Below are 72,089 nucleotides of genomic sequence, written 5' to 3'. Positions count from 1 at the left end.
AAAATAATGTAATTAAGATGAAAAATGATCATATGTGGTACCGCTGCATGCATAAATGTCCAAACTATTAAAATATTAGGTTAGCTAAACCACACGGTTGATGGTGTACACGTAAAAAAAATACCAAATTCCAAAATTGTGCACTTTTGGTCACTTCATATACCATAAAAATATTAATAAGTCCCATCAAAACAAAAATGGTACTGATAAAAACTACAGATGACGGCACAAAAAAGCCCTAATACCACCCCATACATGGAAAAATAAAAAAGTTATACTAATTTTGGTACATGATTTCTTTAAGTATTAAAGTAAAATAAAAACTATATAAATTGGGTATCCTTGTAACCGTAGGGACCTACAGAATAAAAATAAGGTGTAATTGTTACCAAATATTGCACTGCGTAGAAACGGGAGCCCCCAAAAGTTACAAAATAGCTTTTTTTTTTTATTTCATCCCACAAATAATTTTTTTTTGTTTCACTGCATGTTATATTATAAAATAAGTGATGTTATTGCAAAGTACAATTGGTGATGCAAAACACAAGCCCTTATATCGGTCTGTAGGTGCAAAATTGAAAGCGTTATGATTTTTAGAAGGGAAGGAGGAAAAAGCGAAAATGTAAAAATGAAAATTTGCTGAGTCCTAAAAGTGCAACTGTCACGATTTTGTACCCCCATAAACTAATTGCAGGGTAACAAAGTTCTTCAGAATTACTCTCCAGGTATACCTTTATCAGGCTAAAAAATGCTTTATAAGACAGCCAGCAACAGTCGGATAGGCGTGGCTATGGACCGCTGTGTGATTGGTCCGAGCACATAGGCCCAACTTGTAAAACAAGTGCCCGTTCTTCTATCAGTTTACAATGCCCGTTCTCCTATTAGGTTACAGTGCCGTCACAGCAGGTTAGTTTGCATAGCAAGCGGCAGAGCATTGCTGTGCACTGGGGCCGGAGGGAGCGCTTGTTATGAAAACTAGCCGACCGCAGTGCCATGATGTGAAGAAAACTGTCTCCTGGTGCTGCGGGCCACAAGCGCTCTCTCCTGATGTCCCCTGATGTCCCCAGTATGCGTAAAGCTTTGCTACGAACCCCCTGTGACAGCACTGTAACCTAATAGGAGAACGGGCACTGTAACATAATAGGAGAATAGGAGAACGGGCACCAGTGGCGTCGCTAGGGGGGGCCAGAGGGGGCCATGGCCCCCCCTAGATCAGGCCGTGCCCCCCTTGTTGGCGGGGAGGGGGAGTTCGGCTATGCTTCCTAATGTGGGGAAACTGCTACCTAATGTGGGGAATATGTGCTACCTAATGTGGAAAAACCATGCTAACTAAAGTGGGGAAACTGCTACCTAATGTGAGGAAACTTCTACCTAATATGGGGGAACTGCTCCCTACCTAATGCTCCCCCCTCCCCCCCCCCCGACACTAGCATCCTCATCATCCACCAACACTCCACCCCCCAGCCCAGCAGTAGAACCTCCATCAGCAGATCCTGCTGGTGGATGATGAGGGTGCCAGTGCTAGGAGGATGATCCTGCTGATGGATGATGGGGGTGCTACTGCCAGGGGGGGCAGTAGCACCCTCATCATCCACCAGCAACACCTCCGCCCAGCAGTAGCACCCCCATCATCCATCAGCAGTACCACAAATCCCCCCCCTCCCGTGGTAATAGCATCAGCTAACGGATGATAAGGGGTGCTACTGCTGTTGTGGTATTGTATTTAGAGGGTGCACTGTATGGCAAGGTTATATTCAGAGGGCACAGTGTGTGGTAGTATATTCAGAGGGTACAGTGTGGGGTAGTATTATATTCAGAGAGCGCAGTGTATAGTAGCTTTTAAGGGGGTGCAGGGTTTTATTTAATTAGGGGGGGTTAAGGAGTTTTATTAAGGGGTGTGCATGGGTTTTATTTATTTAAAAAAGTTTGTGCGTGTTTTCTTACTTTCTTGGGTTGGGGTGATGGGGGCAAACACAGGGTCCCCCCTGTGGGGGTACCAAGCAAAGGGTCCGCCCCAGGTGCTGAATGCTCTAGGTACGCCCCTGATTCTAATAACTCAGCCGGTGCCGCTCTGGCGGCATTTGCAGCCGTGCCGGCGCCGCATGGGAGCACTACTTCCTTTTCCCCTCCCTTTCTCCTCGCGGCTGATTATTTTGATGTGTCTGAGCGGCGCAAGGGTCACGTGGGCGCAACCCGTGCTTTCTGGCAGTCGGACTCGGCGGACAGAAAGAGAGGAAGAGGAGCGGTAGCGCACATTGCGGACGGCGAAGAGACAGAGTGTAAGCTGTGAGAAGAAGTTAGAACCTGAAGAGCAAGACACAGCAAGAGCAGTAAGTAAAGTAAGGAGAACTGAGCAAGGAAAGGGGAGGAGAGTGAGAAGAGCCAAGAGCAGTTAGGACAGTTAGGAAAAGCAAGTAAGGGGGTCGGGGGGGTCTGACTAAATAACTTAAGGGGGGGGGGGCTGAACAAATAAGGTGGGAGGTTGAGCAAATAAGGCGGGAAGAGTTAATAAAGGGGGACTAAGCAAATAACTTAAGGGGGGCTGAGCTAACAAGGGGGAATGAGCAAGTAAAGGGAGATGAACAAATAAGGGAGGGAGGCTGAGCAAGTAACCCCCTGAGCAAATTAGGGGGAAGCTGTAAAAGGGGGGATGAGCAAATAGGGGGGCTGAGCAAATAAGGGGGAAGTTGTAAGAGGGGGTGAGCAGATAGAGGGGCTGAGCTAATAAGAGGGGGCTGAGCAAGTAAGGTAAGGGGGAGCTGAACAAGTAAGGAGGGCTGAGCTAATAAGGGGGACTGAGCAAATAAGGGGGGCATAGCTGTAATAGGAGGCTTAGCTAATAGGGGTCTGGGCAAGTAGGGGAGCAGAGCAAGTAAGGGGAGGTTGAGCAAACAGGAGGCTGGGCAATTAAGGAGCAGCAGAGGGCTGAGCTAATAGGGGGATGATCAAATAAGGGGGTGCTTAGCAAGTAAGAGGGGGTTGAGCAAACAAGGGAGGCTGAGCAAGTAAGGAGCAGCAGGGGGCTGAGCAAGTAAGAGGGGGGCTGAGCAAGTAAGGAGGGTGCTGAGCAAGTAAGTAGGAGGCTGAGAAAGTAAGGGGGAGCAGAGCAAGTAGAGGGGAGCAGAGCAAGTAAGGGGGACATTTAGAGAAGAGAAGAGCAAGTAAGGGGGACCTGAGCAAGAAAGGGGGAGCAGAGCAAGCGGACAGTGCGGCTACACCTTACCTAACTGAGATTGCAGTTTGCAGAGGGAACCTGTGGAGCGGACAGTATGGCTACATATCATCTACCTGAGAAAGCAGTTTGCAGAGGGAAGGAGTGGAGCGAGCAGTGCGGCTACCTTTCCTACTTGAGAGTGCAGTTTGCAGAGGGAGTCTGCAAAAATATATTTTTTTCATTAAACATGTTCTGCACGGTGTGTGTGTGTGTATATATATATATATATATATATATTTATATATATTGTAAGGATTCCTCCTTGGGGATTAGCTCCGGGATCGTCCTGGACACTGCCACGGAACACGTTTCCACTCAATAAACCCGCAGACAGCGGTTATTCATGCAAGCCTGGCACCTTGCCAGCTTTATTTAGACAGGTTGCAGGTAAAACAAAACATAACTCAGGAACAAACCAAAGTCCTAGACCGTCTGGTCACTGACTACACATATCAGCATGCCCTGACTACTATCTGGTGAGCTACCCTCAGCCAGCATAAAACATGTGCCCCTGCAACCTGTTACTCACAGTTCACACCACTTCTTCACTTCTTGGACCGCTCACAGTTCGCTGTGTGTTTCCTCAACAGGGTCCGTGTGTCTCCCCCTACAGCGACATGCTGTTACCCAGGGAGAGCCCCAACTATTCTCTTTCTTTTCCTTTTAAACACACTTTCCCTTCCTGATACCTCATTAATCAGGCCACAGATGGAGCATTCAGCAGAGCTAGCAAGGGAAATACACCCTTTCCTTGCCACACTGCCACAATATTTATACACACACGTTTTAAAATTGCCCCCCCCCCCACACTTTTGTCACTGGCCCCCCATGTGCCCCCCCTAAATATGGAGACGCCACTGACGGGCACTTGTTTTACTTATACATTTGTATGTTCGCCACCACAGATAAGGATAATAAAGGTGCCTTTGTGCTGGGACCAATGACACAACGATCCTAGCGATGACATACAGGAGATAGGCTTGGCGGCCACGGGCCATAGCCACGCCTATCCGACTGTTGCTGGCTGTCTTATAAAGCATTTTTTTGTCTGATAAAAGCTGCTAGACCTTATCAGTTTTTTTTTCAGTTTTTTTTGGACAATGTAGTGGTTTATGGGGTTAAAGTTTGGAATGTGTTCTGGACTTGGTACATTAATTATGGAAAATTTGGACTTTGGTATATAAATTATGGAGAATTTTATTAAATAGGGAAAATGTTGTACTCCATGGAAGTGTGATACTCCCTGAAGCAGTTTTTAATGCAGAGGCCCAGATGATAGGGGGAAGTGTCACATTGAGTGGTGGTGTCCTTTGGAATGTGTTCTGGACTTGGTACATTAATTATGGAAAATTTGGACTTTGGTATATAAATTATGGAGAATTTTATTAAATAGGGAAAATGTTGTACTCCATGGAAGTGTGATACTCCCTGAAGCAGTTTTTAATGCAGAGGCCCAGATGATCGGGGGAAGTGTCACATTGAGTGGTGGTGTCCTTCCGTATCCCCATCTTGTGACACACTCTGCATTTTTTCTGGGATCGTCCCTTCTTTCCAGTGTGGGGGACCTCACCTGGAAAGTGTTGGCCGATCCTGGCACCTATAACTTCAGTTCCTTGGGAACTCCGGCCTGCTCTTTCTTGGTTGTCAAAGATCTGGACCTTTAGGACTTCTTCTTGGAGCTGGAGGAATGTCCCTGTGTTGCCAGCGTACTTGGACAGTACAAAAGAGTTGTACATGACAACCTGTACCAAGTAGACCGCAACTTTTTTGTACCATACCCATGTTTTCCGCATGGCGTTGTATGGCTTGAGGACTTGATCAGAGAGATCAACTCCCCCCATGTATCGATTGTAGTCCAGAATACAATCAGGCTTGAGGATCGTTGTTATGGTACCTCACACATTGACAGGTGAGCTGCCGTTAACATGAATTGTGGTCAGCATAAGGACATCCCTCATATCCTTATACCTGACCAGCAACATATTTTCATGGGTAAGGGCACAGGACTCACCCTTGGGCATAGGTGTCTGGATCAAATTTAGAGGGAGACCTCTCTGGTTCTTCCGCATGGTCCCACAAGAGGACGTGGATCTTGTTGATTAAATTTTTTTTCACTTTTCGTTAACTCTTTCACCTACCTTTCCCTTACTTTAGCTGTCCCTGCACTAAGGGTGGCAGGAGGCCACTTTCTCTGCTCTGAAGGGCACAGATCTTGGCAGAGGGGGGGGGGGGGGTCCCTGGCTTCTTCTCTCAGCTCTGTCCGCTGACTGAGATCAGTGGGCGAGCAGAGTTGAGAGAAGGGGACACTAACCCCTCCCCTGCCGGCTGCTATTGTTCGGAAGATCGTCAGACCAATAGCAGCACTCCTGGGGAGATGACGGGATCACCACCTCCCCATAGCTACAGGAAGTGATTGGCGGTGTATAGTACACCGCCGATCACCTTCAATTTCTGGGTTATTGCGTCACACATGACCCATATGACCGGAATCGCCGCAGATCACCAGTGTGAATTCAGTACCAGGGAGTCAGGGCGTACCTGTATGCCCTTAATCCCTAAGTGGTTGAGGTCAAAATGGGCTTGGTCCTTAAGGGGTTAAACACCTTTGGGATAAAAAGGAAAGATTATGATCCAGACCATGTTATAGAACATCTGTAGCTGACCTCACAAATGCTGTTTTGTCTGAATGTGTACAAATTCCCACAGCCAGTGGAGACTGTTTAAGCCCAAGGTGGCCAAACTTTGTGTTACTGACTAGGGTTTTGGAATGGGATGTCTAGCAAGCTCATATAGGTGAGATCAGGTGTCCACACACGGTTGGTGTTGTAGGGATCCAGACTTCCAAAATTCAGGCTTAGTGTGGTCTGCCAGGATAGCAAATTCGCCATAGTTGAATAAGCACAAACATATTGTGATCCAGCATTGCGGTTTCTCACACCAGCTTCAGGAAGAATCCCCTTGCTAGTGTGGGTTATGTTTATTTTATACCTAGCACAAAGGGAGGGTTTACAAAGCCACTCCCACATTTACCGTACAAAGCCATGCCCATACATACATCAAGCATTAGGTTACAAGGCTATTATTCAGCCTACAAAAGATATGACACACCTCCATGTGCCATCAATGGCCAAACACATCTGCAGCTATGGTGCCCAGTTGACAACACTTGAATTTACGCCATATCGCACAATATGAAGCCGCTATGAAGGCAATGTGACAACTTAATATTTCCACGACATTGGCCATATGGTGCATGAAGGTATGAAAAGATTTTGCGGTGGTACAGGGTGAAGCGAGAAATCACACTTACAGCGTATCAATAGACAATCCACTGTCCCTTGTTTTGTGGAGCTCTAAGTAACTTTATTTTGTATTTGTGAAAGTAGAAAATCCCTAAGCTAGGTTCACAGGTTGTATTTTGGTCATTATTTGGTTCTCATTTTGGTCAGTGTAGAACCAACACAGCAAAACACCATTATGGAAAGATTTGCATCCTTTTCTGTATTTTGGACCACTCCTAGCTATGGCTAAAACACTAAATAAAATAAAGACTAAATACTAACCAAAATGCTAAGTGTATGTGATGTAATCTGATCTGAGGGAAAGCAAAATATACATCTCCTCTTTTATTTTTCTGTTGTATTACCTTATCACTAGTAATGCCAGTCCTGGTACAGCCATGCTGCTTTAGAGAAGTGGTGTTTCATTAGGCAGAGAGATGAGCTTTTTTATTGGTGGCAGGGGGAGGGGGGCTTGTTACTTCTTTCAGCCTGTTTTGCAAGCACTTGCAGAACACAGTAGTAGCTGGAGGTAATGTATGGTCTTCTCTGCCATCAACTATTAAAGAGGTGGTAATGAGACAGAAAATCTAGCTCTTTTCACATGTCAGTAACTTGGAGGAGAGTAGCAATTTGAAAAAAGCTTATGAACATAAACTAACTGTTACTTACCTTACTTCACATTACTGGAAGAATATATTTTGCATTTTCCAGTCTTAAACAACAAAACTTGAAGTCTGTTAGCAAAGTCTGCTATGCTCCACTGTGGAGAGGAGCCATGCAGGGGACTAAGAATATGAAGGAAAACCATACTGTGACTAAGAATGAAAGTAAGAGCCAAGCTGGTGACCAAGAATGAGACAGTAAGTCATACTCGGGACATGAAATGTGATAGGGAGCCATGTTGGGGACAAATATGAGGGGGGGGGGGGTGCTATTCTGTGAACCAAAATGAGAAAAGAGTCATGAGGACTAGGAATGAGAGAAAACCATGCTAGAGACAATAAAAAAATAGTGGGGCCATAGTGGGGTCTAGAAGTGAGATGGGAACCTATGCTAGGTTAAAATAAATTTAGATTTAAATCTATAGCCTGTAAGGAGTGGATTCTGGATGAAGGGATTTTGGACCGTTCCTTCTCGTGGAACATCTCCAGGTCAGTTAGGTTTGATGGTTTCCGAGCATGGATAGCCCGCTTCAAATCATACAGATCTTCAATGATATTCAGGTCTAGGGACTGGTATGGCCATTCCAGAACATTGAAGATAAATAACAGAGTAGATTTCAAGAAGTGTTTTGGGTCACTGTCTTGTTGAAATATCCAGCCCTGGTGTAACTTAAATTTTGTGACTAATATCTCTACGTTACTCTCTAGTATCTGCTGATATTGAGGGGGAATCCGTGCGACCCTAAACTTTAACAAGACTCCCAGTACCGACACTGGCCACACAGCCCCACAGCATGATGGAACCTTCACCAAATTTTACTGTGGGTAGCAAGTGTTTGTCTTGGAACATTGTGTTCTTTTGATGCCATGCATAATTTCCCTTGTTATGGCCAAATAATTTCAAGTTTGTTTCATCAGTCTACAGCACCTTCAAAATAAAGCTGTCTTGTCCAAATGTGCATTTGCATCCCTCAAGCGACTCTGTGGCATGTGTACAGAAAAAGCCTCTCCCGCATCACTCTCCCATACAGTCTTTTCTTGTGCAAAGTGTGCTGAATTGTTAAACGATACAGAGTAAAATATTCTGCAGCAGGATGATGTTGTAGGTCATTGGAGGTGGTCTGTGGGCTGTTTTTGACCGTTCTTACCACCCTTTGCCTTTGCAATATTTTATTGTCAAAAGGAGTACGTTTATTAAAAACGTACAGGAAATATAAACACAGCATACATAGTAGGTAGTAAAACCATGGTGGCTCAAGGGCAGCAGCCCTAATCGGAACAAAAGGCATAGAAAACTGGGGAGGGAAGAGAAAAAAAGGGTCAAAGACAATGAGAATACAGCAATCAAATACAGCAAAATGACATGGTATGTCAGTCAACAGATATGATCAATAGAGGAAAAAGGTAATAACAGTAATATTAACCCCTTGAAGACCACGAGCTTATATTTACGCTCTTGGCCGGCTCCCGGTATGTGAAGCGCGCTCAGGAGCTGAACGCACTTCGTACCGGCGGTGTCCCGGTTGCTATCAGCAGCCAGGACCCCCGGCTAATACCGGACATTGCCGGGCTGATGTCCAGTATAAACCCTTTAGATGCAATCAAAGTTGATTGCAACATCTAAACCGGAAGAAAATACTGCCGGTTCGCTCAGCGGAGCTGTTTGGTACCGCCACGGTGAAATCGCTGTGTCCTGAACAGCTAAGAGGACAGTGGGAGGCACCTTAACTAGCTCCTCGCCATCCAATCGACATTTGAGTGCTCCAAGACTGAGATCCAGGCTGGAGCAGCAGAGCACCGATGACGCTGATCAATGCTATGCTACTGCATACTATTGTTCAGTGTATGCAATCAAAGGATTGCATGTAATAGTGTTAAGTGTTAAAAAAGTTTTTTTTAAGTGAATAAATGTGATTTAACCCCTTCCTGAATAAAAGTTTGAATCACCCCCCTTTTTCCATAAAAAAAGTGTCAATAAAAATAAACATATGTGGTATCGCTGCCACAAATTCCAAAGTCCAAAGTTGTGTATTTTTGGTAACTTTGTATACCCTAAAAAATTTTATTAAAAGTGATCAAAAAGTCCAATCAAAACAAAAATGGTACCGATAAAAACTTCACATCACGGCGCCAAAAATAAGCCCTCATACCACTCGTATACAGAAAAATTAAGTTATAGGGGTCAGAATATGACAATTGTAAACATACTCATTATGGTGCATCTAGTTATATATTTTTTTAAAGTTTTTATATATATATTTTTTACCGAAAAGTGCGCGTAGAATCGGAACCCCCAAAATAGCATTTTTTCCCAATTTTGCCCAACAAATAATTTTTTTTTTAGTTTCACCATAAACTTTTGGGTGAAATGATGGTTTCATTACAAAGTAAAATTGGTGGCGCAAAAAACAAGCCCCCATATGAGTCTGTAGGTGCAAAATTGAAAGCGTTCTAATTTTTAGAAGGTGATGTGGAAAATGGGAAAGTGCAAAAATGAAAAAACCTCTGGCCCTTAAGGGGTTAAACAGGATGTACCAAAGACAATCAGAGAGAAATGTAATATGACATATCCATTACATGAGAAAAGGTAATCCATGGATTCCATACTTTATCAAATTGAAAGACAGTATCTCCTCTAACAGCATTCAAACGTTCAGACAACATAATGTTATTGATCCTCGAAATTACCATATTAAGGGATAACACAGGGGTGCGCCATTTAGTGGCCACGTGAATTCGTGCAGCCAATAACATAAACTGGAGTAAACAAAATGTAACATATGGTAAACCCTAAGGTTTATGACCCAAAAAACATACAGTGGGGTCCAGAGGGCAATCAAAATCTAGTACAGAGGCAACCAGATCCATAATCTTACTCCAAAAAACAGACATAGGGGACATAGGGGGAGACTGAAGAAATAGACCACATGAGATATTGTAAAGTACAAGGAAACAGTAAGTGATTTTCTAAGGAGACCCAGTGTGGATATGAGGAGGGGGCATTACATAAAATGAGTTGAGCTAAGTGAGCAGAAGTATAATAATGGGCAAAATTAGGTACAAAGAGGCCCCCCACCCTTTTGCAATGAAACAATACTCCTAGGGATCCGAGGTCGAAAACCTCGCCAGATGAAGCAAAAAACATCACTCTGCAATTTCCTGAGAGCCGTCATTCGAATCGGAATGGGCAGAGTCCAGAATAAATAGAGGAGTTTGGAGAGAACCACCATCTTCACAGAGTGAATACGTTCTAACCACGAAATATGAGGGAGATTCCATCTGGTTAGGTCTTCTCTAATAGACTTACAAAGAGTTAGATAGTTAAGTTTATAGAATTCTGCTAGAGAAGAAGGAAGAGAGATACCTAAGTATGGGAGGAAAGAAAAGGAAGGACGAAGATGAAAGTTACCGGAAATAAGGTCACGTACATGAGGAGGGGTATTACAGAAAAGGATTTCTGATTTATTTATTTATTTATTTTTTTTAAATAATAATTTTATAAGGTTTTTCACATTTTACATAACATGAGTCAGAACCATCTCTGACATAGAATCACAAAAACTGAAACCAGAAAGACAGGCATAGTGTTACAAGTGGCTGCGCAGCCAGATATGCTGGCCACGGGCGCACTTCTATCCCGCCGCTCCGTGCTGTCTCCGGCACGGGCGGCACTGCTGTTTGAAAAGACAAGTCTTCCGTTACTGGGTTACATTGTCTCTAGCCAAGGCCTCCAGATGGATCCAGTCAAGTTGTCTTCGGTACTCAATTGGCCACAACCTTCTGACCTTCGGGCCATACAATGTTTTTTCGCCAATTATTATAGACAATTCATTCCACATTTCTTCTCCTTGATTGCTCTGATTGTGGCTCTCACCAAGAAAAACAGTAATTCCAAGTCTTGGTCCACAGAAGCAGAAGATTCTTTTACCCAATTGAAGTATGCCTTCGCTTCTGCACCTGTTCTGTCTAGACCCGACCCAGAAAAGCCGTTCTATCTAGAAGTAGATGCCTCATCAGTAGGAGCCTACGTCATCTTGACTCAAAAGACCTCTAGGGGTAAGATGGTGACTTGTGGTTTCTTTCCTAAGACGTTCTCATCTGCTGAGAGGAATTATTCTATTGGAGACCGGGAACTCTTGGCCATTAAGCTTGCCTTAGAAGCGTGGAATCACTTATTGGAAGGTTCTACTCATCCTGTAAGTATCTACAAGGAACATATCTTCAGTCTGCACAGCATCTCAACCCCCGGCAAGCCAGATGGTCTCTTTTCTTTTCCTGGTTTAACTTCTTTATTCATTTTCGACCTGCGGACAAGAATGTTAGAGCTGATGCTCTCTCTAGAGCTTCTGATGTAAAAGGTCTGGACTCTTCTCTCATATTGTTCCTCCTGAACGAATGATTACAGTGGCTCCTGTTGTTCTTCAGCAGGTTCCTCCTGGGAAGTCTTTTGTGCCTCCTCTTCTGAGACACAAAGGGCCTCATTTACTAAAACCGGAGAGTTTTTTTTTTTTTTTTTAGTGTTTTTGCTTTTCCTCCATTATTTTTAACACCTTATTTACTATTGTGTCGCAAGTGTCGGGTATTTTCTGTCCCGGGGTAAAAAATAAATAAAAATGCAGATTTGGAGACTCTATTGAGAAGAGACCCATCCGGGACTAAGACCCCCAACTAGGGTCACCCTTTTAAAACTTCACTTTTATTTATTATATTAAAATAAACCAATTTATAGTGCAAAAATAGTACAAGAAAGAAGTGTGTTTTAAAAGCACAATATATAGGAATTGGATTGGTCCAATAATGGTTCCACTAATTTAATTTTTACTCAGGCTTCTATGTTAGGGACTCTTTATTCCATTATTCTGGGTCCTAAGACTCCAATTTTAATGGTCCATATCACATATAACTTCCTCTATTTTATCTACCAATTCCTAATATTAACAAGCAATATTAGGAATTGGTAGATAAAATAAAGGAAGTTATATGTGATATGGACCGTTAAAATTGGAGTCTTAGGACCCAGAATAATGGAATAAAGAGTCCCTAACATAGAAGCCTGATTAAAAATTAAATTAGTGGAACCATTATTGGACCAATCCAATTCCTATATATTGTGCTTTTAAAACACACTTCTTTCTTGTATTATTTTTGCACTATAAATTGGTTTATTTTAATATAATAAATAAAAGTGAAGTTTTAAAAGGGTGACCCTAGTTGGGGGTCTTAGTCCCAGATGGGTCTCCGACCCTGAAGGGAATTGGAATTTGTGAATTAAATACCCTGGGTACCCTATGGGGGATTTTTGTGTATATGACCTATTGAGAAGAGAGGACATTTGTAGAAAATGACTATGTTCAAAGCAATAACAATCAAAATATCCATCACTTGTCAAAATTAATTTTAAAGTTTACAAAATAGTACATGTAAAGAAAGGCTGACTAAAGGGCACACAATCAACCACCAGGTTGTTTATCTAGCCTGAGAGATGCAAATAACATCTCTAATGGCTGTTGTTGTTAACATCATTAAAAACCCTCCGTTTTTCTGAACTTTCCGACTGCTGCTGGCAGTCGGATTTTCATTTTCACAATCTCACACTTTTTCCATGTGTTTCACATTATACTCCGAGAGTTTTTTCTAATTTACTCGGGAACATGCCCCATTTAATTGAAAACACACCCATCTGGTGTGTTTTACTAAACACTCAGAGTTTTCAAAAAAAAAAAGTATTTTTGAAAACTCTGAGTGTTTAGTAAAACACACCAGATGGGTGTGTTTTCAATTAAATGGGGCATGTTCCCGAGTAAAATTTTTTTGTCACAAACACTGTCGCATACATCGTGCGACAGAATATTAGTCGCTAAACCTGACAAAAACACTTGGGTTCACGTTAGTAAATCAGTGCCAAAGTGTTGTTTTGGGGCCATTTTCTTTACTAGCCGGTCATGCTGGAATATGGAAGTCCATTCAATTGATCTCCCAACATTACTAGTGGCCAAATCTGGAGAGTGATGTCACTGATTTTGTACGTTCCTGTACGACCTGTGCCCATGACAAGACTCCTCGGGACTTTTATTTCCTAAGCCAATTCTGGAGTGCCCTTGGTAACACATTGCTATGGACTTTGTTACAGATCTGCCTCCCTCCTGCAACGACACAGTCATTTGGGTGGTCGTTGATAATTTTTTTTTAAGATGGCTCATTTTGTGCCCCTACCTTCTGCTCCACAACTGGCTGATCAATTCCTTTGGCATATCTTTTGTTTGAATGACTTACCATCTCACATTGTCTCTGATAATGGAGTTCAGTTTGTTTCCAAATTCTTGCGGGCTCTCTGCTCTCGTCTCAAGATCAAGCTTGATTTCTCTTCCGCATACCACCCTCAGTCCATCGGACAGGTAGAGAGGGTGAATCAGATTCTCAGAGATTATCTTCGTCATTTTGTTTCTGCTCAGCAAGATGATTGGGTCAACCTGTTTCCTTGGGCTGAATTTTAGTATAACCACCAGGACTCTGAAGCCACTAAAACTTCCCTGTTCTTCATCGTCTACGGCCGTCACTCTCGTCCTCCTCTTCCTCTACCAGTTCCTTCTGAAGTACCTACGGTGGATATTATGTTACGGGACTTTTCTTCTATTTGTCAAGAAACTCGGCGCTCTTTAATTCTTGCATCCTCTCGCATGAAGTCGCAGGCTGATAAGAAGAGAAGACCTCCAATCTTTTCAGATGGAGACAAAGTCTGGTTGTCCGACAAGTATATTTGTTTTAAGATTCCCAGCTACAAATTGAGTCCCCGCTTTCTGGGCCCTTTCAAAGTCATGCAACGCATTAATCCTGTGTCTTACAAACTCCATCTGCCTCCTTCTCTATGCACTCAGAACTAATTTCACGTCTCTCTCCTCAAACCCGTTATTCTTAATAGTTTTTCTTATGAGGATGTCTCTCCTGTCTCTGGTTCCTCTGACATTTGTAGTTAAGGAGATCTTGTCCATCAAGATCGTCAGAGGAAAACGCTTCTTGTTGGTGGATTGGAAGGGTTTTGGGCCTGAAGAAAGATCTTGGGAACCTGAGGAGAACATACTGGACCAAGGTCTGATTCATCGGTTCCTGCGGCCCAAAAAGAGAGGGGAGACCTAAAGGGGGGTACTGTTACAAGTGGCTCTGTGGCCAGACATGCTGGCGACGGGGATGGATTTCTACTCCTCTGCCCCGTGCTGTCTCCGGCATGGGCAGCACTGCTGCCTCCTTACCTGTCCCTGTCTGCAGCCTCCCGGCCGGTGGACACGCTCCCTGCCGCTTCCCTGGCTCCACTGTGCTCTCTTACTGCTGGCACGAGTGTCCCCGCTTCCTAGGGCGCACGTGTGCCGGCTCTCTGAGATTTAAAGGGCCAGGGCACCAATAATTGGGCGCTGACCCTATAAGTAATTCTCTTTTCCCCTTGACCCCTGCCGGATCAGTTTTGCCTAGTTGCCTTAGAGAAAGCGTTTTCCTGTTTCTTGCCTCGCCATGTATCTGACCCTTGCTACGTATTCTGAGTTTACTCCAGTTCCACCTGCCTTCTGACCTTCTTGCTAAGTGACCAGACCTTGCTACATTGCCGCCTGCCCTTACCTCCTGCCAGTCCTGACTACATCTGTGCCTCTACCTTCCTGTGCCATGTTATTCCGTCGGCTGCCTGAGGGGATGAGTCGTACCAGGGGTATGGACCTGGGTGCTGCCGGCCATAGCAAGTCCATCCTCCTTTGTGGCGGGCTCTGGTGAAAACCAGCGGCACCTTAGACTCCGCTCCCTGGTACGGCCCACGCCATCAATAAACTTATCACTGAGAAAGTTGCAAGCGACCCAGAGTACCCCTTATAGCTCGGGTAAGATACCAGGTGGTGTCTTTGAACGAAAGGACTACATGGGCTATTTCTGCATCCGATAGGAAATTAATAATAAACGTCTTCCACTTATGGAAGAAGGCTTTAGTGAACTTTTCAGCCAGGTCTAAAAATAAATAGCTGGTCATTTTCAGAAGAACCTCACGAGTGGAAGGCATATCACGCACTAAACAGTGTGCTAACAGACAAAGTTTAGCCACTAATATAAAGGCATGCACCAACAGCGGGACAACAGTGTCGTCAGGAGCAACATGAAGCACTAATAGGGCAATGGGTATCCTCACTTGTAATTTGAGAAAAAGCAGGTTGAATAATGAGATCCAGAAATTATGCACTCTCGGGCAGGTGACCAGGCCATGTAGTAAATCTGTACCCCTCTCATCACAGTTTGGACAACACTCTATTCTATCAGGTCGTTCGGGGGTCCCAGGTAAAGTAAAGCCCTACAGAGCATGGTGCATAATCTTAAACTGAGTTTCCCACCATGTTTAATTTATAATGACCCTGCAAATGTTTGCCCAACCCTCCAACACTGGAACTGTCAGATCTGATGCATTGAGTTTGGTCTCCCAATAGGCAAAAAGTTTAGAGGAAAGGGTCACGCTATCTTTACGATGTAGGTGACGATAAAGAGAAGAAAGAGAGTAACATGGTAGGTCAGTGGAAACTAAATAATCAAAAGTCGTCTGACGGGATTCTACAGAGAGATCATTGAGTCATGGTCTGAGAAATGAAAGTACTTGTGGATATTGTAGAAACTGTCCCAGGCGAAATGACAGTACTTGTTGATATTGTAGAAACTGTCCCAGGCATATGGTATAATTGTCACAAAGTTCCAGGAAGGTAAAATACCTTGGTTCAGTCGGATGTAACATATGAGCTACCGTAAGTATACCCGCCTCCCTCCACTCCTCAAATAAACTATTAGTAAATCCCATTCTGGATGAGACCAAAGAGGCATATGTTTGCTGACGGAAAAGGATAAGTTCATTGCAATTCGGCATTCTCTCCACGCTGCTATCATGTCCCGCAAGAGTAAACTGCCACAAAACAGTTTCGGAAGAGCTCCGAACCTAGGGTGGAGGAGCGCAGAATGCGACCAGGAGTTAACCATAGCTGCCTCCAACACCCTATTTGAGAACTGACTAGATTCTCTTATACAATCAATACAGTGACGGTAGATGCAGGCCAAGTTGTAATGTCTGATATCCGGAAAGTTCAACCCACCTTTTCCCTCGGCAATATCAATTTTCTCAAAGCTACCCTTGGACATTTACCTGCCCAAATTAATTTAGTGAAGGCCAAAATCAGAGTGGAGACATCAGACATGAGTCAACAGAAGGGGCAGTGTCTGCATAGGATACAAAAGGCAGGAAAAACTTTGCATTTTTTACAGGTGACATTGAGCCAAAAAGGGAAAAGGTAAGGTAGTCCATTGATGTAAGTTGGCTAAGATTTTACTAATTAAAGGGGGATAATTTAGATAATATAAAGAGAGCGGGTATGGCCTACCCAGATACCTAGATATTTGATAGGGCTGCGAGTAATAGGCACGGATACTGGAAATGAGTCAGAAGTCGGTATCCGTCCAGATGAAGAAAGGTCCAACAAAGTACTCTTGGTCACGTTTACTTTAAAACCTGAAGCCCTCCCAAAATCAAGCCAACCATACCCAAGTCCCTAGCAGCATTAGCTAAGAAAATTAACAAATCATCCGCAAATAGTGCATGTTTAATTGAGGAGGCGCCCACCTGGATCCCCTCGATAGTTGGCTCAGCAGCTAAAAATCTGGACAGTGGTTCTATTGCTAAATTAAAAAGAAGAGGAGATGGGGAAGCCCTGTCTGGTCCCCATTTGGGATAGAAACGTGAGAGAGAGGAAACCAGGAGTATGTAATCTAGCTTGCAAAGTAGCTTAAAGAGCCTCCAAGTAACGAAGAAAAGGGCCCTGGAAACCCATACGGTGTAACACCTTCCACATCCATCCCCAGCAGCCTTTTCGGCATGAACGGAAAGAATAGCAGGGGATGGGTATGAAAGAGGGCGACGCTGGATATCATACAGAACCGCCAAGACCTTCCGAACATTGGCCACAGCAGAGCGGCCTTTTAGAAACCCTACTTGAGAAGAGGCAATTAATGTGGGTAAAAGGGAAGCCAAACGATTGGCCATAAGCCTGGATAGAATCTTCAGGTACAAGTTTATCAGCAAAATGGGGCGATAACCCTCTTATGCCGTGTTGGTGGAAGCTGGTATAGGGGAACCCGAAAGGTAGGAGTTGAACAATTCTAACAGGGTAGGTGCTACTTCAGGCAAGAGAATTTAAAAAAATTTCCCCTGTAAATCTGTCGGGGCCTGATGCCTTATGGGCCCCCAGATCTTTAATACCCCCAAACAGTTCTTCCATGGGGAGGGGTGCATTCAGTAGGTGTAAGAGAGGGTAAGGATATCCCAGCCAACCAGTCCCTAGAGGGGAGTGCAGTGGGTTTCCCTCTGAGTACAAAGACTTAAAATAATCGTGCAATATAGAGTTGATAGATTTGGGGTCTCTGTGAAGGATCCCTGATCGGTCTTTCAAAACATGGATATGACCAGGGGAAATTGCCCCTTAGCAAAGCGTGCTAATATCCTTCCCGGCTTATTGCCATAATGAAAAAGGAGAGCATCAAATCGCAAATGGTGTAAATTCTCTCTCTGGTCCATCCATGACTCATAGGCAGACTTAGCTGTCAACCAGGCGCTCTTTTTGGCTGCATTGAGGGAAGTGAGAAAGGCCATTTAAGCTTGTTGAAGAGAGGAGCCCAGACGAGCGATCTGAAAGGAGATCTTCTTTTTAAGGGAGGAATGGTAGGCCATAATTTGCACCCCGCAATACCGCCTTGGCCGTGTCCCAGAAGAGTTGGGGATAGGAACTATGTCTATAGCACTATTGTCTTAGGCAAATTCTAACCACCAACCTTTGAGAAGTTGATGAAAATGCTCATCTCTGGCTAATCCCTTCGGGAAGCGCCATAAAGTGTTACACCCCTTTGGTTGGTTCCTTGCAGGCATAGGAGAACTGGCGAGGGATCGGAGATCACCAGATCCTCCACGAAAATCTGTAGGACGAAAGAAGTGGAAATGAAGTATAAATCAATCCATGACCATGAGTCCTGGGCATGAAAAAAGTGGCTATATTCCCTAGCCTCGGGATGTAAAACCTGCTACCTGTCTTCCAGGGAAGAGTGAGCCGCCCAAGATTGTAGCGGGGTGTCACCCTGACTAAGTTCCCTATTTGGTCTCTCTCTCCTTCTTTGATCCTCCAGGGGGTGCATAACAGAATTAAAATCACCCTCTGATTTGGTTTTATTAACAACAAAGCCCGAGACAGCCGAGAAACAATCTATCAGCGAGAATAGATTTGAGAGGGACACCAGGGGATTGGTAAGGGTAAGTAGTAGGTCATCACCAAACAGATTAAACTTATACTGAGAGGATCCTATGGTAGCCCCCATAATATCAGGTTGAGCACAAATGAGACTCGCCAGGGGTTTCATAACCAAAGCAAAAAGGACTGGGGAAAGAGGGCACCCCTGGCGAGTGCCACGGGAAATTGGAGAAGGAGTAAGGAAAGGTAATTTGAAATAAGCTACAGGCTTTGAGTAGAGCATGTGTAGAGCCTCCACAAAAGGACCAGAAAATCCCATCGCAGACAGAACACCAAATAAGTAGGGCCATGACACAGTGTCAAAGGCCTTCTCAATGTCGAGTCCCAGTAGGGTAAGAGGAGTGTTGGTCGCAGAGGCCCATTGAATAATATTCAAAACCTTGCGGATATTATCTGGTGCCTGTCTGCCTGGTCGTTATGTATGAGGTAAGGCAGCAGACCATTAAGGCGACAAGGATGGATGTAAAGAGTTTGGCATCTAAATTAATGAGAGAGATGGGATGGTAATTGGAGGGGAGAAGGGAGTCCTTATTAGGTTTTGGTATTACAACGATAGAGGCTTGTAAAAACTCAGGGGGCATAGGGGAACCAGATAATAGCTTATTACAGTAAGAAACTATATTTGGCATCAGAAGAGGGCTACATTTTTTGTAGTAGAGTGCAGACAGGCCCTCCGGGCCAGGGGCCTTAGCCAACTTCAAATCAGAGACCTCCTCAGTAGCGACAGTAGAATTGATGGAATCTCTAGCGGAAGAAGAGAGAGAAGGAAGGGAGATAGATGACGAAATGGAGGAAGAGGTAGGTGGAGGAACATGGTCCCCATATAGGGAAGAGTAGAAAGAGTGAAAGACAGAGTAGATACGGAATGGGTCTGGAGTGGGCACTCCAGGCTTCAATTGTATCCTATGCACCTTGTTGATTCTCTGTTGATTTCTCAGCATAGAGGCAAGGAGACAATGAGGTTTATTGGCCCACTCATAATAGGTAGCCTGCGTCCAGCTGCAATCTTCTAGATACATAGGAGTAATCTGATGTGCCACTGCTAGTCTGGCAAGCTTATTTTCCAACGTAGCTTGTGCCCTTGTTCTTTCTCTATTCAAATGGGAAGCCATAGAAATGATCTTCCCTCGCATAAAGGCCTTATGCGCCATCCAGACCCAGACCACATCAGCAGAAGATGAAGAGTTAGAGGAGAAATAGTCAGAGAGGTTGGATTCAAGTTGAGTGCAAACATGCGGTCTGCAGAGTAGCGACTCATTGAGACGCCATGAGAAGGAGGTGGAGCAGCCGGTGCCTATGCGAAAATCAAAGAGAACTAAATCCCATCGTAGGACCAAGCACAATGGATATGGTGGGCATAAAGGAGATGAAATAATGTGGCAAAGTTGGTAAGAACCCAGTCAATGCGAGTATAGAGTTGATGGGCAGAGGAGTAATAGGTGTATCCCCGTTGTGTCAGATTATGTTCCCTCCAGGCATCGATCAAATCAAGTGTCTTGATATAGTTTTTTTTCCTGGTAGATCCCCTCTAGAATTAAAAAGCATCCCTTAGGATCACTATGGGTACATGTAAGGGTAAAAGGAAAGGAATTCTTTGATAAAGTAACAACCCCCCTGGATTTCATCTGAAAGGAAGCCTCATAATATTGGGAATAGTTCTTGTGCATAAACTTAGGGTAGGATGAGGTGGTAAGTGGGATTCCTGAAGATTGATAATATCAGGATCATGTCTAAGGTAATCAATAAATGCCTTCTTCCTCTTAATTGGGGAATTAAATCCCCTCACATTGTGGGATAAGACACGACACATAAGGGCGGTAAAGCAGAGAGCTAAGAAGATAAGGTGTTAACCAGGAAAGTAGAGAAGTAGAAAAATAAAGCCAGGAAGGTGTACTCCAAGAGACAAACGACATCAATGGTAAGAGGAGAAAGCAGAGCCAAAAAAGTACAAGGGAAAAACCAGGAAAAAAGAGCAAAGGGAAAAAAAGAACAAAGTACCAAGGGAGAACGAACACCAGGAGGACCATGCCCCCAGTCCAACCCGATGTTCAGTACATCCCGGGAAGTAGGGCAACAAGTTAATCCACCCCAACCGGGATCCCCTCAAGGAATGAAATCACTATGGCAGTATAACAGTAACAGGCATAAAGTAAGGAAGCTAAGAGCATATAGGAGAGGGAGAAAACCAAGAGAAGGCAATAATGATAAAAGCGAGCAAAGACAGGGCAAGAGGAAAAAGAGGGAGAGGGCGGTAAACAGGAAAAACGAAGAGAAGGGAAACAGAAAACAAACTGATAATAACAGTAGCATAAAGTCCTGAACAAGGACAGGCTCGTGCGTCGGCGAGAGCTATGGAAGCCTAGGCAGTATAACAAAATCAAACCTCCATAACTTTAACAAACAGGACTATCCCCAGGGTCAGTGGAGGTAGAATATATCTGGACAGGAGGAACAGGAAAGTCTGAAATCAGCCGTACCAGGATAAACTTGTAGACAAAAAGTGTCCAAGAAGATCAGGGTGAAGTCCATTTATCCAGGCTTTTGCGGTTGGGAGCGATGACGCTTATGTGGTACCTTCCCCTCTTGCCACAGCCTCTTGAGAGTAGGTGAGCGGGAGGGTAAGGCAGCATGCTCATCATAAGGAATGTCCTCACGGTGTAGAATCTCCATAGCCTCCGATGGTGTGCGGACAGTGAAAGAATGGTTAAGAACTTGGAATTGGAAAATGCCATGCCATGACTAAGAACCATGATGGCTCAAAACGCGTCTGCGTTTCTGCTATGCTTTTAAAACCACCTTATTTTGGTTTTCATTTTTTAATTATGTGAAATAAATTTTGACTTTTATATGATATAATTTTGGGAGCTGGAATTTTGCACAATTTTCATTAAGGACCTGTTCACACCAAGTATGTGGCTTGGACACTTGTTCCATGCTTCCTAAAGACAACTGAAGTCCCTCCATCTCAAATAATCTACAGGGCGGTGAGCTGGTCTTTATTTATATATATATATATATATATATATATATATATATATATATATATATATACACTCATATTTTGTCGTCTCTCCAGTGTCGTCGGTGCTAGGTCACCATACAAATGGATGGTAGGAGGCATGTTAGGAAGCGGTGAGATATTTTGGGCAACTTGGAGGACTTTGTCACGCATCTCCGGATAATGCATACGAAGCACCACATCTCTGGGAACATCAGGGTTTTTTGGACGACCCAGCGCCCTATGAATGCGATCCATGCGCAGGTAAGATCTTTCCGTCTGGGGCAGCAGAGTGGAGAATAAGTCCAGAACAGTGGTGCTCAGGTCAGTTACTGACTCAGGGAGGCTGCAATTGCAGACATAAGCTCTGCAGGACCTGTTCTCTTTGCCCTTATCTTGAGCTCCCGCACCTCCAATTTGTCTGTATGGTCAGTTAAGAGAGTTCTATCAGCCTCTAAAGCTTTGGCCAGATTATCTGCCCTTATTTCTATCTTGGAGACCCTATTGCCCAGGTCGCCTATCTGCTTAGAGAAGTCAGCCACAGGTTTAGAAAGTTCGTTCTTGAACATCAGCTGCATGGAGCAGTAAAGCACCGATGGATTCATAGAGTCAGCAGGCAGAAGAGGCAGTGGTGAGGCGTCTGCACTATCATCCTCCTCAGGGACAGCAGGGCTAGACCCGCATGAGGAAGTCGGCGCCATGTTGGATTTGGAGCTGGTCCAGAAGATTTTGGGTATAGTCTGAGATAATGAGCGCTGAGAGACCCCAGCCCGACTCTTCTCCATCTCCACAGGTTCAGCCCGCTAAGATAAGCTGTATCTAAATCCCGGCAGGTGGCACGGAGCTCACAGAGAACGCGTCTTTGCTAATAAGTCACACATATGCAGCCTTCCCGTAAACCATAATGGTGAATAAACTTTGTGTTCTGATCATTTGAGAGTTGTTTTAAGGCCCCCGTGTTGCCACTCTTCAGGGAAGAGTCAAAGAGAACAACAACTTGCAATTGCAGAAGTTCTCTTCTGTCTGACCACAATGCTCTCTTCTGACACCTCTGTCTGTATCAAGAACTGTCCAGAGCAGGAAAGGTTTGCTATGGGGATTTGCGCCTCCTCTGGACAGTTTCTGACACAGACAGAGGTGTCAGCAGAGAGCACTGTGGTCAGACTGAAAAGAACTACACAACTTCCTCTGGAGCATACAGCAGCGGATAAGTACTGGAAGGATTAAGATTTTTTTTTTTTTTATAGAAGTAATTTACAAATCTGTTTAACTTCCTAGCACCAGCTGATTTAAATTTTTTTTTTCCCCACCGGAGTACACCTTTAATGAGCTCACCAAACCAATTGTGTGTTCCAATTAATCAGTGCTTGGTAGTTTATTAAAATAATTTCACTACTGAAATAAAATATTTTGATAGCTCAAAATTAAATTGCTGATCTAAACAGTTAATTATTTATAAATGAAAAATCATGGAAATTGTCAGGGGGGTCTAAACTTATGCACATGACTATATGTATTAATAGTTTTAGGATGCTTTTACTTATTGTACTAATTCTGAGATTGTTTTATTTGTGAAATATTCAAAGTTATGTAAGTTGTACATTTTTGTCTTGCAGCGTTTAAAAATAAAAAATATTATGAAAAATTGGAATACTTAGCATGTTTCTAAATTTGAAACTCTTCTTGTAAGGAAAATAGTCATGTAAAATAAATTACATATTGATTTACATATACTGTAGAATACTTTTCATTCATAGCGCTGCCGGGGGCTTATGATAGCGCTGCGGGGGGAACATATATAAATGCGCTGCTGTGGGAACATATATAAATGTGCTGCGGGGGGCAACATATATACACTACTCAAATAAATAAAGGGAACACTTAAACAACACAATGTAATTCCAAGTCAATCACACCTCTGAAGCAACACTGATTGACAATCAATTTCACATGCTGCTGTGCAAATGGAACAGACAACAGGTGGAAATTATAGGCAATTAGCAAGACACCCCCAATAAAGGAGTTGTTCTGCAGGTGGTGACCACCGACCACTCAGTTCCTTTGGTTCCTGGCTGATGTTTTGGTCACTTTTCAATGCTGGCGGTCCTTTCACTCTAGGGGTAGCATGAGACAGAGCCTACAACCCACACAAGTGGCTCAGGTAGTGCAGCTCATTCAGGATGGCAAATCAATGCGAGCCATAGCAAGAAGGTTTGCTGTGTCTGTCAGCATAGTGTCCAGAGCATGGAGGCGCTACCAGGAGACAGGCCAGTACATCAAAAGATGTGGAGGTGACAGTAGGAGGGCAACAACCCAGCATCAGGACAGCTACCTCAACCTTTGTGCAAGGAGGAGCACTGCCAGAGCCCTGCAAAATGACCTCCAGCAGGCCACAAATGTGCATTTGTCCACTCAAACGGTCAGAAACAGACTCCATGAGGGTGGTATGAGGGCCCAACATCCACAGGTGGGGGTTGTGCTTACAGCCCAACACCATGCATGACGTTTGGCATTTGCTAGAGAACACCAAGATTGGCAAATTCCCCACTGGCGCACTGTGCTCTTCACAGATGAAAGCAGGTTTACACTGAGCACATGTGACAGACGTGACAGAGTCTGGAGACGCTGTGGAGAACATTCTGCTGCCTGCAACATCCTCCAGCATGACCGGTTTGTCAATGGGTCAGTAATGGTGTGGGGTGGCATTTCTTTGGGGAGCCGCACAGCCCTCTATGTGTTTGCCAGAGGTAGCCTGACTGCCATTAGGTACCGAGATGAGATCCTCAGACCCCTTGTGAGACCATATGCTGGTGCGGTTGGCCCTGGGTTCCTCCTAATGCAAGACAATGCTAGACCTCATGTGGCTGGAGTGTGTCAGCAGTTACTGCAAGAGGAAGGCATTGATGCTATGGACTGGCCCGCCCGTTCCCCAGACCTGAATCAGATTGAGCACATCTGGGACATCATCCATCCACCAACGCCATGCGGCACCACAGACTGTCCAGGAGTTGATGGATGCTTTAGTCCAGGTCTGGGAGGACATCCCTCAGGAGACCATCCACCACCTCATCAGGAGCATGCCCAGGCATTGTAGGGAGGTCATACGGGCACATGGAAGCCACACACACTACTGAGCCTCATTTTGACTTGTTTTAAGGACATTACATCAAAGTTGGATTAGCCTGTAGTGTGGTTTTCCACTTTGATTTTGAGTGTGACTCCATATCCAGACCTCTATGGATTGATAAATGTGATTTCCATTGATAATTTTTGTGTGATTTAGTTGTGAGCGTACTTACCTATGTAAAGACAAAAGTATTTCATACGATTAGCTCATTTATTTAGATCTAGGATGTGTTATCTTAGTGTTCCCTTTATTTTTTTGAGCAGTGTAGAAGCGCTGTGGGGGCCAGATATATTACCCCCCCCCCCAGCGATTTTATATATCTTTCCTCACCCCAGGGCTTCTATTTGAAAACCCTGCCGGGAGCACTGAATGGCTCCTCAGTACTGGCCATTCAGGGCTCCCGGCGGGGAATTTAAAAATGAAAGTAAATACATCGTACATCGCAGGGGAGTGGAGCATGCCGCCTGCCCCCCTGTTTCAGAAGTGAAACCTGGTGCGATCAATCCCTCAGCCCCTGTACTACAACCCCTATCTTGGAACAGAGTCTGTTCTATGATGAGGGTTGTAGTAAAAGCACTTATGTAGCTTCCCCAGCCACCGGCAGACTCCCGCAGCCAGGGAACTACTACTCCTATCATGGAAACAAGTCTGTTCCATGATGGGAGTAGTAGTAGTCCCAGCTGTGGGAGTCTGTAGGCAGAGGTGTTAAAACGGCCATACATGAGGGATGTTATAACGGGTCTTAACGGATGAATATGCACGTTATTTTGATGGACATTATTCAGCCATTAGCACCCAGTATTTCATCCGTTATTATACAGCTGTTTTTACACAGAAAAACAGAAAACGGATGTTTAATAACGGATGAATGCTCCTAAGCCCAGGCTTGAGGAGAGTGTACCTCTGTTATCTTATTCATTTTTGTCAATTTCTTAGTGAAAATAAAAAATATTATGAAAAATTGGAATACTTAGCATGTGTCACGATGCCGGCTGGCAGGTAGTGGATCCTCTGTGCCAGAGAGGGATTGGCGTGGACCGTGCTAGTGGATCGGTTCTAAGTCACTACTGGTTTTCACCAGAGCCCGCCGCAAAGCGGGATGGTCTTGCTGCGGCGGTAGTGACCAGGTCGTATCCACTAGCAACGGCTCAACCTCTCTGGCTGCTGAAGATAGGCGCGGTACAAGGGAGTAGACAGAAGCAAGGTCGGACGTAGCAGAAGGTCGGGGCAGGCAGCAAGGATCGTAGTCAGGGGCAACGGCAGGAGGTCTGGAACACAGGCTAGGAACACACAAGGAAACGCTTTCACTGGCACGATGGCAACAAGATCCGGCAAGGAAGTGCAGGGGAAGTGAGGTGATATAGGGAAGTGCACAGGTGATCACACTAATTGGAACCACTGCGCCAATCAGCGGCGCAGTGGCCCTTTAAATCGCAAAGACCCGGCGCGCGCGCGCCCTAGGGAGCGGGGCCGCGCGCGCCGGGACAGGACCGACGGAGAGCGTGTCAGGTACGGGAGCCGGGGTGCGCATCGCGAGCGGGCGCTACCCGCATCGCGAATCGCATCCCGGCTGGAGGCGGTATCGCAGCGCCCCGGGTCAGTGGATCTGACCGGAGCGCTGCAGTGAGGAGAGTGTAGCGAGCGCTCCGGGGAGGAGCGGGGACCCGGAGCGCTCGGCGTAACAGTACCCCCCCCCTTGGGTCTCCCCCTCTTCTTAGAGCCTGAGAACCTGAGGAGCAGACTTTTGTCTAGGATATTGTCCTCAGGTTCCCAGGATCTCTCTTCTGGACCACAACCCGCCCAATACACTAAAAAAAAGGTTTTCCCTCTGACCTTTTTGGATGCCAGAATCTCTTTGACGGAGAAGATGTCCGAGGAGCCGGAAACAGGAGTGGGAGGAACAGATTTGGGAGAGAAACGGTTGATGATAAGTGGTTTAAGAAGAGAAACGTGAAAGGCATTAGGAATACGAAGAGAAGGAGGAAGAAGAAGTTTGTAAGAGACAGGATTAATCTGGCACAAAATTTTGAAAGGACCAAGATAGCGTGGTCCCAACTTGTAGCTAGGGACACGGAAGCGGACATATTTAGCGGAGAGCCATACCTTGTCTCCAGGGGAAAAAATGGGAGGAGCTCTTCTTTTCTTATCCGCGAACTTCTTCATGCGTGATGAAGCCTGTAAGAGAGAATTTTGGGTCTCTCTCCATATGATGGAAAGATCACGAGAAATTTCATCCACAGCGGGCAGACCAGAGGGCAAGGGGGTAGGGAGGGGGGGAAGAGGGTGACGGCCGTACACCACGAAAAATGGGGATTTGGAGGAAGATTCAGAGACTCTGAAGTTATACGAGAATTCGGCCCATGGTAGAAGATCTGCCCAGTCATCCTGGCGGGAGGAAACAAAATGTCGTAAATAATCACCCAAGACCTGGTTAATTCTTTCTACTTGTCCATTGGATTGAGGATGATATGCAGAAGAAAAATTTAATTTAATCTTGAGTTGTTTACAGAGAGCCCTCCAGAATTTAGACACGAATTGGACGCCTCTATCCGAGACGATCTGCGTAGGCAACCCGTGAAGACGAAAAATGTGTACAAAAAATTGTTTAGCCAACTGAGGCGCTGAAGGAAGACCAGGAAGAGGGATGAAATGTGCCATTTTGGAGAATCGATCAACGACCACCCAAATAACAGTGTTGCCACGGGAAGGGGGTAAGTCAGTAATAAAATCCATACCAATCAGAGACCAAGGCTGTTCGGGGACAGGCAGAGGATGAAGAAAACCAGCGGGCTTCTGGCGAGGAGTCTTATCCCGGGCACAGATAGTGCAGGCTCGCACAAAGTCCACAACATCCGTCTCCAGAGTCGGCCACCAATAGAAGCGAGAGATGAGTTGCACAGATTTCTTGATGCCCGCATGACCTGCGAGATGAGAGGAGTGACCCCATTTGAGGATTCCGAGGCGTTGGCGTGGAGAAACAAAGGTCTTTCCTGGAGGAGTTTGCCTGATGGAGGCTGGAGAAGTGGAAATCAGGCAGTCAGGAGGAATGATGTGTTGCGGAGAGAGTTCAACTTCAGAAGCATCCGAGGAACGAGAGAGAGCATCGGCCCTAATGTTCTTATCGGCAGGCCGAAAGTGAATTTCAAAATTAAATCGGGCAAAGAACAGAGACCACCTGGCCTGGCGAGGATTCAGCCGTTGGGCAGACTGGAGGTAGGAGAGGTTCTTGTGATCGGTGTAAATAATAACTGGAAATCTTGATCCCTCCAGCAGATGCCTCCATTCCTCAAGTGCTAATTTAATGGCTAGAAGCTCTCGATCCCCGATGGAGTAGTTCCTCTCCGCCGGAGAGAAGGTCCTAGAAAAAAAACCACAAGTAACAGCATGCCCGGAAGAATTTTTTTGTAGAAGGACAGCTCCAGCTCCCACTGAGGAGGCATCAACCTCCAATAGGAAGGGTTTAGATGGGTCAGGTCTGGAGAGCACGGGAGCCGAAGAAAAGGCAGACTTGAGCCGTTTAAAGGCGTCTTCCGCTTGAGGAGGCCAAGACTTGGGATCGGCATTTTTTTTGGTTAAAGCCACGATAGGAGCCACAACGGTAGAAAAATGTGGAATAAATTGCCTGTAATAATTGGCGAACCCCAAAAAACGTTGGATAGCACGGAGTCCGGAGGGGCGTGGCCAATCTAAGACGGCAGAGAGTTTGTCTGGATCCATTTGTAGTCCCTGGCCAGAGACCAAGTATCCTAGGAAAGGAAGAGATTGGCATTCAAACAGACATTTCTCTATTTTGGCATAGAGTTGATTGTCACGAAGTCTCTGAAGAACCATACGGACATGCTGGCGGTGTTCTTCTAGATTGGCAGAAAAAATCAGGATATCGTCCAGATATACAACAACACAGGAGTATAAAAGATCACGAAAAATTTCATTAACAAAGTCTTGGAAGACGGCAGGGGCGTTGCACAGGCCAAAGGGCATGACCAGATACTCAAAGTGTCCATCTCTGGTGTTAAATGCCGTTTTCCATTCATCCCCCTCTCTGATGCGGATGAGATTATAAGCACCTCTTAAGTCCAGTTTGGTAAAGATGTGGGCACCTTGGAGGCGATCAAAGAGTTCAGAGATGAGGGGTAGGGGGTAGCGGTTCTTAACCGTGATTTTATTAAAACCGCGGTAGTCAATGCAAGGACGTAGAGAGCCATCTTTTTTGGACACAAAGAAAAATCCGGCTCCGGCAGGAGAGGAGGATTTACGGATAAAGCCCTTTTTTAAATTTTCCTGGACGTATTCAGACATGGCAAGAGTCTCTGGGGCGGACAGAGGATAAATTCTGCCCCGGGGTGGAGTAGTACCCGGGAGGAGGTCGATAGGACAATCATAAGGCCTGTGAGGAGGTAGAGTCTCAGCTTGTTTTTTGCAAAAAACATCCGCAAAGTCCATATAGGCCTTAGGGAGACCGGTTACAGGAGGAACCACAGAGTCACGGCAAGGGTTACTGGGAACCGGTTTTAGGCAGTCCTTGGAACAAGAGGGCCCCCAACTCTTGATCTCCCCAGTGGACCAATCCAGGGTTGGGGAATGAAGTTGAAGCCAGGGAAGTCCAAGGAGAATTTCAGAAGTGCAATTGGGGAGGACCAAAAGTTCAATCTTCTCGTGATGAGATCCGATGCACATTAGAAGGGGCTCCGTGCGGAAACGTATGGTACAGTCCAATCTTTCATTGTTTACACAATTGATGTAGAGGGGTCTGGCGAGACTGGTCACCGGGATGTTGAACCTGTTGACGAGAGAGGCCAAAATAAAATTTCCTGCAGATCCGGAGTCCAAGAAGGCCATAGTAGAGAAGGAGAAGGCAGAGGCAGATATCCGCACAGGCACAGTAAGACGTGGAGAAGCAGAGTAGACATCAAGGACTGTCTCACCATTGTGCGGAGTCAGCGTACATCTTTCCAGACGAGGAGGACGGATAGGACAATCCTTCAGGAAGTGTTCGGTACTAGCACAGTACAGGCAAAGATTCTCCATGCGGCGTCGTGTCCTCTCTTGAGGTGTCAGGCGAGACCGGTCGACCTGCATAGCCTCCACGGCGGGAGGCACAGGAACAGATTGCAGGGGACCAGAGGAGAGAGGAGCCGGGGAGAAGAAACGCCTCGTGCGAACAGAGTCCAAATCCTGGCGGAGCTCCTGACGCCTTTCGGAAAAACGCATGTCAATGCGAGTGGCTAGGTGAATGAGTTCATGTAGATTAGCAGGGATTTCTCGTGCGGCCAGAACATCTTTAATGTTGCTGGATAGGCCTTTTTTAAAGGTCGCGCAGAGGGCCTCATTATTCCAGGATAATTCTGAAGCAAGAGTACGGAATTGTACGGCATACTCGCCAACGGAAGAATTACCCTGGACCAGGTTCAACAGGGCAGTCTCAGCAGAAGAGGCTCGGGCAGGTTCCTCAAAGACACTTCGAATTTCCGAGAAGAAGGAGTGTACAGAGGCAGTGACGGGGTCATTGCGGTCCCAGAGCGGTGTGGCCCAAGACAGGGCTTTTCCAGACAGAAGGCTGACTACGAAAGCCACCTTAGACCTTTCAGTGGGAAACTGGTCCGACATCATCTCCAGGTGCAGGGAACATTGGGAAAGAAAGCCACGGCAAAACTTAGAGTCCCCATCAAATTTATCCGGCAAGGATAGTCGTAGACCAGAAGCGGCCACTCGCTGCGGAGGAGGTGCAGGAGCTGGCGGAGGAGATGATTGCTGAAGCTGTGGTAGTAACTGCTGTAGCATAACGGTCAGTTGAGACAGCTGTTGGCCTTGTTGCGCTATCTGTTGTGACTGCTGGGCGACCACCGTGGTGAGGTCAGCGACAACTGGCAGAGGAACTTCAGCGGGATCCATGGCCGGATCTACTGTCACGATGCCGGCTGGCAGGTAGTGGATCCTCTGTGCCAGAGAGGGATTGGCGTGGACCGTGCTAGTGGATCGGTTCTAAGTCACTACTGGTTTTCACCAGAGCCCGCCGCAAAGCGGGATGGTCTTGCTGCGGCGGTAGTGACCAGGTCGTATCCACTAGCAACGGCTCAACCTCTCTGGCTGCTGAAGATAGGCGCGGTACAAGGGAGTAGACAGAAGCAAGGTCGGACGTAGCAGAAGGTCGGGGCAGGCAGCAAGGATCGTAGTCAGGGGCAACGGCAGGAGGTCTGGAACACAGGCTAGGAACACACAAGGAAACGCTTTCACTGGCACGATGGCAACAAGATCCGGCAAGGAAGTGCAGGGGAAGTGAGGTGATATAGGGAAGTGCACAGGTGATCACACTAATTGGAACCACTGCGCCAATCAGCGGCGCAGTGGCCCTTTAAATCGCAAAGACCCGGCGCGCGCGCGCCCTAGGGAGCGGGGCCGCGCGCGCCGGGACAGGACCGACGGAGAGCGAGTCAGGTACGGGAGCCGGGGTGCGCATCGCGAGCGGGCGCTACCCGCATCGCGAATCGCATCCCGGCTGGAGGCGGTATCGCAGCGCCCCGGGTCAGTGGATCTGACCGGAGCGCTGCAGTGAGGAGAGTGTAGCGAGCGCTCCGGGGAGGAGCGGGGACCCGGAGCGCTCGGCGTAACAGCATGTTTCTAAATTTGAAACTCTCTGCTTGTAAGGAAAATAATCATGTAAAATAAATTACATATTGATTTAAATATACAGTGGTCTTAATTTACTAGTGTAAACCCAACCTGTTTTGTCAGGTTGCGCGCCAAGATGTGTTGCATTGCGCCAAAAATTGTGTCTACACCAGAATTTGCAACAGAATTTGTGCCAAAAAATTTAAAAACCCAACCAACTCTCCAAAAAAGGGATGTGACTGCCGGGAAAAGAGGGCATTGTCAGCAAAAAGGGGACGTGTTCCCAACATTTTCAAAAGATCCCAACATATTTACTAAGGTTTCCACAGAAAATGTGGTGGATTTGAGCTGTAGAAAACCCCACAGCTCAGAGCATGTGTAAACAAAAAAAAAACAAAAAAATATGTAGCATTAAGTGCAAAATGTAGTGAAACCTAACTAAGTACCGTGGAAACTGTAGAGAATTAAAACCCACAATAAAAACTCCACTCCACTCTTTGTAAATCAAGGCCAATATGTCTACTTTATGTTGGAATAATAAATTAGACATCATAACATTAGAGGGCTTCAAAATTTAGCAGCAATTTTCCACATTTGTTAGGGACCAGTACAGTTTTCAAGTGAATATGAATAGCAGCAAAGTGGGAGAAAAAATGTAAAATCTTTATTTTCTTTGCTGATATTCCAGTTTTATCCAATTTAATATATATATATATATATATATATATATATATATATATATATATATATATATATATATTATTATTATTATTTTTTAAATATCCCATGTTTGGCCCTAGTGCGCTCTTTGAGTCAATCATAGGCTTCAGACATGAAGGATCATCTAATAGATTTTGAGCCCTTCTTTTGATTTTGGTATATTTCCAGTACTATTTTATGTTTTCAGGGACTTTGGGCTGCTAAAACATGAGAAATGTGACCATATGAAAACTACACTTTTCAAGGAATGTTTCAAGGGGTGCAGTGATCATTTAGACCCCCACAAGTTTTTCACCACATATTTTTGGAACAGTGGGATGTAAATATGAAAAATGGAAGCCCACTGTTTCAAAATGTTTCCAAAATGAGGCAACATGTGTTTTGTTTTTTGTAGCTTTTATGTCAGAACCTCTGCAACTATTAAAGGCGTACTATCGTGCAAGACAATTTACCTCCTATACAAAGGATAGGGGCTAAGTGTCTGACCACTGGGACACCCCCAATCTCCTGCATGGCACCCTGGCTTTCCCCAGGAACGAGCATGGCACGAACGGCACCCTGGCACAAAGCGGCTTCTGACATGTCCCCTTCATATATCTCTATGAGAGAGCTGGATAGAGAGAGTTTGGGTATCTCCGGCTCTCCCATAGAGATACATGGAGGGGGCGCGTCAGCTCCGCTCTATGCAAGGGGCGACACGCTCCCTTCCTGGAGAGAGTCGGGGTACCGTGCAGGAGATAGGAGATCCTTTGAATAGTGGATAAGTTGTCCTACACAATAGTAAAATTTCCTGCACAATAGTATTTCTTTAACCATTGCAGTGCAAATCACCAATATCAGCCTCAATTGCACATGGTGCTCTCTCCCTCTGGATCCCTATTGTGTTTCAAGGCTACAGTTTAGGGCTACAAATGGGGTATTTCTGTGGTTGGGATTTCTGTGGTTTATGCCTTGTGAAAATGAAAAAGTCAGGGCTACACCAGCATATTTGTGTATATGAAAACCTTTTGGGTCTAAATTCTCACTGCACTCCTTTTTACATTACTTCAGGGGTGGGTTTCCAAAATGGTTGTTGTTTTTTTTTTGTGTTTGTTTTTTAAATCTTTTGTCAGAATGTCTGCAACTATCAGCAATTGCAGTACAAATCACCAATTTAGGCCTCAATGTACATGGTGCTCTCCCTCCTGAGCCCTATTGAGCACCTGCAGAGCACTTTCTGTCCACATATGGGGTACTGGGTTACAAGTTTTGGGGTCTTTTTTTCACATTGGGCAGGGATAGAGTGCAGACCTAAACTTATCCACACCCTCTGTCCCTGCCTACTTGTGTTGGGAAACAGCTGGAGACACACAAAACTAGCAGAAATAAAACTAGACAAACACACAGTCAAGTCAGAGTCAAAACAGGCTGGGTCCAAGCCAAGAGGTAACAGAGTAAAATAACAGAGAGCAATAGAGGGGCCAAGATTAATATCCAGATAACAGAGAACAATAAACCCTGGTTACTCAAACTAAGTTCTTTAACCCCTTAGGACATTTTTTGCACATCTGACCACTGTCATTTTAAACATTAATAACTCTGGAATGCTTTTACTTATCATTCTGATTCCGAGATAGTTTTTTCGTGACATATTCTACTTTAACATAGTGGTAAAATTTTTTGCTAACTTGCATCCTTTGTTGGTGAAAAATCCCCAAATTTGATGAAAAATTAGAAAATTTTGCATTTTTCTAACTTTGAAGCTCTACATATGTCCACTTTATGTTTGCATCATAAAATTGACATGTTTTTATTTTTGGAAGACACCAGAGAGCTTCAAAGTTCAGCAGCAATTTTCCAATTTTTCACAAAATTTCCAAACTCACAATTTTTCAGGGACCAGTTCAGGTTTGAAGTGGATTTGAAGGGTCTTCATCTTAGAAATACCCCACAAATGACACCATTATAAAAACTGCACCCCCCAAAGTATTCAAAATGACATTCAGTCAGCATTTTAACCCTTTAGGTGTTTCACAGGAATAGCAGCAAAGTGAAGGAGAAAATTCACAATCTTCATTTGTTACACTCGCATGTTCTTGTAGACCCAATTTTTGAATTTTTACAAGGGGTAAAAGGAGAATGTATACTTATATTTGTAGCCCAATTTCTCTCGAGTAAGCACATACCTCATATGTCTATGTAAAGTGGTCGGCGGGCGCAGTAGAGGGCTCAGAAGCGAAGGAGCGACAAGGGGATTTTGTAGAGTACGTTTTTCTGAAATGGTTTTTGGGGGGTATGTTGCATTTAGGAAGCCCCTATGGTGCCAGAACAGGGGAAAAAAACACATTGCATACCATTTTGGAAATTAGACCCCTTGAGGAACGTAACAAGGAATAAAGTGAGCCTTAAAACCCCACAGGTGTTTCACGACTTTTGCATATGTAAAACATTTTTTTTTTTTATTTCACTAAAATGTTTCCCCCCAAATTTCACATTTTTGCAAGGGTTAATAGCAGAAAATAACCCCCAAAATTTGTAACCCCATCTCTTCTGAGTATGGAGGTACCCCATAAGTTGACCTGAAGTGCACTTCGGGCGAACTACAATGCTCAGAAGAGAAGGAGTCATATTTGGCTTTTTGAGAGCAAATTTTGCTCGGGGGCATGTCGCATTTAGGAAGCCCCTATGGTGCCAGGACAGCAAAAAATACCCACATGGCATACCATTTAGGAAACTAGACCCCTTGAGGAACATAACAAGGAATAAAGTGAGCCTTAATACCCCACAGGGGTTTCACGACTTTTGCATACATAAAAAAAAAAATAATTCACTAAAATGTGTGCTTCCCCCCCAAATTTCACATTTTTGCAAGGGTTATTAGCAGAAAATACCCCTCAAAATTTGTAACCCCATCTCTTCTGAGTATGGAGGTACCCCATAAGTTGACCTGAAGCGCACTACGGGCAAACTACAATGCTCAGAAGAGAAGGAGTCATATTTGGCTTTTTGAGAGCAAATTTTGCTCGGGGGGGCTGTTACGCCGAGCGCTCCGGGTCCCCGCTCCTCCCCGGAGCGCTCGCTACACTTCCCTCACTGCAGCGCCCCGGTCGGTTCCACGGACCCGGGGCGCTGCGTTACCACCTCCGGCCGGGATGCGATTCGCGATGCGGGTAGCGCCCGCTCGCGATGCGCACCCCGGCTCCCGTACCTGACTCGCTCCCCGTCAGTTCTGTCCCGGCGCGCGCGGCCCCGCTCCCTAGGGCGCGCGCGCGCCGGGTCTTTGCGATTTAAAGGGCCACTGCACCGCTGATTGGTGCAGTGGTTCCAATTAGTGTTTACACCTGTGCACTTCCCTATATCACCTCACTTCCCCTTCACTCCCTCGCCGGATCTTGTTGCCCTAGTGCCAGTGAAAGCGTTCCTTGTGTGTTCCTTGCCTGTGATTCCAGACCTTCTGCCGTTGCCCCTGACTACGATCCTTGCTGCCTGCCCCGACCTTCTGCTACGTCCGACCTTGCTTCTGTCTACTCCCTTGTACCGCGCCTTTCTTCAGCAGCCAGAGAGGTTGAGCCGTTGCTAGGGGATACGACCTGGTCACTACCGCCGCAGCAAGACCATCCCGCTTTGCGGCGGGCTCTGGTGAAAACCAGTAGTGACTTAGAACCGATCCTCTAGCACGGTCCACGCCAATCCCTCTCTGGCACAGAGGATCCACCACCTGCCAGCCGGCATCGTGACAGTAGATCCGGCCATGGATCCCGCTGAAGTTCCTCTGCCAGTTGTCGCTGACCTCACCACGGTGGTCGCCCAGCAGTCACAACAGATTGCGCAACAAGGCCAACAGCTGTCTCAACTGACTGTTATGCTACAACAGTTACTACCACAGCTCCAGCAATCATCTCCTCCGCCAGCTCCTGTACCTCCTCCGCAGCGAGTGGCCGCTTCTGGAATACGACTATCCTTGCCGGATAAATTTGATGGGGACTCTAAGTTTTGCCGTGGCTTTCTTTCCCAATGTTCATTACACTTGGAGATGATGTCGGACCAGTTCCCCACCGAAAGGTCTAAAGTGGCTTTCGTAGTCAGCCTGCTGTCTGGAAAAGCCCTGGCTTGGGCCACACCGCTCTGGGACCGCAATGACCCCGTCACTGCCTCTGTACACTCCTTCTTCTCGGAAATTCGAAGTGTTTTTGAGGAACCTGCCCGAGCCTCTTCTGCTGAGACTGCCCTGTTGAACCTGGTCCAGGGTAATTCTTCCGTTGGCGAGTATGCCGTACAGTTCCGTACCCTTGCTTCAGAATTATCCTGGAATAATGAGGCACTCTGCGCGACCTTTAAAAAAGGCCTATCCAGCAACATTAAAGATGTTCTGGCCGCACGAGAAATCCCTGCTAACCTACATGAACTCATCCATCTTGCCACTCGCATTGACATGCGTTTTTCCGAACGGCGTCAGGAGCTCCGCCAGGATATGGACTCTGTTCGCACGAGGCGTTTCTTCTCCCCGGCTCCTCTCTCCTCTGGTCCCCTGCAACCTGTTCCTGTGCCTCCCGCCGTGGAGGCTATGCAGGTCGACCGGTCTCGCCTGACACCCCAAGAGAGGACACGACGCCGCATGGAGAATCTCTGCCTGTACTGTGCTAGTACCGAACACTTCCTGAGGGATTGTCCTATCCGTCCTCCCCGCCTGGAAAGACGTCCGCTGACTCCGCACAAAGGTGAAACAGTCCTTGATGTCTACTCTGCTTCTCCACGTCTTACTGTGCCTGTGCGGATGTCTGCCTCTGCCTTCTCCTTCTCTGCTGTGGCCTTCTTGGACTCTGGATCTGCAGGAAATTTTATCTTGGCCTCTCTCGTCAACAGGTTCAACATCCCGGTGACCAGTCTCGCCAGACCCCTCTACATCAATTGTGTAAACAATGAAAGATTGGACTGTACTATACGTTTCCGCACGGAGCCCCTTCTAATGTGCATCGGATCTCATCATGAGAGGATTGAACTGTTGGTCCTCCCCAATTGCACTTCTGAAATCCTTCTTGGACTTCCCTGGCTTCAACTCCATTCCCCAATCCTGGATTGGTCCACTGGGGAGATCAAGAGTTGGGGGCCCTCTTGTTCCAAGGACTGCTTAAAACCGGTTCCCAGTAAACCTTGCCGTGTCCCTGTGCTTCCTCATGTAACCGGTCTCCCTAAGGCCTATATGGACTTTGCGGACGTTTTTTGCAAAAAACAAGCTGAGACTCTACCTCCTCACAGGCCTTATGATTGTCCCATTGACCTCCTCCCGGGCACTACTCCACCCCGGGGCAGAATCTATCCTCTGTCCGTCCCAGAGACTCTTGCCATGTCTGAATACGTCCAAGAAAATTTAAAAAAGGGCTTTATCCGTAAATCCTCCTCTCCTGCCGGAGCCGGATTTTTCTTTGTGTCCAAAAAAGATGGCTCTCTACGTCCTTGCATTGACTACCGCGGTCTCAATAAAATCACGGTTAAGAACCGCTACCCCCTACCCCTCATCTCTGAACTCTTTGATCGTCTCCAAGGTGCCCATATTTTTACCAAACTGGACTTAAGAGGTGCTTATAATCTCATCCGCATCAGAGAGGGGGATGAATGGAAAACGGCATTTAACACCAGAGATGGACACTTTGAGTATCTGGTCATGCCCTTTGGTCTATGCAACGCCCCTGCCGTCTTCCAAGACTTTGTTAATGAAATTTTTCGTGATCTCCTATACTCCTGTGTTGTTGTATATCTGGACGATATCCTGATTTTTTCTGCCAATCTTGAAGAACACCGCCAGCATGTCCGTATGGTTCTTCAGAGACTTCGTGATAATCAACTCTATGCCAAAATAGAGAAATGTCTGTTTGAATGCCAATCTCTTCCTTTTCTAGGATACTTGGTCTCTGGCCAGGGACTACAAATGGACCCAGATAAACTCTCTGCCGTCTTAGATTGGCCACGCCCCTCCGGACTCCGTGCCATCCAACGTTTTTTGGGGTTCGCCAATTATTACAGGCAATTTATTCCACATTTTTCTACCATTGTGGCTCCTATTGTGGCTTTAACAAAAAAAAATGCCGATCCCAAGTCTTGGCCTCCTCAAGCGGAAGACGCCTTTAAACGACTCAAGTCTGCCTTTTCTTCGGCTCCCGTGCTCTCCAGACCTGACCCATCTAAACCCTTCCTATTGGAGGTTGATGCCTCCTCAGTGGGAGCTGGAGCTGTCCTTCTACAAAAAAACTCTTCCGGGCATGCTGTTACTTGTGGTTTTTTTTCCAGGACCTTCTCTCCGGCGGAGAGGAACTACTCCATCGGGGATCGAGAGCTTCTAGCCATTAAATTAGCACTTGAGGAATGGAGGCATCTGCTGGAGGGATCAAGATTTCCAGTTATTATTTACACCGATCACAAGAACCTCTCCTACCTCCAGTCTGCCCAACGGCTGAATCCTCGTCAGGCCAGGTGGTCTCTGTTCTTTGCCCGATTTAATTTTGAAATTCACTTTCGGCCTGCTGATAAGAACATTAGGGCCGATGCTCTCTCTCGCTCCTCAGATGCCTCTGAAATTGAACTCTCTCCTCAACACATCATTCCTCCTGACTGCCTGATTTCCTCTTCTCCAGCCTCCATCAGGCAAACTCCTCCAGGAAAGACCTTTGTTTCTCCACGCCAACGCCTTGGGATCCTCAAATGGGGTCACTCCTCCCATCTCGCAGGTCATGCGGGCATTAAGAAATCTGTGCACCTCATCTCTCGCTTCTATTGGTGGCCGACTCTAGAGACTGATGTGGTGGACTTTGTGCGAGCCTGCACTATCTGTGCCCGGGATAAGACTCCTCGCCAGAAGCCCGCTGGTTTTCTTCATCCTCTACCTGTCCCCGAACAACCTTGGTCTCTGATTGGTATGGATTTTATTACTGACTTACCCCCATCCCATGGCAACACTGTTATTTGGGTGGTCGTTGATCGATTCTCCAAAATGGCACATTTCATCCCTCTTCCTGGTCTTCCTTCAGCGCCTCAGTTGGCTAAACAATTTTTTGTACACATTTTTCGTCTTCACGGGTTGCCTACACAGATCGTCTCGGATAGAGGCGTCCAATTTGTGTCTAAATTCTGGAGGGCTCTCTGTAAACAACTCAAGATTAAATTAAATTTTTCTTCTGCATACCATCCTCAATCCAATGGACAAGTAGAGAGAATTAACCAGATCTTGGGTGACTATTTACGACATTTTGTTTCCTCCCGCCAGGATGACTGGGCAGATCTTCTACCTTGGGCCGAATTCTCGTATAATTTCAGAATCTCTGAATCTTCCTCCAAATCTCCGTTTTTCGTGGTGTACGGCCGTCACCCTCTTCCCCCCCTCCCTACCCCCTTGCCCTCTGGTCTGCCCGCTGTGGATGAAATTTCTCGTGATCTTTCCACCATATGGAAAGAGACCCAAAATTCTCTCTTACAGGCTTCTTCTCGCATGAAAAGATTCGCAGATAAGAAAAGAAGAGCTCCTCCCATTTTTTCCCCTGGAGACAAGGTATGGCTCTCCGCTAAATATGTCCGTTTCCGTGTCCCGAGCTATAAGTTGGGACCACGCTATCTTGGTCCTTTTAAAGTTTTGTGTCAAATTAATCCTGTCTCTTACAAACTTCTTCTTCCTCCTTCTCTTCGTATCCCTAATGCCTTTCACGTCTCTCTTCTTAAACCTCTCATCCTCAACCGTTTTTCTCCTAAATCTGTTCCTCCCACTCCTGTTTCCGGCTCCTCGGACATCTTCTCTGTCAAAGAGATCTTAGCCTCAAAAAAGGTCAGAGGAAAAACTTTTTTTTTAGTGGATTGGGAGGGTTGTGGTCCAGAAGAGAGGTCCTGGGAACCTGAGGACAATATCCTGGACAAAAGTCTGATCCTCAGGTTCTCAGGCCCCAAGAAGAGGGGGAGACCCAAGGGGGGGGGGTACTGTTACGCCGAGCGCTCCGGGTCCCCGCTCCTCCCCGGAGCGCTCGCTACACTTCCCTCACTGCAGCGCCCCGGTCGGTTCCACGGACCCGGGGCGCTGCGTTACCACCTCCGGCCGGGATGCGATTCGCGATGCGGGTAGCGCCCGCTCGCGATGCGCACCCCGGCTCCCGTACCTGACTCGCTCCCCGTCAGTTCTGTCCCGGCGCGCGCGGCCCCGCTCCCTAGGGCGCGCGCGCGCCGGGTCTTTGCGATTTAAAGGGCCACTGCACCGCTGATTGGTGCAGTGGTTCCAATTAGTGTTTACACCTGTGCACTTCCCTATATCACCTCACTTCCCCTTCACTCCCTCGCCGGATCTTGTTGCCCTAGTGCCAGTGAAAGCGTTCCTTGTGTGTTCCTTGCCTGTGATTCCAGACCTTCTGCCGTTGCCCCTGACTACGATCCTTGCTGCCTGCCCCGACCTTCTGCTACGTCCGACCTTGCTTCTGTCTACTCCCTTGTACCGCGCCTTTCTTCAGCAGCCAGAGAGGTTGAGCCGTTGCTAGGGGATACGACCTGGTCACTACCGCCGCAGCAAGACCATCCCGCTTTGCGGCGGGCTCTGGTGAAAACCAGTAGTGACTTAGAACCGATCCTCTAGCACGGTCCACGCCAATCCCTCTCTGGCACAGAGGATCCACCACCTGCCAGCCGGCATCGTGACAGGGGCATGTCACATTTAGGGAGCCCCTATGGTGCCAGGACAGCAAAATAACCCCCACATGGCATACCCTTGAGGAACATAACAAGGGGTACAGTGAGCATTTACCCCCCACTGGTGTCTGTCAGATCTTTGAAACAGTGGGCTGTACAAAATTTTTAATTTGCACAGCCCACTGTTCCAAAGATCTGTCAGACACCAGTGGGGTGTCTGCACCCCTCATTACATTCTGTGAGGGGTGTAGTTTCCGAAATGGGGTCACATGTGTGTTTTTTTTTTTTTTTTGCGTTTGTCAAAACCGCTGTAACAATCAGCCACCCCTGTGCAAATCACCTCAAATGTACATGGTGCACTCTCCCTTCTGGGCCTTGTTGTGCGCCCACATATGGGGTATCTCCGTAGTCGGGAGAAATTGCATTACAAATTTTGGGGGGCTTTTTTTCCCTTTTACCTCTTGTCAAAATGAAAAGTATAGGGCAACACCAGCATGTTAGTGTAAATTTTTTTATTTTTTTACACTAACATGCTGGTGTAGACCCCAATTTCACCTTTTCATAAGGGGTGAAAGGAGAAAAAGCCCCCCAAAATTTGTTAGGTAATTTCTCCCGAGTACAGCGATACCCCATATGTGGCCCTAAACTGTTGCCTTGAAATACGACAGGGCTCCAAAGTGAGAGCGCCATGTGCATTTGAGGCCTTAATTAGGGATTTGCATAGGGGTGGACATAGGGGTATTATACGCCAGTGATTCCCAAACAGGGTGCCTCCAGCTGGTGCAAAACTCCCAGCATGCTTGGACAGTCAACGGCTGTCCGGCAATACTGGGAGTTGTTGTTTTGCAACAGCTGGAGGCTCCATTTTGAAAACAGTGGCGTACCAGACGTTTTTCATTTTTATTGGGGAGGGGAGGGGGGCTGTGTAGGGGTATGTGTATATGTAGTGTTTTTTACTTTTTATTTTATTTAGTGTTAGTGTAGTGTTTTTAGGGTACAGTCACACGGGCGGGGGATTACAGCGAGTTTCCCGCTGCGAGTTTGAGCCTGCTTGCAGCCTGATACTCACTGTAAGCCCCTGCCCATGTGAATGTACCCTGTACATTCACAGGGGGGGGGGGGATCTCCAGCTGTTGCAAAACTACAACTCCCAGCATGCACAGTCTATCAGTGCATGCTGGTAGTTATAGTTTTGCAACAGCTGGAGGCACACGGGTTGGGAAACGCTGAGTTAGGAAACAGACAATGTTTCTCAACCAGTGTGCCTCCAGTTGTTGCAAAACCACAACTCCCAAACATTCTCAGGCATGCTGGAAGTAGTAGTTCGGCAACATCTTTAGAGCCAGATGTTGCCGAACTACAACTCCCAGCAATGCTTGGAGTTGTAGTTTTGCAACATCTGGAGGACTACAATTTGCAGACCAACCACTAATACAGTGGTTCCCAATCTGTGCCCTTCCTGATGTTGCAAAACTACAACTGATACCAAAACTGTCCAGGCATGCTGGGAGTTGTAGTTCTGCAACATCTGAAGGGCCAGATGTTACAGAACTACAACTCCCAGCATGCCTGGACAGTAAGGGCATGCTGAGGATGTGTAGTTTTGCAACATCTGGAAGGGCACAGTGGTCCCAAAATTGCAGACCTCCAGATGTTGCAAACTGCAAATCCCAGCATGCCCAGACGCCAAGTGCTGTCTGAGCATGCTGGGAGTTGTAGTATACAGGGTCCCATTACAGCAATGCGTGTCGCTTTACGGCGACGTGCATTGCTGTAAACGGCCCGACCGCGGCTGAAGATCCACTCACCTGTCGCCGCTGCCGCCATCTTCATTGCCGGGATCCGGGTCTTCAGGGACGAGGTAAGTACCCGGGCCCCAGCACTCCCCCATCCCCCGCCGCGTCCTCCGGTCTTCCTCCCGTCCTCTCCGGACTTCCAGGGGCCGGGCAGGGCGGGAGGAAGTAACCGCCCCCCCCCCCCTGCGATTGGTCGGTTAGCTAACCGTAGAATCGCAGGGGTTAGGAGGCAGGCTTGTCACCTCGCTCCTATACTTTAGCATGGTCCTGGCTGTCTGTGACAGCCGGGATCATGCAAAATTACCGGGCGGTCGGGTCCCAGAGACCCGTTCAGCCTGGTGTCGCCGCAGATCGCAGGGGCGATTTCCCTAGCGATTTGCGGCGTTTGCCCTGGATCCCTATTGAAGGATTTCAGCAGGGATCCGCTTCTGATCTCCACTGGGTGAGCGGCGGAGACCAGGAAAAGACCATGACGTATGCATACGTCATGGATCCTTAAGGGGTTTAAAAAAAAAAATGTTACACAATTTCTCTTGACTATGGAAATAACTCATATGTGACCCTAAACTGTTGCCTGGAAATATGACAAGGCTCAGAGGTGAGAAAGCACCATGCACATTTGAAGCCAAAATAAAAAAAAAACTTTCACAGGGGTGGATGACAGTTGCAGAGACTCTGCGGGCCTTGCATGTGTGGGTGCATATTTCTGTGACTGGCGCAAGGGAAGCCATGGAGCTGTTGGGTTTACTAAGAAGTGTGCGCCTCTAGCATACCTAAATTGGGCAGAGTTAGTAAATATCCCCCTATAATCCTACTGTGTTGATTCAGAGAAAGGCAAAAAACTCTTATGAGGCGGATGCCAATTGCCCTACACCAGGGGGAAATATTCCATCTAGACTCAAAATATGGTAATCAGCATACATCTCTGGATCAATGTTCTTAGGCCTTGATTATTACAACCAGGCACTGAAGGAATGTCCCTGTGTTGCCAGCGCAGTGGAAAAGCTTTGTATACAATGTTGAATGGCTCAGAAGCTTGTATACAATGTACTTTACATTGGGGTAAAATAAAAATGGGGTAAATAAAAAATGTAGTTCTCCACAGACGTATGGAATGCCTTCAAGCATTCTTTGATGAAGAGGCCTGGTTGTTCAGGACCGTTGTCATACTATGTGTTAGTGCTCTTTCTTATCCCCTTTTTAGAACAGACACAACATCTTTTCTGGGTTTTTCCCTTCTTTCTAGTGTGGGGGACTTCACCTGGAAAGTGCCCTAGTTCAATATGGGCTCCTTCAGTTCCAGAGGTAGTTGCGCGCAGGTATATAACATGCCTACCAGTAAGTTTTTACAGAAACAGTTAAAAAAAAGTTATACAAAGTAAGTAGTTTGGATTCTTTAAGTCAAATGAGGTTAAATAGACTATTGCTTGTATTGCTCTTTGTCCATTAAATGGCAGCAGTGTTCTCCTCGTAGATTATGGCCATAGGTCAATATGTGGTGTCTAAGCACCAAAGGCTGTCCTGTGGGCTGCGGATCTCCACGGGCATGCCTGCAGTATAGGTGTTTGGCCCACTAAGTGACTGTCTGCTGTATTTCTATTGTTCAAGCACTTTATCATATATTTTATGTTCCTGCCTGCCCAATGAGAACCCTCAAATTCTGTAGTATATAGTGTAGTGGGGGAGGAGTTGCCCCAGTCTAGTTCCAGAGCTCAAGCTGAGCCATAGTGTGGTAAAGAATTGAAGTTGTGTGTGGAGAAAAGTCCAAGAACAAATCTTTTCTCAATCCTATCCAGCCATTTTGCAAGTGATCCCCCAAACAGCAGAAATTCAAGCCCTGGCGGAGAAAGCAATTGGACCTTGTCAGAACTCTAGCCAACATGGAGAATCTTCAGTCTAATCTCAAATCAGTATTAATCAAATGGGTGAAAAGCACCATAAGTCCCAGCAAGGCAACAGGGCTCCCTAATGGTTACACTGCATCCTCTCCACTCTGCTCCATGCTGTGTGAGTGTAATAACATCTGCACCCTTGTCAGTAAAAGGCAGTTATCTGTAACCCGACGTCGGTGTGTTTCTTTACTCCCCATGCCTGGCCAAGGAGGAGCTATCTCTACCTCGGATCGTGTATAGCTAACAGTGCCGCCCTGGTGTCACAAAGTGATTAGGAATTCCTTTCACCCCTGTGTCACTACAACTAGCTCCTGGATGGAGCGATACTGCGGGCAAGGAATGAGAAGAAAGTTATGCTCTCTCAGTGGCATCGCTAGGGGGGGCCAGAGGTGGCTATGGCCTCCCCTACATTAGGCCGTGCCCCTCCTTGTGCCCCCCCCCCCCCCCATTTAAAATTAAGTTATATTCAGGGCCGGTGTGATGTGAATTTTTCAAACCCATGCAAAAGTCAGCTGCCGTCACATTTTTTGTTTTGTTTGCTTTTTTATCAGTTACTGGGGCCGGGCCGGACCCAGCCCTGCTCTGGCCCTAATCGGCCACAGGAGGCAGAGCTAATAGGGGGGAGCCGCGTTGCAGCCAGTGACCAGTACTGGCTGTTGGTATGAGATGTGCCTGCACGTGGCAGGTCAGTACCCAGCAGCCATTAGGAGAAGACACTGGCCAATGACGTCGGACGACGTGTCCCTCCCTCTCCCTGCCCGGCATTGCAATAGAGGAGCTGCTGTCGGCAACAGTAATTACACATGAGGTATTTCCTTATGAGGGATGTGTATATGGAGGGCTGTGCATATGAGGACGGGGCTGTGTATATATGGAGGGCTGTGTATATGTAGGGCTGTGTATATATGGGAATGGGGCTGTGTGTATGGAGGGCTGTGTATATGTAGGGCTGTGTATATATGGGAATGGGGCTGTGTGTATGGAGGGCTGAGTATATATGGGGATGGGGCTGTGTATATATGGGGATGGGGCTGTGTGTATGGAGGACTGTGTATATATGGGGATGGGGCTGTGTGTATGGAGGGCTGTGTATATATGGGGATGGGGATGTGTATATATGGGGATGGGCCTGTGTGTATGGAGGGCTGTGTATATATGGGGATGGGGCTGTGTGTATGGAGGGCTGTGTATATATGGGGATGGGGCTGTGTGTATGGAGGGCTGTGTATATATGTGGATGGGTCTGTCTACATATGGGGATGGGTCTGTGTATATATGGGGATGGGCCTGTGTGTATGGAGGGCTGTGTATATAGTTACATAGTTAGTACGGTTGAAAAAAGACATACGTCCATCAAGTTCAACCAGGGAATTGAAGGGTAGGGGTGTGGCGCGAGATTGGGGAAGGGATGGGATTTTATATTTCTTCATAAGCATTAATGTTATTTTGTTCCAGGAATGTATCTAACCCTGTTTTAAAGCTGTTAATCTTTCCTGCTGTGACCAGTTCCTGAGGTAGACTGTTCCATAAGTTCACAGTTCTTATGGTAAAGAAGGCGTGTCACCCCTTGAGACTAAACCTTTTCTTCTCCAGACAGAGGGAGTGCCCCCTCGTCCTTTGGGGGGGTTTGACCTGGAACAGTTTTTCTCCATATTTTTTGTATGGGCCATTAATATACTTATATACATTTATCATATCCCCCTTAAACGTCTCTTCTCAAGACTAAACAATTGTAACTCCTTTAATCGCTCCTCATAGCTAAGATGTTCCATGCCCCATATTAGTTTAGTCGCGCGTCTCTGCACCCTTTCCAGCTCCACAGTGTCCCTTTTATGGACTGGTGCCCAAAACTGAACAGCATATTCCAGGTGATGCCGTACCAATGCTTCCCTCGAGTCCATGCCTCTTTTTATACATGACAATATCCTGCCGGCCTTGGAAGCAGCAGCTTGACATTGCATGCTATTCTGAAGTCTGTGATCTACATGTACACCCAGATCCTTCTCTACCAGTGACTCTGCCAGTTTAATCCCCCCTAAAACATACGATGCATGCATGTTATTAGTACCCAGATGCATAACTTTACATTTATCCACATTAAACCTCATTTGCCAAGTGGATGCCCAGACACTTAGTCTATCCAAGTCATATTGTAACCTATACACATCCTCTATAGACTGTACCGTGCTACAAAGCTTGGTGTCATCTGCAAAGATAGAAACAGAGCTGTTAATACCATCCTCTATATCATTGATAAATAAATTAAACAACAGCGGGATCAGTACTGAACCTTGGGGTACACCACTAATAACCGGGGACCAATCAGAGTATGAATCATTTGGTACCATCCATGAGCCAATGTTCAATCCAGTTACAAACTAAAGTTTCCAAACCAAAAGACCTTAACTTGCCTGTCAGACGTCTATGAGGGACAGTATCAAACGCTTTAGCAAAATCCAGAAACACTATATCCACAGCCATTCCTCTGTCAAGGCTTCTACTCACATCTTCATAAAAGCAAATTAGATTGGTTTGACAACTTCCATGCTGGCTATCACTTATAATAAAATTATCTCCTATGTATTCCTGTATGTAATCCCTTATAAGTCCTTCAAATAATTTATCCACAATGCACGTTAAACTTACCAGTCTATAGTTTCCTGGGGAAGACCTAGAGTCCTTTTTGAAGATTGGCACCACATTCGCCTTGCGCCAGTCCCTTGGCACAATACCAGACACCAGTGAATCTCTAAATATCATGAACAGGGGTACAGATATTGCTAATGGGGCTGTGTGTATGGAGGGCTGTGTATATATGGGGATGGGGCTGTGTGTATGGAGGGCTGTGTATATATGGGGATGGGGCTGTGTGTATGGAGGGCTGTGTATATATGGGGATGGGTCTGTGTATATGGAGGGCTGTGTATATATGGGGATGGGGATGTGTGTATGGAGGGCTGTGTATATATGGGAACGGGGCTGTGTGTATGGAGGGCTGTGTATATATGGGGATGGGTCTGTGTATATATGGGGATGGGCCTGTATATATATATATATATATATATATGGGGATGGGCCTGTGTATATATGGGGATGGGCCCGTGTATATATGGGGATGGGCCTGTGTATATGGAGGGCTGTGTATATATGGGGATGGCCCTGTGTATATGGAAGGCTGTGTATATATGGGGATGGGGCTGTGTGTATGGAGGGCTGTATATATATGGGGATGGGGCTGTGTGTATGTAGGGCTGTGTATATATGGGGATGGGCCCGTGTATATATGGAGATGGGCCTGTGTATATGGAGGGCTGTGTATATATGGGGATGGGGCTGTTTATATGGAAGGCTGTGTATATATGGGGATGGGGCTGTGTGTGTATATATATATATATATATATATGCGGATGGGGCTGTGTGTATGGAGGGCTGCATATATATATGGGGATGGGGCTGTGTGTGTGGATGGGCTGTGTATATGGAGAGCTGTGTATATATGGGGATGGGGCTGTGTATATATGGGGATGGGGCTGTGTATATGGAGGGCTGTGTATATAAGGGGATGGGGCTGTGTGTATAGAGGGCTGTGTATATATATGGGGATGGGGCTGTGTGTATGGAGGGCTGTATATATATAAATGGGGATGGGGCTGTGTTTATGTAGGGCTGTGTATATATGGGGATGGGGCTGTGTGCGGCTCTGTATATGGGCATGGGGCTGTGTGTATATATGGAGGGCTGTGTGTGTATATGGAGGGCTGTGTATGTGTGGATATGGGGGCTGTGTATGTTTGTATATGGAGGGCTGTGTATATGGGGGCTGTATATGGGTGGATATGGGGGCTGCTTATGTTTGTGTATGGAGGGCTGTAGAAATGGGGGCTGTGTATATGTAGGGCTGTGTGTGTATATGGGGCTGTGTATGTGTGGATATGGGGGCTGCGTATGTTTGTGTATGGAGGGCTGTAGAAATGGGGGCTGTGTATATGGAGGGCTGTGTGTGTATATGGGGGCTGTGTATGTGTGGATATGGGGGCTGCGTATGTTTGTGTATGGATGGCTGTGGAAATGGGGGCTGTGTATGTGTGGATATGGGGGCTGTGTATGTTTGTGTATGGAGGGCTGTGTATAAAGGGGCTTCGTATGTTTGTGCATGGAGGGCTGTGGAAATGGGGGCTGCATATGTGTGGGTATGGGGGCTGTGTATGTTTGTGTATGGAGGACTGTGTATATGGGGGCTGTGTATGTGTGGATATGGGGGCTGCGTATGTTTGTGTATGGAGGGCTGTGGATATGGGGGGGCTGTGTATGTGTGGATATGTGGGCTGTGTATGTTTGTGTATGGAGGGCTGTGGATATGGGGTCTTCGTATGTTTGTGTATGGAGGGCTGTGGAAATGGGAGCTGTGTATGTGTGGGTATGGGGGCTGTGTATGTTTGTGTATGGAGGGCTGTGGATATGGGGGGGCTGCGTATGTGTGTATATGGGGGCTGTGTATGTTTGTGCAAGGAGGGCTGTGGATATGGGGGGGCTGTGTATGTGTGTAAATGGGGGCTGTGTATGTTTGTGTATGGAGGGCTGTGTATGTTTGTGCATGGAGGGCTGTGTATATGGGGGGCTGTGTATGTGTGGATATGGGGGCTGTGTATGTTTGTGCATGGAGGGCTGTGTATATGGGGGCTGTGTATGTGTGTATTTGGTGTATTTGAGAGTGATTTTTTTTTTATTAAACATGTTCTGCTGCACGGTGTGTGTATGTGTGTGTGTATGTATATATATATATATGTATATATATATATATATATATATATATGTGTATATGTGTGCGTGTGCGTGTTAACCCCTTAAGGTCCCAGCCATTTTACACCTTAGGACCCGGCCATTTTTTGCACATCTGACCACTGTCACTTTAAACATTAATAACTCTGGAATGCTTTTACTTATCATTCTGATTCCGAGATTGTTTTTTCGTGACATATTCTACTTTAACATAGTGGTAAAATTTTGTGGTAACTTGCATCCTTTCTTGGTGAAAAATCCCCAAATTTGATGAAAAATTTGAAAATTTAGCATTTTTCTAACTTTGAAGCTCTCTGCTTGTAAGGAAAATGGATATTCCAAATAATTTTTTTTTATTCACATATATAATATGTCCACTTTATGTTTGCATCATAAAATCGACGTGATTTACTTTTGGAAGACACCAGAGGGCTTCAAAGTTCAGCAGCAATTTTCCAATTTTTCACAAAATTTCCAAAATCACAATTTTTCAGGGACCAGTTCAGGTTTGAAGTGGATTTGAAGGGTCTTCATCTTAGAAATACCCCACAAATGACCCCATTATAAAAACTGCCCCCCCCCCCAAAGTATTCAAAATGACTCAGAAGCGAAGGAGCGACAAGGGGATTTTGGAGAGTACGTTTTTCTGAAATGGTTTTTGGGGGGCATGTTGCATTTAGGAAGCCCCTATGGTGCCAGAAAAGTAAAAAAAAAAAAAAAATGGCATACCATTTTGGAAACTAGACCCCTTGAGGAACGTAACAAGGAATAAAGTGAGCCTTAATACCCAAAGGTGCACGACTTTTGCATATGTAAAAAATTTAAAAAAAAATTTCACTAAAATGTGTTTCCCCCCAAATTTCACATTTTTTGCAAGGGTTAATAGCAGAAAATACCCCCAAAAATTTGTAACCCCATCTCTTCTGAATATGGAGGTACCCCATAAGTTGACCTTAAGTGCACTACGGGCGAACTACAATGCTCAGAAGAGAAGGAGTCATATTTGGCTTTTTGAGAGCAAATTTTGCTCGGGGGCATGTCGCATTTAGGAAGCCCCTATGGTGCCAGGACAGCAAAATAACCCCCACATGGCATACCATTTTGGAAACTAGACCCCTTGAGGAACGTAACAAGGGGTACAGTGAGCATTTACCCCCCACTGGTGTCTGTCAGATCTTTGGAACAGTGGGCTGTACAAAATTTTTAATTTGCACAGCCCACTGTTCCAAAGATCTGTCAGACACCAGTGGGGTGTAAATTCTCACTGCACCCCTCATTACATTCCATGAGGGGTGTAGTTTCCGAAATGGGGTCACATGTGGGGTTTAGTTTTTTTTGCGTTTGTCAAAACCGCTGTAACAATCAGCCACCCCTGTGCAAATCACCTCAAATGTACATGGCGCACTCTCCCTTCTGGGCCTTGTTGTGCATCCCCAGAGCACTCTGTGCCCACATATGGGGTATCTCCGTAGTCGGGAAAAATTGCATTACAAATTTTGGGGGGCGTTTTTCCCTTTTACCTCTTTTCAAAATAAAAAGTATAGGGCAACACCATCATGTTAGTGTAAAAAATTTATTTTTTTACACTAACATGCTGGTGTAGACCCCAACTTCACCTTTTCATAAGGGGTGAAAGGAGAAAAAGCCCCCAAAATTTGTTAGGCAATTTCTCCCGAGTACGGCGATACCCCATATGTGGCCCTAAACTGTTGCCTTGAAATACGACAGGGCTCCAAATTGAGAGTGCCATGCACATTTGAGGCCTGAATTAGGGATTTGCATAGGGGTTGACATAGGGGTATTCTACGCCAGTGATTCCCAAACAGGGTGCCTCCAGCTGTTGCAAAACTCCCAGCATGCTTGGAAGTCAACGGCTGTCCGGCAATATTGGGAGTTGTTGTTTTGCAACAGCTGGAGGCTCCATTTTGGAAACAGTGGCGTACCAGATGTTTTTCATTTTTATTGGGGAGGGGGGGCTGTGTAGGGGTATGTGTATATGTAGTGTTTTTTACTTTTTATTTTATTTTGTGTTAGTGTAGTGTAGTGTTTTTAGGGTACAGTCACACGGGCGGGGGATTACAGCGAGTTTCCTGCTGCAAGTTTGAGCTGCCGCGCAAAATTTGCTGCATCGCAAACTTGCAGCCTGATACTCACTGTAAGCCCCTGCTCATGTGAATGCACCCTGTACATTCACAGGGGGGGGGGGAACCTCCAGCTGTTGCAAAACTACAACTCCCAGCATGCACAGTCTATCAGTGCATGCTGATAGTTATAGTTTTGCAACAGCTGGAGGCACATGGGTTGGGAAACACTGAGTTAGGAAACAGACAATGTTTCCCAACCAGTGTGCCTCCAGTTGTTGCAAAACCACAACTCCCAAACATTCTCAGGCATGCTGGAAGTAGTAGTTTGGCAACATCTTTAGAGCCAGATGTTGCCGAACTACAACTCCCAGCATGCTTGGAGTTGCAGTTTTGCAACATCTGGAGGACTACAGTTTGCAGACCACTAATACAGTGGTTCCCAATCTGTGCCCTTCCAGATGTTGCAAAACTACAACTCCCAGTATGCCAAAACTGTCCAGGCATGCTGAAAGTTGTAGTTCTGCAACATCTGAAGGGCCAGATGTTACAGAACTACAACTCCCAGCATGCCTGGACATCTGGAAGGGCACAGTGGTCTCCAAACTGTGGACCTCCAGATGTTGCAAAACTGCAACTCCCAGCATGCCCAGACGCCAAGGGCTGTCTGAGCATGCTGGGAGTTGTAGTGTAAGGGGACCAGATGGAGCAGTCCAGATCGCTTTACGGCGGTCTGGAATGTTGCAAAGGTCCCACAACGCCGCCGAAGATCAACTCACCTGTCGCCGCCACCGTATCCGCCGCCGGGATCCAGGTCTTCAGGGATGAGGTAAGTAACGGGGCCGGGCCCCAGTACTCTCCCGTCCCCTGCTGCGTCCTCCGGTCTTCCTCCCTTCCTCTCCGGACTTCCAGGGACCGGGCAGGGCGGGAGGAAGTAACCCCCCCCCCCTGCGATTGGTCGGTTAGCTAACCGACGGATCGCAGGGGATAGGAGGTGGTGGCAGGCCTGCCACCTCACTCCTATTCTCCAGCATGGTCCTGGCTGTCTGTGACAACCGGGATCATGCAAAATTACCGGGCGGTTGGGTCCCAGAGACCCGATCAGCCCAGTATCGCCGCAGATCGCAGGGGCGATTTCCCTCGCGATTTGCGAAGATCGACGACATGGGGGGCCTACATTTGCCCTGGATGCTTGCTGAAGCATTTCAGCAGGCATCCGCTTCTGATCTCTGCCCGGCGCGCGGCAGGGACCGGAAACCGCCAGGACGTCACAGGACGTCCTGGGTCCTTAAGGCCCAGGGTGCTAGGACGTCACAGGACGTCCTGGGTCCTTAAGGGGTTAAAATTGCCCCCCCCACTTTTGTCACTGGCCCACCATGTGCCCCCCCCTAAATATGAATGCTGGAGACGCCACTGTGCTCTCCACACCCAGCTGCTTTCAGCAGCCGAAGGCCAACAGTGATGATCAGCATGGAATAATCTCCGCTGCCAAATCAAATGTTTGCTTTTAGAATCCACTGGGGACTTGAATTTGTATATATATATATATATATATATATATATATATTTATTTTTATAAATATAACCCTCTTATAATGAAATTTCAGATCACCTTCCTTTTCCCATTTTTCAAATTAAAAATGTTAATAAAAAAAAACACTGTGCACTGTTGTGAATTGTAAAACTTGAAAAAAACTAAATGCCAGAGTTTGTGTTTTTTTGTGTCACATCACATTTCACAAAAAAGGGAATTAAAAGCATTCAAAAAGTGAAATCAATGCTAAAATTGCACCAATAAAAACTAAAGATTATGGCACAGAAGATGAACTCTCATACAGTTTTGTAGACAGAGAAGTAAAAAGGTTATATAGGCCATAATACTGCTATAAAAATATATATTTTTTAATAATGGGGAAAAAAAACTAATTTGCAATATTGCATTTTTTTTCCAGTTTCACCTCACAGATATTTACTTTAATTTTTCAGTAGATTTTATAGTGAGAGGAAAGCTGTTGTTACCAAGTAAAATTATTCCTGCTAAAAACAAGACCTCATAGGGCTCTTAGAAGACAAGGAGGGAAAAATAGAACCACATTAGATGTTTATTTATAGAGTGTCCCTGTCGTTGAACAGAGACAAGTCAAAGGTTTTGATTGGTTATGGTCTGGGGGTTCAGACTTCGACCAAGTAAGAAGAAGTGGGCTTCACTACCCTGGTTGCTTCAATCTAGATCGTTTTTCATGAGACAGGTTCCATTATAAATCTATCAAGCCCATTTCCTGCAACTGAAAAACATGTATATATCCAAGGATCAATGACCCTGATGAGGGGTGGACATAACAATAGTTAATTAACACACAACTCAGCCCATAGGACTGAGTGAAAAGTCCACTTGTTAGCCCTCACTACAAAACTCTATAATACTCTATAAAACTTTTATTAATAAAACTAGAAAATTATGAGCTGAAAAGTGATTTAAAAACCCAGCATCACATGCACTCTTTTGTAGTTGCTGCATAATCGTCCAACTATCATTGAAATTATAAACAGCACACCTGCAGTGTGTACTGTTAGCAGTGCTGACGCTGTCTATTAAACCAATCACATAGCCCCCCCCTAACATGTTTCGTCACGGATGTGACGTCTTCAGAGGTTATGGGGCAATGGCAGTGATGAACACCACTAGGGGGGTTTTTATAACCTCCCCTATTGATGCCTAGGTCACTCCTCCACCGTTTATCCAATCCACTTTCGTTCCTTGGATTGACAATCACAGAGACCTGTCATAAAGTCTCTAAGGTAGCCCAATCATGATATGGCCACTCCCACTACGTTGTTATACCTTCTTTAACCCCTGCAGGACTCAGCCCATTTGGACCTTGAGGACTCAGACAATTTTATTTTTACGTTTTCGTTTTTTCCTCCTCCCCTTCAAAAAATCATAACTCTTTTATATTTTCATCCACAGACTAGTATGAGGGCTTGTTTTTTGCGCGACCAGTTGTCCATTGTAATGCCATCACTCACTTTATCATAAAATGTATGGCGCAACCAAAAAAATACTATTTGTGTAGGGAAATGAAAAAGAAAACCTAAATTTTGCAAATTTTGGAAGGTTTTGTTTTCACGCCGTATAATTTATGGTAAAAATGACGTGTTTTTTATTCTCTGGGTCAATACGATTAAAATGATACCCATGATTATACACTTTTGTATTACTGTTGCGCTTAAAAAAATCGCAAGCTTTTTAACCAAATTAGTACGTTTAAAATCCCCCTATTTTGAAGACCTATAACTTTTTCATTTTTCCGTATAAGCGGTGGTATGAGGGCTCATTTTTTGCGCCATAATCTGTACTTTTTATTAATACCATATTTGCTTATACAAAACTTTTATTACATTTTTTATAAAAAAAATTTTGGAATAAAATGTTATAAAAAAGTAGCTATTTTGGACCTTTTTTTTTTTACGTTCACGACGTTCACCGTACGGGATCATTTACATTTTATTTTAATAGTTAGGATATTTACGCACGCGGCGATACCAAATATGTATATAAAATAATTTTTTTACACTTTTTGGGGGTAAAATAGGGAAAATGGGACAATTTACGTTTTTATTGGGGGAGGGGGTTTTTCACATTTTTTTTACTTTATTTTTTTCCTTTTTTGACTTATATTTTTACACTTTAATAGTCCCCATAGGGGACTATTTAAAGCAATCACTCGATTGCTAATCCTGTTCAGTGCTATGTATAGGACATAGCACTGATCAGGGTTATCGGTGATCTTCTGCTCTGGTCTGCGGGAAGGCAGATCAGAGCAGAAGACTCCCGGAAGGCAGCGGAGTCAGGTGAGGGGACCTCCGTCTGCCGTGCATGATGATCGGATCGCCGCGGCAGCGCTGCGGGCGATCCGATCATCCTGTTAAGTGACCGCGATGCTGCAGATGCCGTGATCTGCGATCCACAGCCAGGACCTGCCGCGCATGATGCCGGCATCGCTCCGATGCCTGCGGTTATGCTCAGGACGTAAATATACGTCCTGGTGCGTTAAGTACCTCGTCACCAGGACGTACATTTACGTCCTGCATCGTTAAGGGTTTAATTGGATCCTTGTTTTGTCATTCTCATGGAACTGAATTTCATTGGTGCCGTACGTAGGAAATTACATCACTGACCTGCGTCCCGATATCCATACACATAGTATGAACTTAAGTTCATAAAGTTTTGTTTTCCTCGCCGGGAAATGTTCCCGTAGTTCCCGGCTCTACTTGCGCATGCGCAAGGACTTTTAGTTCCGTTTAAACAACTGAGGACATAGCGCGCATGTCTGGGCTCCTGTAATTGCGGGAGGACTATTGCATTAGTGACAATAATTGAGGGTAAGTGAAGAAAATAGTATAAAGTTTACTAAAGTCTGCCATCCACATTAGTGAATAGAAGCCTGGATATAATAAGTTAAGTATATGGTCTGGGGGTTCAGACTTCCACCAAGTAAGAAGAAGTTGGCTTCACTACCCTGGTTGCTGCAATGTAGATAGTTTTTTTTATGAGACAGGTTCCATTATAAATCTATCGAGCCCATTTCCTGCAACTGGACCTAGAACACAACAATCTGGCGAGAGAAGCGCACAGCTGCATGCTTTTTCCCACTGGCTTTAATGAACACCCAAACCCCAACTGCTCAAAACTTTTAACATGTCTCTTTAACATGTCAAAAGTTTTGTTAAATGACAAGGACACTTTAAGAGTATGTACTTACTTCATATGAAGCAAACTTTGAGGTATATGTCAGCAAGCCAGGGCAATGGAAAACAGAACTCAAAAACATGGAATATAAAAGCAGGGATTAATTATATTTTGCAAAGAAGGGATTGTCCAGCGCAGCAAAAGCTTGAATGCAAAATTTTCTTTATTCTGACACGGCAGCACAGGTAAAATAAACAGCAGTGACGCGTTTCGACCGCCTAGGCAATCTTAGTCATACTGCTTCTAAACTGGGCCGAGAGTTTAGATCGCCTAGGCGGTCGAAACGCGTCACTGCTGTTTATTTTACCCGTGCTGCCGTGTCAGAATAAAGAAAATTCTGCATTCGAGCTTTCGCTGCGCTGGACAATCCCTTCTTTGCTACTTATCGTACAGCCTAGTCCGGGCTGGGTCCGTAGCGCGTGAGTGGCAACTCACTAGGGGTGAGCTGGATATACTCTTGAACTGTGTATTTATATTTTGGTTATAAATAATTATAACCAAAATAGTAAATAAGGTCTTTAGAAGTTTTAGTTTTTACACTTTTGCTTTTTCCTCCTCGCCCTATAATAGCCATAGATTTTATTTTCCCATCTACAGAAGCATATACTCCGAAAAAAAAAATATATATATATTTGTGAGGTGAAATAGTAAAAAAAAATACAATTTAGCAAATTTGTTTTTTTTTTATTTTTTACGGCATTCACCTTGTGGTCAAACTTACATGTTATTTTGATACTTTAGGTCGCCCTTATTTCAGCAATACCAAATTTGTTTACTTTCCATCATGTTTTACACATTTTAACCTCTTAAGGACGCAGGGCGTACGCTGTGACCCCGGGTCATACAGGGTCGGTCTGGGTCATGAGCCGACCGGAGTCAGATAGTGACTCCGGTCGGCAAATTTTTGCCCCATATCCTGTTTTGTGACCGGACTGAAAACCTATATGCTGCAGTTTTCAGTACGACCAGAAAACCGGATACGGGGAAAAAATGGGCTGACCCGAGTCACTATCTGACTCCGGACGGCTCATTCAAATGAATGAGATGGGGGCCGACCGGCTGGGATACAGGAGAGCCCGGTTTTCCCATCCCTCATCCAGTCCCCGTATGGACAAAACGTAGTGTGAACCCAGCCTTGGAGGGAGAGACAGCCATGACTTCTGTAGGAATTAAGAGGGGTTATTGTCATGAGAAAATAGTGGAGAGTTAAGACAGCTGGGCGGCATAATAATACTTAATGGGGTGCTCCAGGAAAGTGTGTATATTGTGGCATTGAGGCAGATTTGAGGGCAATGAAAGGGTGTTTTTCCAAGACCTTTATCCTAGGTGAGCTAGCAGAGATGCTCATCAGATGCCTAATTAATGAGGCCAGCAGAAGTGTGGGAAGTCTGCATATAAGGAAAGGAAACAGATTAGTCTGTGCTCTCCCCAGAAGACAGCAAGGTGTCTGTAAAGGGGGAGGCAGGGGTCCTTGCGAGGAACACACAGGTAGGCGCTGTAAGTGACCACACCAGTGAAGTGGACAGACAAGGTGTCTTAGTACACACAGCAAGAGGTTACCAACGCTGTGTGTGAACAGTAGGTAAAGGTTGCAGGAAACTTGTGTTTTAAGCTAGTGGAGACTAGCTTACCAGTGGATAGAGTGGGAAGTGACAAATGTGTAGTTAGTGGCTGGACAGCCTAGGATTTAGTTTTGTTCCTGTGTCATATTTTAGTTTATCCTGCAACCTATCTAATGAAGCTGGCAAGGAGACAGACTGCATAAAGAACTGTTGCTTGCCTGCTGAATGAAGTAGAAACATGTCCTGTGGCTGTGTCAAGGACTATCCCAGAGTTAACCCCAGAGTGAAATCCCTACAATATATATATATATATATATATATATATAGAGAGAGAGAGAGAGAGAGAGAGAGAGAGATATCTAAAGCTCCAAAGCCACCACACTGCCTGTTTTTATCTTGCACATTATTTGTTGATGTTATTTACATGTAACCATGACAACTAAGATCAGGGGTTATTTAGACGTGTCTGAAAACGTCAAGACATGTGGACCAGTCGAAGCATATTCCAAGTTTGAAACAGCACTGTCACCCGGAGAAGCACCCCTGCTAAAGTTTGTCTGTCTCACACTGTGTCTCACACTCACTCCTACTGGAGACACTATCTAGATGTTTCCTGTAAACTATCCTGCCCTATATGCATGCCTCCTGTAGTCTCTGTTGTCTTCTCTGTCTACTTGATATTCTTTGCCATCCATTCCTCCCCTTGCCTACATCTCCCAGCAATCCTTGCCGCTCTGCTCTGCCATCCTCCACCCTCCTGGTCTGAGCAGCAGATAGCTATTCAGTGTCTGATTGGTTGAGGTTGCATACACCTCCCAGCTCTCAGCACTAAAGAGAGCATGGAAGAAACCTCATTGTCTATGTTTATCAGGAGGGTGGGGGCTGCTTCCAGAGTGCGTCAGTTGCTAACCATGCCAACCACCGCAAGCACCTCACTTCCGTCACAAGAATGACGTCAGAGACACCATTCACCCGCGAACTTTCAAACAAAATACACATATATATATCAGAGAGATAGAGTCAGACTGTACTAACCTGACGAAGCGGGGGTCACCCTGCGAAACGCGCTGCCATTCTACCTACCCATGCTTTTTAAATATTTTTTTATTCGTTTATTTATTCAAGTTTTTATGTTGCTCCGTATATTTCTGCAAATGTATGGATTGTCCCTTTTTATGGAATAAACAAGTAAACCTAATTACCTAGGAGACTTGGCTGACTGAATTTTACCCTAAAGGCGCCATATACACCATCCATATTTTTGTCCCTCCCTGAAACAGCTGGAGCAACTCCATTTCGGGACCACTTTCATTTCCAGAGAGAAATTTGGACAGGGTGGATGGCTGGATGATGTCATTCCCTCACTTCATGTATGTAAGTGACAACCAAAGAAGGGAAACTGATCTATATAGCTAATGAATGATATTAAGACAATTAAATAGTTTGATCAGGGGAAAGGATAGGCTATGGGTTTAGTTCCCCTGATTACCCCTTTAAATGGGTGCTGTCACTTTAAAAACTTTTAACATGTTGTAGGGACATGCCAAAAATTTAGATTGGTCAGGGTTTCCAAGGCTATTATCTTACCTATTAAGGTGTGATTGACAGTGCAGGCCCAGTTAACATCATCACTGCATTGTCAACCGGGCCTAGGCATTCAGATCTGAATCTCTCTGGGGCTCCTCTCACTTGTTCTCAGCCACTGTGCATGCCCACGCAGGGACAACAGAGCTTCTGGGTATACCTGATTTTCTGCAGTGGAGCGATGAATGCACCCAGGCCTGTCCTGTCAATCACGCATCAGTAGTAGTGACTACTTGTTGGAGGTGCCCGCACCAATGATTACTTGTGGGCAATTGACATACATGCCGTGGGACAGTTATAAAAGTACATTTCTTCACATTTATAGATGGCACTGCAGTTATACAAATATGGTGGGGGACGTTGTTTTAAAATGCATTATGCGTTGCTGCTTGTTATATTTGCTAAATCTAAGTGACAGGTTCCCTTTAATGTCAGTGTAGGCAAAACATACCCGGATGAGTCAGGTACCTTGTACAAGCAGCTTGTTATTATAATAACCTATGTTGATGAAAATATTTTTTTAAATCTAGTAACCCATGTTAGTAGCTTTCTGTAGCTAGTGCCATCTGTTAGTGGGAGTTCTATTGCTTCGTGTTATGCCTACGACTGGGCACCAAGCAGATACTGACTTGAACGATGCATAATGCCTAGCAGAAGTTCAGATTAAACATGTCTTTAATTTTGGACAGTTAATGCTAAAATACAATTTGCCTTGGGATTCTGGCCAGGTCAGTTGAATCTCCACCTGATATGCCAACATAGCAGCTTAAAGGGAACCTGTCATCACTTTCAAGTTTCTCCACATAATGGGGGACATTTATCAAAACCTGTGCAGAGGAAAAGCTGCCAGTTGCCTATAGCAACCAATGAGATTTATTCTTATATTTGCTGGTGTTCACCTGGATAGTTTCAATCCAGACTCATTTCCCGGGTGCCCTCATTCACCGATTTCGTAGTTGCTCCACTTCATGTGGTGCACACTTCAGCTTAAAACTACATTTCCCAGCCTTCTTTTGCACTGTGCATGCGCTGTCTCAAAGCTATTAAGGCCTATAGTGCTGTCCTCCGTCACATGACATCCTGGGTAGTCGGTTAGGCTATGTTCAAACCATGGAATGTCCGCACGGAAAATCTCTGAGCGGACATCCTGCATACCGCGGGCACCGGCATAATATGCTGGAACTAGGACCACACAGGAATGCGCCACCTCATAGACTGCTATGCATTCCGTGTGGTGTCCGCAGAAAGAATGAATAGGTTCATTCTTTCTGCGGACACAAAAAACGAAATCTCTGTGCTGTAAACATCTGGCACGGAAATTTTGCCATGTGCACAACGCAGCAGAATCCCGTTGAATTAAAAAAATGACAAATATTTTCACCCAAAGCTATGATTAACCTCTTAAGGACACGTCATACCGGGTCGGTCCCGACGGCTAATGAAAGCCGGGACCCTGGGCTAATAGCGTGCGGCACCGATCATTGTGCCGCACGCTATTAACCCTTTAGACGCGGTGTTCAAAGTTGATCAGTGCGTCTAAAATGAAAGTGAAAGCTACCCAGCAGCTCACTTGGGCTGATCGGGACCATTGCGGAGAAATCGTGATGTCCCGATCAGCTAGAACATGAGCAGAGGTCTCCTTATCTGCCTCTGTCGATCAAAAAGTCTGATCAATATTAAAATGGTACCTATAAAAACTTAAGATCACGGCGCAAAAAATGAGCCCTCATACCGGCCCGTACACGGAAAAATAAAAAAGTTATAGGGGTCAGAAGATGACTGATTTTTTTTTTTAGAAGTAATATAAAATCAAACCTGTATAAGTAGGGTATCATTTTAACCGTATCGACCTACAGAATTAAGATGAGATGTCATTTTTACCGAAAAGTGTACTGCGTAGAAACAGAAGCCTCCAAAAGTTACAAAATGGCATTTTTTCTTACATTTTGTCGCACAATGAATTTTGTTTCTGCTTTGCTGTGGATATATTGGTAAAATGACTAATGTCACTGCAAAGTAGAATTGGTGGCGCAAAAAATAAGCCATAATATGGAGTTTTAGGTGCAAAATTGAAAGCGTTATAATTTTTAGAAGGTGATGAGGAAAAAATGAAAATGCAAAAAACGGAAAAACCCTGCGTCCTTAAGGGGTTAAGAATGCATAAATCCAAAATGATTCTGACTTTTGGTGTGTTCCACACCATAATTGGATGTACTTCTTTAACTCCTTAACGACGCAGAATGTATATTTACGTTCTGCACCGGTTCTCGCAATATAATGTGGGGTCAGGCGCTGACCCCGCGGCTATAACTGGACATTACTGATCATGGTGATGCCTAGTATTAACCCTTCAGATGTCTAAAGTGAAAGGATAACCTTCCTGGCAGCTCAGTCGGGCTGATCGGGACCACTGCGGGGAAACCGTGGTGTCCCGATGAGCTGTACGGACATGAGGAGGGTCCCTAAGAGCCTCCTCATTGTCTGATCATCGATTTACTGCTCCGTGCCTGAGATCCAGGCAGAAGCAGTGGAGCGCCGATAACACTGATCAATGCTATGCTATGGCATAGCATTGATCAGTGTCTGCAATCAATGTACTGCATGTTATAGTCCCCTATGGGGGCTATAACATTGTAAAAAAAATTGTTAATAAATGTGATTTAACCCCTTCCCCAATAAAAGTTTGAATCACCCCGCTTTTCCCATTTAAAAAAAATGTAAATAAAAATAAATATAAACATATATGGTATCACCGCATGCGTAAATGTCCAAACTATAAAAATATATCATTAAAGAGTAGCTCCCACCATCTCACATTTATTTTACTCTGTCCCTACCTATAGGTAATCTATCCCTAACCCCCTCCCTGCCTTTAAAAAAAAAATTGGGCACTCACATAGCGGTCATCTGCACGTCTTCTTGCTGGCTGCTCGTTCCTCTACCGGAAGCCGGCTTCCCTAGCAGGCGTCACGTCACTGACGCCTGCTAGGCAAAGACTTCCACCCTCACTTCATCTATGCTGCGCTCGCTTCGGGAGCGCGCATAGATGATCTGCCAATCGCATGGCAGGCTGCTCCGGGGTCTCCTCCTCCCTGTTTATCTGTACATGTGATACCCGGGGAGGAGGAGTATAGGAGTAGCCTGCATAGCGACAGTAGTGGAGCATCAGCGCGGCACTGATAACTAGTGTGCGCGCGCCGTCTCCGCTACAGTGTACATGTCGGGGGCAGGGATAAATGGGCTGCGCGCGACTATAACCAGCCAATGCGCGCAGCCCCGGTGTTTAATGCGCTCGCTCCCGCCTGTCTGATTGACAGGCAGGGAGCGAGCGCAGCCGAAAAGAAAAATGACTGATTTTGCCCAGCCAAAAACAGTCCTTTTTCTGGCGTGACGTCACGCCTGGCTGCAGCCGGCCACTAGGAGGGTGACCCCCTAGTGGCCGGTTTTTAAACGTAAATATCACCACGAAAAAAAATAAAAAAATAATGGAAGTATATTAGAGATATGTTGTAGTACATAAGTACTACAACATATCAAAAAATAAAGTTGATGACAGTGTCCATTTAATTAAATAGTGTACGGTCAATAGCGTACACTATAAAATAATTCAAAAGTCCAAAATAGCATCCAAAAAATGAATAAAAAGCCATCAAAAAGTCTGGCCAAAAATGGTACCAATAAAAACTTCAGATAACGAGAAATGAGCCCTCATACATCCCCATATGCTGAAAAATAAAAAAGTTATAGGAGTCAGAAGAGGAATTTTTTAAACGTCTTAATTTCCGTGCATGTAGTTATGATTTTTTCCAGAAGTAAGACAAAACCAAACCTATATAAGTAGGGTATCATTTTAATCGTATGGACCTACAGAATAATGATAAGGTGTAATTTTTACAAAAAAAATGCACTGCTTAGAAACGGAAGCCGCCATATTTTTTTTTTTTGTTTCGCTGTAGATTTTTGGGTAAAATGACTGATGTCATTACAAAGTAGAATTTATGGCGCAAAAAAAAAAGCCATCATATGAGTCTGTAGGTGCAAAATTGAAAGGGTTATGATTTTTAAAAGGTGAGGAGGAAAAAACGAAAGTGCAAAAACCTTAAGGGGTTAAATAGTGTCACGAAAATTTGCATGAAAAAGTGAATCCTCTCATTCAATGTAAGCTCTTTTGAGTAGGGCCTTCACAATCCTCGTCTGAATTGTCAATTGCTCTTATTTTGTCTATAAATGTACGTGCTATGTTGTAAAATGCTGTGGTATATGTTGGTGCTATATAAAGATTGTTATTATTTGCCTGCCTTTATTTACCTGCCTTTCTGCATTGCTTACTAACAAAAATTGTTTGTTATCTAAATAGTTAGTTACAGACAAGCTCAATCTAACACAACACACATTGGCCCTTATTTACTAAGAGTAGAGTGTAGGTTTGTTTGTGGGTTTTAATTCCCTACAATTTATTTTCCACGGTATTTACTAAGGTTTCCCTACATTTTCCACTTTCCCTACATTTTGCTTTTTTTTTTTTTTACACATGCTCTGATCTGTCTGGTTTTCCTCAGCTCAAATCCACCACATTTTATGTGGAAACCTTAGTAAATATGTTGGGTTTTTGGGAAAATGTCCGGAACACGCCCCTTTTCAGAAACCATGTCCCCTTTTCCCGGCAGCCATGCCTCTTTTTTGGGTTTTCTTAGCAAAATGGAGAGTTAGTCGGGTTTTTTTCAATTCTGGCGCAAATTCTGGCACAGACAGAATTTCTGTTGCAATGCGACAGAATCTGGTGCACAACCCGACAAAACATGTCGGGTTTGCAATAGTAAATGAGGGCCATTGAGTAAATATCCACAGTATATGGGGGAAAGTTAGTGATTGGAAGCCACACCTAGTTACTGAGAAATATGTTCTTCTTAAGAAATTGCTTTGTATCAACCATACATCAACAAGGACTTGTTATAGAGATACATAAAAAAGGGGAAAAGGCTACTCTTTCCGGGAGTAGGTTCCTTTTTTAAGGGGTTATCCAGGATTAGAAAAACTTAGCTGCTTTTTTTTCGAAAAACACTCCTTGTCCTCAGGTTGTGTGCGGTATTGCAGCTCAGTTCTACTGTACTGTACTGTAGTTAATTGAAGGACTAACTTGACTGACTGACTTGCTGGACTTGATTTGAATTGAATCCCTAAGACTTTAGTGCTTACTTCCAGGCTTTGAATTTCACCCAGGCGCAGGGGTCAACTTGTAGAAGATGCGTGGTTGCTGGACTAGGCCTCAGGCATCCTTCAGAATCACCTCACAGACTCCTCAGACTTTTCTGAACAACATCGGCTCCCGGTGCCGGCTCCAGCGTTCTGAACTGTTTGTTCCAAACGCTGAGCAGCGGAGTACACTTTTAAGGTCAGGACGTTGACTTGGCCATTCCAAAACTTTAGCTGTTGTCACGATGCCGGCTGGCAGGTGGTGGATCCTCTGTGCCAGAGAGGGATTGGCGTGGACCGTGCTAGAGGATCGGTTCTAAGTCACTACTGGTTTTCACCAGAGCCCGCCGCAAAGCGGGATGGTCTTGCTGCGGCGGTAGTGACCAGGTCGTATCCCCTAGCAACGGCTCAACCTCTCTGGCTGCTGAAGATAGGCGCGGTACAAGGGAGTAGACAGAAGCAAGGTCGGACGTAGCAGAAGGTCGGGGCAGGCAGCAAGGATCGTAGTCAGGGGCAACGGCAGAAGGTCTGGAATCACAGGCAAGGAACACACAAGGAACGCTTTCACTGGCACTAGGGCAACAAGATCCGGCGAGGGAGTGAAGGGGAAGTGAGGTGATATAGGGAAGTGCACAGGTGTAAACACTAATTGGAACCACTGCACCAATCAGCGGTGCAGTGGCCCTTTAAATCGCAAAGACCCGGCGCGCGCGCGCCCTAGGGAGCGGGGCCGCGCGCGCCGGGACAGAACTGACGGGGAGCGAGTCAGGTACGGGAGCCGGGGTGCGCATCGCGAGCGGGCGCTACCCGCATCGCGAATCGCATCCCGGCCGGAGGTGGTAACGCAGCGCCCCGGGTCCGTGGAACCGACCGGGGCGCTGCAGTGAGGGAAGTGTAGCGAGCGCTCCGGGGAGGAGCGGGGACCCGGAGCGCTCGGCGTAACAGTACCCCCCCCCTTGGGTCTCCCCCTCTTCTTGGGGCCTGAGAACCTGAGGATCAGACTTTTGTCCAGGATATTGTCCTCAGGTTCCCAGGACCTCTCTTCTGGACCACAACCCTCCCAATCCACTAAAAAAAAAGTTTTTCCTCTGACCTTTTTTGAGGCTAAGATCTCTTTGACAGAGAAGATGTCCGAGGAGCCGGAGACAGGAGTGGGAGGAACAGATTTAGGAGAAAAACGGTTGAGGATGAGAGGTTTAAGAAGAGAGACGTGAAAGGCATTAGGGATACGAAGAGAAGGAGGAAGAAGAAGTTTGTAAGAGACAGGATTAATTTGACACAAAACTTTAAAAGGACCAAGATAGCGTGGTCCCAACTTATAGCTCGGGACACGGAAACGGACATATTTAGCGGAGAGCCATACCTTGTCTCCAGGGGAAAAAATGGGAGGAGCTCTTCTTTTCTTATCTGCGAATCTCTTCATGCGAGAAGAAGCCTGTAAGAGAGAATTTTGGGTCTCTTTCCATATGGTGGAAAGATCACGAGAAATTTCATCCACAGCGGGCAGACCAGAGGGCAAGGGGGTAGGGAGGGGGGGAAGAGGGTGACGGCCGTACACCACGAAAAACGGAGATTTGGAGGAAGATTCAGAGATTCTGAAATTATACGAGAATTCGGCCCAAGGTAGAAGATCTGCCCAGTCATCCTGGCGGGAGGAAACAAAATGTCGTAAATAGTCACCCAAGATCTGGTTAATTCTCTCTACTTGTCCATTGGATTGAGGATGGTATGCAGAAGAAAAATTTAATTTAATCTTGAGTTGTTTACAGAGAGCCCTCCAGAATTTAGACACAAATTGGACGCCTCTATCCGAGACGATCTGTGTAGGCAACCCGTGAAGACGAAAAATGTGTACAAAAAATTGTTTAGCCAACTGAGGCGCTGAAGGAAGACCAGGAAGAGGGATGAAATGTGCCATTTTGGAGAATCGATCAACGACCACCCAAATAACAGTGTTGCCATGGGATGGGGGTAAGTCAGTAATAAAATCCATACCAATCAGAGACCAAGGTTGTTCGGGGACAGGTAGAGGATGAAGAAAACCAGCGGGCTTCTGGCGAGGAGTCTTATCCCGGGCACAGATAGTGCAGGCTCGCACAAAGTCCACCACATCAGTCTCTAGAGTCGGCCACCAATAGAAGCGAGAGATGAGTTGCACAGATTTCTTAATGCCCGCATGACCTGCGAGATGGGAGGAGTGACCCCATTTGAGGATCCCAAGGCGTTGGCGTGGAGAAACAAAGGTCTTTCCTGGAGGAGTTTGCCTGATGGAGGCTGGAGAAGTGGAAATCAGGCAGTCAGGAGGAATGATGTGTTGAGGAGAGAGTTCAATTTCAGAGGCATCTGAGGAACGAGAGAGAGCATCGGCCCTAATGTTCTTATCAGCAGGCCGAAAGTGAATTTCAAAATTAAATCGGGCAAAGAACAGAGACCACCTGGCCTGACGAGGATTCAGCCGTTGGGCAGACTGGAGGTAGGAGAGGTTCTTGTGATCGGTGTAAATAATAACTGGAAATCTTGATCCCTCCAGCAGATGCCTCCATTCCTCAAGTGCTAATTTAATGGCTAGAAGCTCTCGATCCCCGATGGAGTAGTTCTTCTCCGCCGGAGAGAAGGTCCTGGAAAAAAAACCACAAGTAACAGCATGCCCGGAAGAGTTTTTTTGTAGAAGGACAGCTCCAGCTCCCACTGAGGAGGCATCAACCTCCAATAGGAAGGGTTTAGATGGGTCAGGTCTGGAGAGCACGGGAGCCGAAGAAAAGGCAGACTTGAGTCGTTTAAAGGCGTCTTCCGCTTGAGGAGGCCAAGACTTGGGATCGGCATTTTTTTTTGTTAAAGCCACAATAGGAGCCACAATGGTAGAAAAATGTGGAATAAATTGCCTGTAATAATTGGCGAACCCCAAAAAACGTTGGATGGCACGGAGTCCGGAGGGGCGTGGCCAATCTAAGACGGCAGAGAGTTTATCTGGGTCCATTTGTAGTCCCTGGCCAGAGACCAAGTATCCTAGAAAAGGAAGAGATTGGCATTCAAACAGACATTTCTCTATTTTGGCATAGAGTTGATTATCACGAAGTCTCTGAAGAACCATACGGACATGCTGGCGGTGTTCTTCAAGATTGGCAGAAAAAATCAGGATATCGTCCAGATATACAACAACACAGGAGTATAGGAGATCACGAAAAATTTCATTAACAAAGTCTTGGAAGACGGCAGGGGCGTTGCATAGACCAAAGGGCATGACCAGATACTCAAAGTGTCCATCTCTGGTGTTAAATGCCGTTTTCCATTCATCCCCCTCTCTGATGCGGATGAGATTATAAGCACCTCTTAAGTCCAGTTTGGTAAAAATATGGGCACCTTGGAGACGATCAAAGAGTTCAGAGATGAGGGGTAGGGGGTAGCGGTTCTTAACCGTGATTTTATTAAGACCGCGGTAGTCAATGCAAGGACGTAGAGAGCCATCTTTTTTGGACACAAAGAAAAATCCGGCTCCGGCAGGAGAGGAGGATTTACGGATAAAGCCCTTTTTTAAATTTTCTTGGACGTATTCAGACATGGCAAGAGTCTCTGGGACGGACAGAGGATAGATTCTGCCCCGGGGTGGAGTAGTGCCCGGGAGGAGGTCAATGGGACAATCATAAGGCCTGTGAGGAGGTAGAGTCTCAGCTTGTTTTTTGCAAAAAACGTCCGCAAAGTCCATATAGGCCTTAGGGAGACCGGTTACATGAGGAAGCACAGGGACACGGCAAGGTTTACTGGGAACCGGTTTTAAGCAGTCCTTGGAACAAGAGGGCCCCCAACTCTTGATCTCCCCAGTGGACCAATCCAGGATTGGGGAATGGAGTTGAAGCCAGGGAAGTCCAAGAAGGATTTCAGAAGTGCAATTGGGGAGGACCAACAGTTCAATCCTCTCATGATGAGATCCGATGCACATTAGAAGGGGCTCCGTGCGGAAACGTATAGTACAGTCCAATCTTTCATTGTTTACACAATTGATGTAGAGGGGTCTGGCGAGACTGGTCACCGGGATGTTGAACCTGTTGACGAGAGAGGCCAAGATAAAATTTCCTGCAGATCCAGAGTCCAAGAAGGCCACGGCAGAGAAGGAGAAGGCAGAGGCAGACATCCGCACAGGCACAGTAAGACGTGGAGAAGCAGAGTAGACATCAAGGACTGTCTCACCTTTGTGCGGAGTCAGCGGACGTCTTTCCAGGCGGGGAGGACGGATAGGACAATCCCTCAGGAAGTGTTCGGTACTAGCACAGTACAGGCAGAGATTCTCCATGCGGCGTCGTGTCCTCTCTTGGGGTGTCAGGCGAGACCGGTCGACCTGCATAGCCTCCACGGCGGGAGGCACAGGAACAGGTTGCAGGGGACCAGAGGAGAGAGGAGCCGGGGAGAAGAAACGCCTCGTGCGAACAGAGTCCATATCCTGGCGGAGCTCCTGACGCCGTTCGGAAAAACGCATGTCAATGCGAGTGGCAAGATGGATGAGTTCATGTAGGTTAGCAGGGATTTCTCGTGCGGCCAGAACATCTTTAATGTTGCTGGATAGGCCTTTTTTAAAGGTCGCGCAGAGTGCCTCATTATTCCAGGATAATTCTGAAGCAAGGGTACGGAACTGTACGGCATACTCGCCAACGGAAGAATTACCCTGGACCAGGTTCAACAGGGCAGTCTCAGCAGAAGAGGCTCGGGCAGGTTCCTCAAAGACACTTCGAATTTCCGAGAAGAAGGAGTGTACAGAGGCAGTGACGGGGTCATTGCGGTCCCAGAGCGGTGTGGCCCAAGCCAGGGCTTTTCCAGACAGCAGGCTGACTACGAAAGCCACTTTAGACCTTTCGGTGGGGAACTGGTCCGACATCATCTCCAAGTGTAATGAACATTGGGAAAGAAAGCCACGGCAAAACTTAGAGTCCCCATCAAATTTATCCGGCAAGGATAGTCGTATTCCAGAAGCGGCCACTCGCTGCGGAGGAGGTACAGGAGCTGGCGGAGGAGATGATTGCTGGAGCTGTGGTAGTAACTGTTGTAGCATAACAGTCAGTTGAGACAGCTGTTGGCCTTGTTGCGCAATCTGTTGTGACTGCTGGGCGACCACCGTGGTGAGGTCAGCGACAACTGGCAGAGGAACTTCAGCGGGATCCATGGCCGGATCTACTGTCACGATGCCGGCTGGCAGGTGGTGGATCCTCTGTGCCAGAGAGGGATTGGCGTGGACCGTGCTAGAGGATCGGTTCTAAGTCACTACTGGTTTTCACCAGAGCCCGCCGCAAAGCGGGATGGTCTTGCTGCGGCGGTAGTGACCAGGTCGTATCCCCTAGCAACGGCTCAACCTCTCTGGCTGCTGAAGATAGGCGCGGTACAAGGGAGTAGACAGAAGCAAGGTCGGACGTAGCAGAAGGTCGGGGCAGGCAGCAAGGATCGTAGTCAGGGGCAACGGCAGAAGGTCTGGAATCACAGGCAAGGAACACACAAGGAACGCTTTCACTGGCACTAGGGCAACAAGATCCGGCGAGGGAGTGAAGGGGAAGTGAGGTGATATAGGGAAGTGCACAGGTGTAAACACTAATTGGAACCACTGCACCAATCAGCGGTGCAGTGGCCCTTTAAATCGCAAAGACCCGGCGCGCGCGCGCCCTAGGGAGCGGGGCCGCGCGCGCCGGGACAGAACTGACGGGGAGCGAGTCAGGTACGGGAGCCGGGGTGCGCATCGCGAGCGGGCGCTACCCGCATCGCGAATCGCATCCCGGCCGGAGGTGGTAACGCAGCGCCCCGGGTCCGTGGAACCGACCGGGGCGCTGCAGTGAGGGAAGTGTAGCGAGCGCTCCGGGGAGGAGCGGGGACCCGGAGCGCTCGGCGTAACAGCTGTGTTCTTCTTTACCCATTCTTTGGTAAAACGACTTGTGTGTTTCGTGAAATTCAACCCACAGACAGAAAAGCAGAAATTATCCTTTTGGAATATGATGGTTTAATTCAGAATTAATTGTTCTGTCAACTATGGCAAGCCATCCTGGCTCAGATGCAGCAAAACAGGCTCAGAACGTGGTACTACCACCAACGTGTGTTACGGCGAGCACTTCGGCTGGTCACACCGGCCGTGAGTGCTCTCTTCCTGTCCTCTGGCGGGCCCGGGATTGGCATTGTGGGACGTGCCCGCATGCAAATCTCGGGTCTTCACTCACCCTCTTCTTCTTCTGTTTCCTCCGTTTTCTACACCACCAGCGCGAGCGTCCCTGCCTCCTAGGGCGCGCGCATGCCGGAGCTCTGAGATTTAAAGGGCCAGTGAGCCCTTAATTAGTGTTTGCATCTGTCCCTTCTCTATAAGTATGTGCACCTCCCTCTACCTCTTGCTGGATCTTTGTGTGCCCAGTGCCCTAGTGAAAGCGTTTATTGTGTCTTGCCTTACCGTGTTCCTGACCTACCTGCTCTGTGACCAGACCTTGCTCCTGTGCCGCCTGCCTACTGACCACTTGCTACATCCCTATTCTCGCTACCGTGCTGCGTTCCCTGACCTTCTGCTATCCTGACAACGTGTTGCCATGTTCCTCCTGTACCACGTTTTCTCCTCAGCAGCCTGTGTGGATGAGTCATGTCAGGGGTAGCAACCTGGGTGCCACCTGCCGCAGCAAGTCCATCCCGCTTTGCGGTGGGCTCTCGTGAAAACTAGCAGCACCTTAGACTCAGCTCCCTGACATGGCCTAAGCCATCATTCACACAGGCTCAGCGGATCTACTACCTCCTTGCCGCTAACAGTAACAACGTGTTTCACAGATAGTAGAGGTTTTTATGCTAGAAGCATTGTTTTCCAAACATAATGCTTCTCATTTGAACCAGAAAGTTTTATTTCTGTCTTATCTGTCCACAAAACACTACTCCAATAAATTTCTGGCTCGTCCAGGTGAGCAGATTTCTTCTTGCAATCTTGCCATGCACATCTTTGTTGTTTCGTGTCCTCTTGAACTCATAAACTCATAAAGATGGTGGACTTGTAAAAAGACCATTAGTTGCTTCATTTAGTTACCTTGTGTTCCTTTGTTATCTCAATAACTATTACATGCCTTGCTCTTCGTGTGATCTTTGCTGGTCAACCACTCTTTGGGATGTTAATAATGGTCTTGAATTTCCTCCATTTGTACACAATCATTCTAAGTGTGGATTGGTAGAGTCCAAACTCTTTAGAGATGAGTTTATAACCTTTTTCAGCTTGATAACCATCAACAACTCTTGTTCTGAGGTCTTTCACACACACTGCAGTTAGATTGTAGTTTCATAATATTACTGTCACAGGAGCACATTGTTTTTACTACGATACTGCAGTATTGCCACTGAACTGCAACAACACTGTAATGCAACGCAACATGTGAACACACTCTTAATAAAACAGGTCACTCACTCACACCTGATATTCATCCCACTGATTGAAACACCCAACACAAATTTCACCTTCAAATTATCTTCATATCCTAAAGGTTCCAATACTTTTACCACTCAGAGATATGTGATATTTTTCTCAATAAATAAATGACCAAGTCTAATATTTTTGACTCAATTGTTATTGTGGTTCTCTTTATTTACTTTTAGGAGTTTATAGAAATTTCTGTATTTATAGAAAATTCTGTATTTTCACCACTGTACATTCATGGCATCCCTATATCCTATTCCCATTCATTATACACATATTTAGAGAAATAGAGCAGGCTATAGGGATGGTTTGGTGTAGTTGCATGCTTATGGTAGTGGAGAGCAGGGAGAGGATGTTTAAGTGATCTAGGGTATAGCTGTATACAGAAAGCCAGGAAAACAGTTTTTTTTTTTTATAAAGATAAATTTTAAAAAATTATACGCAATATATAGCTGACAAGTATGCCTTTTCAAATAAGAGAGTTCTCCAAGAA

Source organism: Hyla sarda, chromosome 3 (assembly GCF_029499605.1).
Source record: "Hyla sarda isolate aHylSar1 chromosome 3, aHylSar1.hap1, whole genome shotgun sequence".
Classification (NCBI taxonomy): domain Eukaryota; kingdom Metazoa; phylum Chordata; class Amphibia; order Anura; family Hylidae; genus Hyla; species Hyla sarda.
The sequence above is the reverse complement of the archived record's forward strand: the minus strand, read 5'-3'. Positions refer to the sequence as shown.